The sequence below is a fragment of the Arvicanthis niloticus genome, chromosome 1, assembly GCF_011762505.2.
Source record: "Arvicanthis niloticus isolate mArvNil1 chromosome 1, mArvNil1.pat.X, whole genome shotgun sequence".
In the NCBI taxonomy this organism is placed as follows: Eukaryota; Metazoa; Chordata; class Mammalia; order Rodentia; family Muridae; genus Arvicanthis; species Arvicanthis niloticus.
This window is the reverse complement of record NC_047658.1, coordinates 137330083-137402171: the sequence shown is the minus strand read 5'-3', so window position 1 is coordinate 137402171 and position 72089 is coordinate 137330083. Positions and strand designations below refer to the sequence as shown.

Sequence of the window (72089 nt, the reverse complement as noted above, 5' to 3'; positions counted from 1 at the left end):
TCCAGCAAGTCTGCTCAGCTTACCTGATGAGTAGATACACCAAGGCTATGTATTCTGCAATATACAATTCTCAAAACAAATTTTAGTATCAAGACAATTGTTTGTTTGAATTCTGAAATCTAGTCTTCTGGCGGCCTGCCTCTGTCATGTCTAATCCATATAATTTTGGGAGTTTCTATGAGGGTGTGCTCCCACCATCCTCCCATTTTTGCCTTCCTGCTCTCAAATTTCCCAACATCAGGGAACCCAAACTTTCAGGCACCTAGGCCCTCCACTTCCACTGATGCCTAACCCCTTACCCCATTCCCTCCCTCCAATTACTATGAGGGTGTGCTCCCACCATCCTCTCATTCCCACCTCCCTGCTCTTGCAATTCCCCAACACTAGGGAATCCAAACTTTCAGGTACCAAGGCTGTCCGCTTCCACTGATGCCTGGCAAGGCCACCCTCAACTACCTATACAGGTGGGGCCATGAGTCCCCCTGCTTTGTGTTCTCGGACTGGAGATTTTAGAATGGCTACTCCAGCTTGTTTCTTAGAACCATTTGCTTGAAAAATTGTTTTCCAGCCTTTTACTCTAAGGTAGAGTCTGTCTTCGCACTGAGGTGGGTTTCCTGTATGCAGCAAAATGTTGGGTCCCATTTATGTATCCAGTCCATTAGCCTATGTCTTTTAATTTGGGAATTGAGTCCATTGATGTTAAGAGATATCAAGGAACAGTGATTGTTGTCTCCTGTTATTTTTGTTATTAGGGGTGAAGTTATCTTTATATGACTATCTTCTTTTGGATTTGTTGGAAGAGGGTTACTTTCTTGCTCTTTCTAGGGTATAATTTCCCTCCTTGTATTGGAGCTTTCGCCGCTATTATCCTTTGTAATGCTGGGTTTGTGGAAAGATATTGTGTAAATTTGGTTTTGTTGTGGAATATCTTGATTTCTCCATCTATGGTAATTGAGAGTTTTCTGGGTATAGTAGCCTGGGCTGGCATTTGTGTTCTCTTAGGGTCTGTATGACATCTGTCCAGCATCTTCTAGCTTTTATAGTAACTGGTAAGAAGTCTGGTGTAATCCTGATAGGTCTGCCTTTATATGTTACTTGGCCTTTTCCCTTACTGCATTTAATATTCTTTCTTTGTTTTGTGCACTTGGTGCTTTGATTATTATGTGATGGGAGGTATTTCTTTTCTGGTCTAGTGTATTTGGCGTTCTATAGGCTTCTTGAATGTTTATGGGCATTTCTTTCTTTAGTTTAGGCAAGTTTTCTTCTATAATTTTGTTGAAGATATTTATTGGCCCTTTAAGTTGGGAATCTTCACTCTCATCTATACCTATTATCCTTAGGTTTGGTCTCCTCATTGTGTCCTGGATTTTCTGGATATTTTGTTTTAAGAACTTTTTTGCATTTTGCATTTTCTTTGACAGTTGTGTTGATATTTTTTAATGGTATCTTCTGCACCTGAGATTCTCTCTTCTATCTCTTGTATTTTGTTGGTGATGCTTGTGTCTATGACTCCTGATTTCTTTCCTAGGTTTTCTATCTCCAGTGTAGTCTCCCTTTGTGATTTCTTGATTGTTTCTACTTCCATTTTCATGCCCTGGATGGTTTTGTTCAATTCTTTCACCTGTTTGGTTGTTATCTTTTGTAATTTATTAAGGGACTTTTGTGTTTCCTCTTTAAGAGCTTCTACCTGTTTACCTGTGTTCTCAAATTCTTTGAGAGTGTTATTTACGTCCTTCTTAAAGTCTCCTATCATCATCATTAGAAGTGATTTTATATCTGAATCTTGCTTTCCTGGTGACATGGGGAATTTAGGATTTTCTGGTGTGGGAGAACTAGGTTCTAATGATGGCAAGTACCCTGAGTTGCTGATGGTTATGTTCTTGCATTTGCCTTTTGCCATCTGGATCTCCTTTAGTGCTACTTGCGCTGTCTTTGACTGAAGCCTGTCTTTCCTATTATCTTGGTTGTATCAGAACTTTGTGGGGTGGGTGTAACTACTAGGGTAAGCGCTGGGGCCCAAAATCTGCTCAGTGCTCAAGCACAGACAGGATGCTGCCCAGGTTAGAGCACCTGGGATCTCTGCTTCCTCTGGATTCTTAGAGATTGGGGGCAGAGCTGCCACCCCAGGTCTGCTCAGTGCTCTCGCCCAGACCAGAAGGAACAAGTGCTCTGGGCCGGCAGTGACTTCCTGGGTCCTTGTGGGTCCCAGTTACTTCCTGTTTGGGGTGAACGTTGCTGTCTGCTTACCTAAGATACTGCCAGGGTTAGAGTTCCTGGGAGCCCCGCTTCCTCTGGGTTCTCTGTGATTGGGGACAGAGCTGCCACCCAAGATCTGCTCAGTTCCTGGGCTCAGACTGGAAGGAATCAGTGCTCTGGGCTGGGAGTGACTTCCTGGGTCCTTGTGGGACCCAGTTACTCCCTGTTTGGGGCGTGCCTTGCTGTCTGCTTACCTAAGATACTGCCTGAGTTAGAGCACCTCGGATCCCTGCTTCCTCTGGGTTCTTAGAGATTGGGGGCAGAGCTGCCACCCAAGATCTGCTCAGTGCTCTGGCCCAGACCGGAAGGAGATAATTTTTCATCCTACTGTCTTTTCCATGTGGACCAAATATACCAATCTCTCTCAGGCCTCAAGGCTTACATTGTAGCCTATGTATTTAGACAACTCCCCGAGTAGACTCCAGCTTCCCTGACACGGACAGTGGTGACATTTTGGGGGTGAGCTATGACATCATAATGTATGACAATGTTAGACAATATCTATGTTGGTGACTCTGATGGATTCTCCAATCACCAATTAGGAAGATGCCACCACTTGTCCTAGAGTCCTTCTCATTTTAGGTTGGGCCTTTCATGGTTCTCCTTGTCTGGTTCTACTCAACTTGATTTATGTATTTCCTTGTCTTGAGCATTTCATGCTTCATTTGAGCTATTTCTCAGTTTTTTCCACACAAAGTTCACATACAGGCACTTCATTTGGTGCAGAACCTTTATGATAACTACATAGATTGTTAAAAATAATTTCCCTCTTCCTCATTTCACTTTCCCTTCTGTGTTTTCCTCTGAGCTTTTCTACCCAGGCCACAGGAGAATTAGACTCCACCCCATGTTTTTTTGAGAAAGAACAGTGTGGTTTGAAGAGGATGGTTCCTTGCAATTGGCTTAGTGCTCAAACTTCTATAATAAAGCACCATAGAGTGTGTGATTCAAACAACAGGCACTTCTCAAGGTTCCTTAAACAGCTATAGTTATAGATGAACTATAAAGATGGTGAAAGTTTGCTTCATGGTAAAGACCTTTCTCCTGGCTTGTTACCTTCTCTTCATGTCCTCCTATAGCCATAGTCTTCTGGCATCTCTTCCTCACCACAGGACCTCACGTGTAAGTCAAACTTCTCAACACAGTGAGCAAACCTGGGGGAACCTGAGGCAAGGGAGCACAGCAAGGTAGTGGGAGCATGTGGTAGAGGTGGCTGCTACCTTACAGAAAAGAAGGACCAGGGAGGGACCAAGGTCAAGTTATGCAGTTTGAAGGTATAGCACCAGAAACCCACTTCCTCTTACTACATCCTTCCTCCTAGGTTTGCTAACACTTCCCACAATAGTGCACCAGAGCTGGGGACTAAGCCTCAAACACACGATGAGCATTTCATTCTGAGACAATACCTTCATGAAAACCATAAAACTGATCCCCGTAAGGCCTTGCCTCCAAACACATTGCAAACTAGGCTTTCAACTTAGAAATGTTGGGCGCTTATAGAAGTCTCTGCCCAGCCTAAGGTCCATAGGAAATCCTAGCTCCAGCCACTGGGTGATTATTTCATGGCTAACATTTTTTTTATTGGATATTTTATTTACATTTCAGATGCCACCCCCTTTCCCCATTTCCCCTCCCTAGAAAACTCCTATCCCATGTCCCCTTTTCCTTTTATACAATTTTTTAAAAATGTTAATCAACGGCTTTATAAGTTTGGTAATGCTCAGTCAGAAGTGTAACCCAATACCCAACCTAGATATATAAACTATCTTTGACTGGTGGAGACATGGAAACATCTGCCTCCATGCCCCCTCCTCTTTCTCTCTCTTTCTCTCTCTCTCTCATTACCTAGCTTCTCCTCTCCTTCTTCTTCTCTCCTTACTCCATCTCTTCCTCTTGGTACTCCTTTCCCCTTAGCTCCTCCTACATATCACCCTTCCTGTTAAAATAAAACTTTTCTCTCTAAATACAATTAGAGCATAATTATGCCTATTTGTATCAGTGAGGTACAAGATAGTCCTAATACCCAGTCCATCATTTTGTTGACTAACCAGAACCTCTGTCATCTCTCCTAACTAACACACTTAATTCTGAATCTGGCTTTTTTTTTTTTTTTTTTTTTTTGCTTTAGAATGAATGTCAGATGAAGACCATCCACTAAGATCTTTTCTCTCAAAGTGAATAGCCAGGATTGGCTATGAGACTATAGGTTTTCAAGAAATCCAGAATGACTGAGTTAACTGAAATTATGGGAAGCACAAAGTATAGCTTCTAAAACTTAGCCAATTTATAGAGACTGCTGAACACCTGAACAGTCCCTATACTACCGAACGTTGGAGCATCTGATCGTCAGCCTTCTGGCCCAGGATCATCTGACAGACCTTAGTGCTGCAGAATTATTAAAGACTGATTACTCTGTCTAGGCAGATATAATCAGTCGACTATTCTGCAAATGTGTCCTTTTCTTGACAGTAATTTGTGGATGGAAAGAGGCAATTTTTGCTTAGTGTCTGTCTCCCCAAAGCTGGAGTATCTCCAAAGATGCTCAATTTCTTCTTAGAATCCACGACAGGAAGCTGTCAGGAGCAGACAGGTCTCTAATCAAAATGAACATTAATATAGAAATGCTTGTAACGTCAATTTTGTGGACTTCTGATGTTTTGAAAACCAACTATCCATGTAAGGTAACCTGGACTGTTGTCTGTTAACTCCTCTCAGCTATCATGGCTAACATTTGTAAAGCAGTTGAAGAGTGGTGTCTCCTAAACTTTAACAGATATGTAATTAGCCTGGGAGCAATATTCATGTAATGAAGATAATTTACATCCTTATGTAGATCCTCAGAATTCTTCCCTCCCATCTTTCTCCCCTGTGTCTGTGAACAAACACTAAGCCTTTCAGAACACTCTACCATTGAGCTACATACACCATTAGTCGTTGGTTTTCTGAGATAGTGTCTTGCTGTGTATACCAGACTGGCCAGGAACTTGCTATACTGCCCCAAATCATGATCCTCTTGTCTCTACTACTGAGTACTCAAAGGCTGGGGTTACAAGCGTCAGCTACCAAGCCAGGTAAAAAAATCTGCTTCTAACCTTCTAGGCAGAGCTGCTGTTGCTGTCCTGAGGACTGTATCTTCAGTAGCTATGGCACAGACCACAAATACTCAGAAACATTAATAATGGAAACATAGAAGGGAAAGAATTTGAGCTTTGTTTTATAAGACCCACTTTAGATATAAAGTATATGTATAAATTACATAAGCATAAATTATGCATAAGAGGAATGGCTGTCAAATACGACTTAGCATGTTAAAATCTTATTCGGTTTCAAACAGTGTGTTAGGCGTTGTAGATCTTAGACCCAAACTTTACCAGCACTTTCACATGCCTGATTCTCTTTCCTTCTGAGATGGGAATGAGCAAAGACTCTCTCTTTAAGGAAGACGTTAGGAGCTAGAAGGAAAGGATAGTAGAATGTTGGTAGGTGTGGATCAGCTTCACTTTTGCCCTAAAACTCTACTGTGTCAGACACGGCAGTGCCTCTAGTCCATGTTCTCGGAAGGTGGAGGCAGGAAGATCAGATTCAAGGTCATCCTTGGCTACCAAGTGAGTCTAAAGCTAGCCTGGGCTACACCATTCTGAACATGAAAAATACTTCTCAAACTTTAGGATCTGTAACAGCCACCCAAGATGCTTGAAGACCCTGCCGGACAGCTGCTTGAGGGGCTGTGTTCTGATATGTTAGCACTAGCAGTGGGGGAAGTTAAAGAATGCACTTGAAGAGGCACTCTAAATGAGTCTGGCGCAGTTGGCCCTGTGCGGCATGTAATAATAAAAACACGCTCCCGCCTTTGCCCAGGACTGTGGTCCCAGCTGTTAGCTTCCAGATGGGCTGCCACCAGCCCCACTCTGGGCACTGGTTCACTCTCAGCTTTTTTTTTGTTCTTCCGGGCTTACCCTTTGTCTGGGATCACCAGCCTGGAGCTGCCTGGAGCTGCTGTCCATGCTCTGGCCCCTCCTAGCTTCCACTTGTTCCTCTCAGCTTACATTTGCCCAGCCATCATGCCCTCTCTCTCTCTCTCTCTCTCTCTCTCTCTCTCTCTCTCTCTCTCTCTCTCTCTCTCTCTGTCTCTCTCTGTGTCTCTGTCTCTCCATCCCTCCCTCCGTCTCTCCCTCTGTCTCTGTCTCTCCTCCCCCCCTCCACCTTTGCTCTGTGGATGAAAATCACTCAGACAGCTTTATTACTTTAGAACTTGTCACCTAGCACAATTGTTGGGCACAGAATCTCCTGCCCTAGACTTATCAGCTAGCCTATATCAGTCAGCCTCTGCCAACTTCCTGGGCTATCCACAGGTGGCAGAGGCTGCTAGTTCTAACTTCCACATATCTTACATGATTGTTTCATTTTTCTCCTTCCAAAGCCTGGCCAAAAAGCCCCTTCTCTTCCCCCACATCTCTTTTTCCTCCGGGAACCCAGAAGTCCTACCTGTCCCTTCCACCTAGCAATTGCCCCCCCTTTATTGACTAAACCAAGAACCAATTAGAGAGCCAGATGTTAGTATCAGCACCTCCCCTATAGCCTTGCACACTGTTTTGAGAAACATTGAATTTCCAGATGGCCAATCACCTCTGGCCAAGTTAAAAAAAAAAAAAAAAAGAAAGAAAAACAGGCAAATATTACCATCTGTTCAATTGCAGCCTTTTGAGTTTTAGTAAGAGAAAAACAAGAGATAGCATCCACCCATCAGCAGACGGTCTCCCAGCCATCTCTCTGTAAAACTGGCAAACACAAATTGGCATTACCCAAAATTCACAGGATCCTGAGATTGTAGAACTGTAGCCTGAGAGCATTTGTTTACTCCCTGATTTCTATAGATCCCATGGAAATAAGCACATTTACAGGGTGTCTCAGGAAGCACACACATGCACACACACATGCACACACACATGCACACACGCATGCACACTCATACATATATTTTAGCAAAACAAAGTTCATCAGAACTTGTAATACGCCGAATTTGTTGTTGTTATAATCAGATGTTTCAAAGTCTGGAAACATCCCATGGCACCAGGTTTAGTGTGCTAAACCTGTTGCTTCAGATGATTCATTACACTAATGTAATGTGTAATGTAGCTGCTTCATTTCACAAATATTCACAAGCTTAGAGAAGGAACAGGACTCATCTAAAAATCATGTAGCTAGGAATAGTGGACCTCAAAGCTAGCACTCATAGGTTAGACTTTTAATTCAGTGGTATTTCCACTATGCCCCACTGTATAGTAAAAAGTTTTATAAATTCCAGCCAGTTTTTTTTCCCAGTATGGAGGGGTCTATTTGTGTTGACTAGATTGTTCCCTTTGTTAAAATATATTGAAGGGCACAAATGTCTTTTCCCTGCATGCTCCACGAGATGGCAGTGTAAACTCTTCTGACGCTGAGTCACTCTTGAGTTTAGCTACGTCCACATTTGTAATCTGTATCTGCTCCCCTGTCCTATCTTTCCAAATTGGTATTACTGTGTAGGAAAGCTGAGAATTATTCCTGCCCTGGAGAAACTATTATGGGATAATTGCTTTTAATGGAGAAGGTCTAAATAGATGGCGAGATACAATTATAGTAACTCTATCATTTTCAAAAGAAAGACTGTGTTTCGTAAAATAACCCAATTTTAAAAATGGGATACAGAATTAATCAGAGAATTATCAAAAGATGAAACACGTATAACAGAGAGACAGTTACAGAAATGTTCAAATCAGTAGTCAGGGAAATGCAAATGCAAATGACTCTGAGACTCCACCACACACCTGTCAGAATGACGAAGATCCATAACACAAATGACAGATGATGTTGGAGAGGGTGTGAGGAAGGGGAACACTTACTCCTTGGTGGTGGGAGCACAAAAGTGTACAGTCCCTGTGGAAATCAGTGTGGCAGGTCATTGGGAAGCTAGGAATAGATCTACTTGGGCATATACCCAAAGGACTCTACATCCTACTACAGAGACACTTGTCCATCCAGGGCTTTTTGCTAGTTTATTATAATAGGCAGAAACTGGGAGCAACCTAGATGCCCATCAACTGATAACACACGGATGCCAGGATGACTGATGGATAATGATGGATAATGAAAATGTGGTACATTTACAAAATAGAATATTACTCCTCGGTTTAAAAAAAGAAACTATGAAATTTGAAGGTGAGGGGGGAGAAAGCATCCTGAGTGTGGTGAACCCAAGCCTAAAAGTACAAATACTGCAGGCTTTCTCCTATATGTGGATACAGGCTTTTAAACCTTTGATATGCATGCTAGGATTTATATTACCACGGAAGTTAGCTATTTAGTAAGGACCAGGTGGGGTAAGAGAGAAGAGGATCCTTCAAGGAAAAAAAAAATACAATGTATTGTTATGAAAAGACAAGGTAGGGGCTGGAGTGGGAGGATTAAATGGGGAAGGGAAAGGAAAAGGAGGTTTGGTGGTTTAGATGAGAATGACCCCCATAGGCTCTTAGGTTTGAATGCTTGGTCTCTAGTTATTGGAACTATTTGGGAAGGATTAGGGGTATGGCCTTGTTGGAGGAGGTGTGACCATGTTGGAGGAGGTGTGACCTTGTTAGAGGAGGTGTGTTACTGGGGAGTGGGCTTTGAGGTTTCAAAAACCCACGTCAGGCCTAGTCTCTATTCCTCATCCTGCTGCCTGCAGATCAGCCATGCCTGTCTGTTTCCTGCCATGGTGGTCTTAGACTAGCCCTCAAAAATTGTAAGCAAGCATCCAGGTAAATGCTTTTTTAAAATAAGAGTTTCCTTGGTGTCTCTTCACAACAGTAGAGCAGTATCTAAAATGGGGGAAAGTAAAGGAGGGAATATGGGGAGAGATAAGTAAGACTGAGGGCTATTTGATGGCCATATGGTAGCCTACTATTGTAGAAACTTCCTAAAATATAAAAATCACGAGAGAAATCTAAATAGAGTCTCAAATAGTGGCTAAGATGCTCCACTAACACCTTATGCACAAGTGAAACCGGGAATGCGTTACATCTAGTTGAATAAAGACAAAAGAGCACCAGGGAAACCCCAGACACCTCAGACAATTGCCAAGGCTATCAGCCGTTCTCTACAAGCCGATGGTGACGCTCTTGCTGAAGACAGCACTTCCAGATCTCACTGAACACAGAGGACAGAGAAGTCATGCTAGTGCCTAACTAGAGGTTTTGCCCCTACTAGCTTATTCACAGTACTGTAAGGTACTCTGTACACAGAGGAGAGAGGTGACCATCAATCCAGCTTTAAACCCTGAGATTATAGTGGTTAGCTGCCTGCAAGTTATGACACTGAATTTGTCTTCATTTTGAAACCTGCTCACACCCTAATAAAATGAGCTAGAGGAGCCATGGGAGGATGTGGTCAGTTCCTTTTGCAATAGTAATGAGCTAATGCCTGAGGGCTACCCTTTCCTCATAGTTGAGGCAGTGTCAGTCACTGATGAGAACAGCAGCTGCCTGAGGACTTCTCCCTCCCATTCAGTGCTTGAGAATGGCTCTCTCAGGGAAGGTAACCATGCCAAGGAGTCTGTTTACCACACAAAGCCCAGTTATGAGAATACCAAATGTGCTCTCAAGAAAAGCAACATTCGGGTTAAGAACGGTATCCTATCTCTCTCCATCTCTCTGGAACAGAAAGGATGGAAGGAGGAAGAGAAGAAGGACCTCTTGGGAAAGAAGAGACTCTGTTCATATTCTAGGGCAAGAAAGCATTGTTAGCTTCTTGGATTATCTTATTATGCAAAACAATACTCCCAAAGCAAATAGTGAAAACATCAGAGGGGTAAGACACATCTGGTCTCTAGCGCTGGGTGTTGCTAACTAGCCAAATTCTAATGCTCCGCAGTCTTGAGGAATGCTTAAAATGTTATGCTGTGGCTCCCTTATTTGTAGACTAGACAAAATAGTAAAGCCACCTTGCAGAGTTTCAAGAATATTTTAATGCCCATGTCACTTTTGGCCTCTTCCATGGAAGGTGCACGATGACCTTAGGAGAGGCTTCTGGGCTCCGAGTCGAATGACTTGTTTCATTTATCGAAGATTGCTTTAGAAGTGTCTCTTAATGAGCCATTATACGGCCAAGTTCTTGCTCTGTGTGTAAGCCACAAGTTTATGATGATTGTCTGGAAGAGACAGCAATGAGGTGAGTCTGCCACTAGAAATGGGTTAGATAGCAAGTGATCCATAAAGTCTCTGTGAATGACACCTCTGAACTCCAGCATCCTATACAGAGGAACTTGTCTGACGTCAGAGGTGGGTATGACGTCAGAGCTGGGTCTGCCAGGCCTTTCTAATGCAGCTCCAAATTGGAGCTCTTCCATCAATGAGTTTGTTCTTTCTCATTCTCAGAACTATGTTTTTGGTCATCCAGATGTGCAAGCCAGAAATGTAAGAATCACCTCCAAGGCACTCAGTCCCTTTTAAAGAATCATATTTTTTAGTTGTTTGAGAATCTCTAACAATGTATTTTGATCTTATGTGCCCATCCCTCAATTCTTCCTAGATCTGTTCTTACATCTCTATTCTCCCATTTCAAGTTTTCTTCTTTTTGTTTTTTGCTTTTCTTTGCAACTCCCCAAACCAGTTTGTATTACATAACTACTCCTGGGAGTGGGGCCTGCCCTAGGATGTGGTCAACCTACTATGGATCACACCATTTTTTTAATTGATATTTTATTTATTTACATTTCAGATGTTGTCCCCTTTCCTCATTTCCCCCACCCCCATTAATCCCCTATCTTATCCCTCCTCCTCCTTTTTTGCTTTTATATCGTTTAAATTATATACAAGTATTAAGGTCAGTTCTAGGTTGAGGAACTAGCAATACAATAGATGCAAATAGTCAAGGAACAAGGAAGACAATAAACACAAATAGTCAAAGAACACGCAGGACAATAGACAGAGTCCTGTGATCACGGATCACACCACTTAAGAAAACAGACTCTCCTTATCCCAGCAAGCATCAAATGCCAATAGTCCCGCTGCTAGTGGTGGGATTTCATGCCCATCTCAACCCCTCCCATGGTGGTATTTGGTGTGGCTTCCTTCTAAAGTAAGGTGCTCTCACAATTGTGAGTTCTTATGTACAACCGCCCTGTTATGTCCTGAAAACAACCTTCCTGGAAGTTTTCCCTTGCCTCTGGTTGTTACAGTCTTCCCACTCCTCTCCCTTGAAGATCCTTGAACTTGGGTGGAGAGTGTGATGTATAAATCCGATTCAGGGTTGAGCATTCCAGGGCTTCTTCATCCTCGAATGATGACCAGGTGAGAATCTCATGTTAACTGCCATCTCCTACAAGCAGAAACTTCCCTAGAGGTATCCCTTTTTAAAATAGAGTTTTTCGTATTGGGAAGTTGACGGTACATAATGCAGTCCTTGCTGAAGATATCCAGGTGAATCTTTCACCTGGTCTTGGCTTTCTCTTGCATTGTTATGTATCTCACCTAATAAGTCTCTCTCCTCGAGTTCCTGTAAGTCCTTCCTCCCCAGTTTGTGTCTGTGCCATGTCTTCCACTCTCCACTGAGACTCTGCTTATCTCCCTTTGCGAGCGTTCCTGGGACCTCTGCTTTGACTTCTTTCTTTACACCATAATAAAGCTCCTGCTCCCCGCTCTGCTTTCAGGTTCCCTCTTCTCTGTGCTACATTGATGGCTTCCAAACCTATAGTAATAATAAGAATGGCTCCACTTATTAGTCCTCCCAGAATTATCTTGGTTTTAGAAAGCCAAGGAGCACTGCAACTATAGTTTAACTGCAGACCCCTTCCCCAGCACATTCAAGGCCTTGCGCTGAACCCCAAGTGCAAGGAAGGAAGAAGGAAGTGGGGGGGATGGGAGGAAGGAGAGAAGAATTTTCTTTAGCGCTAGAAAGTTCTTCATGAAGGTTTCTTTCTTTCAGACTTCACTCTTCAGAGTCACTGTTACTTCCTAAAGGGATTTCTCCCACCCCTTCCTTTCCGTATTTTCTGAGATTTTACTGTTACTGGTGCTTCCTGATGTCTCAGTAGAGAGATGGAGAAATAGAGATGAGAAGGGTTTGCTTTCATAAGTTTTGTGTATGTGAGTTAATTATGCTTTTCTGCAAGCTTTTCTTTTTAGTACCCTTCCTCCTCTCCTCCCCTTCCTGCCCCTCTCCTCCCTCTTCCCTTCCCTTCCTGCCCCTCTCCTCCCTCCTCTTCCTGCCCTTCTTTTCCTTCCCTCCTGTCCTGTCTCCTTTCTTTTCAAGTGTATCTAATTTCACAAGAAATTTTGTTTTTGTCTGGTTGTTGGTGACTTTCAGAATCCAGCCAGTTGGGCCCTCTTTACCCTGACTTCTAACATCCTCCTATAATGAGCCATTTGTAGGCGTTTCTCTGTAGTACACCTTAATTCAGGGCAAACCAACAGTTTCTCATCTCCTTGGTCAGCATGGACAGCCCCAAACCATCACTGGTTACGGAACATGCATCGAATACAGAAAGACATAACACAGAGCACTGCCGGTCTTGTTTGACGTGACTACATCTGGGACAAGAATGTGCTTCATGACTTGAACCTGAATAAGGAAATGCCAATCTCAAGATTTCCACATCACCTTGGCATTTCTTCCATTCTAACTTATTTTCTTAGGATTTCTTCTCTTGTTTTATGTTCTAGTTCCCGATAGATCTTCTTCATATGGGGACTTAAGGCCCTTCTTTGTGAAGTCATCTCCCAGAAGCAGTTAAGCAGATGGCTCCTTCACTAGAGCCATGTCACATCTTTTTGCTTATTAACCACACAGTATTTTCTGTTCTGCCATCTATACCTTTCTGATGCTGAATTTTCAGTTGAGAGCAAAGTCCTTTCTGAACAGGAGGCTGATGATAGGTTTTCCTGGCTTGAGGTCTGAGCTGTGCAGGGCAGTGGCTAGATCTAGGAGTGACATGAACGAGCCTTACTGCTCGTCAGAACCTCCTGCCCATCGCTTGTTAACCTGGTGTAGCACTTAGGAATTTCTAAGAATTTGGAACGTAATTCCTCAGAACTGTGAGTAAAGGCCAACTGAATCTCCCATCTCTGTTCATGTATTCTGAAATGAAATCATGCTTTTAAACACTTTAATAACTCAAGAATCTGCGTCTCAACATCCCAAAGCCCACTGTTTTTTTCAGAAGGGCGTTTACAGCCAAGGGATGCTTTAAATCTTTCAGCAAGTCTTTAAAAACAGAAGTGAGACAAATGGGAGGAAGAAAAAAGTGAGATTAGAGGTTTTCAATGAGCATAATGAAAGAGATTCTTCCTAATGTAATCCTGATAGAACTTTAACAACTACTGCAAACCAAGGTGAACTTCTGTCCTTCACATGATATATATGTGTGTGTGTGTGTGTGTGTATGTATTGCATACATAGATAATGCACAAATATATATCTATATAATGCATACATGCATACACAGATATATACATATATATGTATACACACACACACACACACACACACACATATATATATATATATATATATATATATATATATATATATATATATGCATATACACACACACACCCTGTATGGCTCTGGCTATCCAGACTTGCTATCTAGTCTAGACTAGTCTCGAACTTACAGAGATCGGCCTGTCTCTGTATCCAGGGTGCTGAGACTTAATGTGTACAACACTACACCCAGCTTGTACATTAATTTTGTAAACTTCATTACTCAGTTAGCCAAGCACCTTTACATTCATGGTCTTATTCAGGATTTACAGAAGGTCTATGTAGGCTAAATTAGCTCTCTCCTATTTTACGATCCAGGCAAGGGAAGCAAGGTTGAGAGTAGTTAATGATTTCCTTCTGGGTGGGACCCACATGACAAACTGCTGTTCACCTCTTAGGCAAGTATGGATACCACTGACCTAACAATAATAGGTCTGAATGTACATTTATAAATATTAATGATGAGTGCCTGAAATTTATCTATACCCTGAGGCCAGGCATTACTGTGAAATAGGAGATAAGGTGCTATAGCTTAATAAAAATAAACAAATATCTAGGCTTCTATTATGATTATTTTGCATAACTCCTTAAACTCTTGATAAGGGTATCTCTTGTATGCTAACAAAATAGTCGGCACCTCAAAGGGCTCACAGAAAGCATTAGATTAGCCAAAAAGTCAGACACCCACTTCACGTCATGTGCCTTATCTCCAGGAGTGGCCATAGGGCTGAAGTGGGCTCAATCATTGGCAAATGTTGGCTTGGTCATTTCCTTGTAATGGCATTGGCCTGAAAACCTCTGAAAGAAGGACTTCAAAGAGCTTCCTGTTAAACTCATGAAAATCAGCATTCCCAGAGAGTAGGTCTTGGCACCAATGTTGTGTTTCATGAAAACTAAAAAAAGAACCAGAATATGTTTGGTAGAGGCATGGTATGGTGAGGTGGAAGGGGTGCCTCTGCGGGCCCATGCTGCGGCATCCTTTCCCTCTGAGGTGCAGGGCGGGTATCGAGCGAGTGTAAGGTCTGGGGGGATTAAAGAACAGCTCAGACTCCGGTCATTCGCTGTGAGAGAATGCCAATGCTTTTACTGGGCAGGTTCAATATATACACCAAGCCAGGGAAGGAAAAACACAAACTCAGGAAACAACAGGAACTCAACTGGGGGGCAAAGGGTGTCAAGTGTAAATTCCCTTCCTGGGGCATCATCCTTCAACAGGATGTTTTGTTCTTAGAAAAACTGCAGAATGTTACTTTGTAGACAGCAGCACACAGAAAGTCTCAGCCAGGGCATAGCAGCCCTTTAGGGTCCTACATACAACAGGTATAGTGTTGAGTAGAGTTTATTTAGGACATGGAGAAGGGAGTTGAGGATGGAGGAGAGAGAGAGAGAGAGAGAGAGAGAGAGAGAGAGAGAGAGAGAGAGAGAGAGAGAGAGAGAGAGAGAGAGAGAGAGAGATTGGCCATGAGTACATGGAGAGAGGGGGGAGGGGAATGGGGAGAGAAGGGACAGAGAGGGTAAGAGAATAAGAAAGTAAGAGAGTGAGGAGGGGCCAACATCCTCTTTTATACTGAGTCAGGCACACCTGGCTGTTGCTAGGTAACTGTGGGGCAAAGCCTAGAAGGAATGCTAACACCCACAGCCCTGTCTACGCCTTGCCTTGGGTATCTTTTCCTTCTTCCTGCTCCTGGGTTGTTTCCTTTATAATAAAAAGACAATGGCAGGTTTTTTTGTTTTTTTTGTTTGTTTTGTTTTTTGTTTTTGTTTTTTGTTTTTTTTGTTTTTTGTTTTTTTGTTTTTTGTTTGTTTTAGTTCTGTAGATCACTATAGCAAACTATCACAGGGTATCTCAGGAACTCCAGACATTAGTCAGAAGGGCAGAGGATGGGACTCGGGATAGCACAGCTGTTGGTAGACCACCTGCTTGGCATACAGAAGACCCTGGGTTCCATCTTCAGTACTTGAGGTGGAGAGAGTTGAGGCAGAGTCCCAGTGCCAACTCGGGGGTGGTATCTAGAATCTGAGGTATGGTGGTTTTGTAAAACTGAGCTTTTGTATCAGAACTGAACTGCAGAATGCACACTTGGTATCTGGAGAACTAAGGATGGGGCTGGCTAGAGAAGCCGTCAGCAGCCACAACAAAAATGCTGTGGGTAGAAACAGTTTGAGATGCTGTTTGTGCTCGTGGCTCAGAGAGAAATCCTATGGTTTACGCAGAACCTGGACCTAAGACCCCGGTCTCCTTTAGACCTCCTTTGCTAGAGCTAGTGCACTGTCTTCCTGTGAGATGAAGACTCTCAGCACTGACAGGAAATCATAAAGAAAGGAAGCTCAGATATTGAAGTGTCAGATGTTGGGGATTGGGAGCCACAGGATTGTGTTATGGAGCACTTTTCTTCCTCTATGGAAAACCTGGACAAATACTTACATCCAAGCCCTATATTTATACCCTATGGGGCCTCGGTACCTCAGAGGAAAGATCAGGACAATGATTAACAAAACCCACAGAAGGGCTGGGGAGATGGCCCCGCAACCAAGCGCACTAGCTGCTCTTGCAGAGGCCCTGGATTTATTGCCAGCACCCATGTAGTGGCTCACAACGATCTGTAACTCCAGTTTCAGGGAATCCTATATTGTTTCCTGGCCTTCACAGGCACTAGGAATGCACCCATTACTGATACGCACATACTGGCAGGATACCCATCCACATAAAAAAAATTAAATCTGAAAAAAGAATATGCAAACACACAGATTCTCTTACAGAGGTGATGGGCTGGAGGTCAGCGATAGAGTGAGCAAGGGGCCATTAGTGCCACCTCTTGCCTGACATATGTAGATGTTTTTGTTGTCTGCTTGAGTGGGAGGTGTCTTAAAAGTTGTCTCAACTTGATTCTTTTTTGTTGTTGTTGTTGTTGTTTTTTGGTTTTTGGTTTTTCGAGACAGGGTTTCTCTGTGTAGCCCTGGCTGTTCTGGAACTCACTCTGTAGACCAGGTTGGCCTCGAACTCAGAAATCTGCCTGCCTCTGCCTCCCAAGTGCTGGGATTAAAGGCATGCGCCACCACTGCCTGGCAAAAGTTGTCTCAAATGGATTCTTCTTCAAGGAGAAGCTCGCTGAGAGACTCAAAAGGAATCTTCTAGGTCTTGTGGTGGGGCAGTGGGTCCTAGTCAGGGTGGGTGAGTTTAGAGTCTCCTTAAAGATAAAGAGAGAAAACAGGAGCTGAGGAGTCACCTGTCAGTAAGTCACCTGCCAGTCACTCTGTCACAAGCATGAGGTCCTGGGTTTGGAGCATCAACAGCTGCATAGAAAGCCAGACATGATAGTGTACATCTGTAAGCCTGAGGTGCAGGGCGGAGGGACAAGTGGACTCTGGAGCTCATTGGCCAGACAGCCTACCTAATCAATGTGCTCCAGGTTCAGTAAGTGACCCTGTCACAGAAAAATGAGCATGATAAATTGGGAAAGACATACGGTGACCTCTGACCTCCACGTGAAAAAATAAAAGTAAACAGAAAAGAGCAGTAACGACCCAAATGTCAATCGGGGCTCTGAGACACTTTATCTCAGAGCTGGACCATTTTCACCTAAGAGCATAACCAAGTTGTTAATGCTGTCCTTGTGTTCTTGGAAAAGATAATTAATAATAAAAATGGTGTTGATAATGATGACGATGAGAATAACAATAGCAAGAGAATACAGTTTAATACCTCAGGGGATTAGAAAATTGGCTTCGTACCCTCAGATCAGGCTGACCTTCAGGAAAGCATTTTAAATTGGAACTCGATTATGGTTTTGCAATAGATGCTTAAACCAGATTCTTATGTGCAGAAAATATTGTTTCCAAGAATTGCTGCTAAGTACACGGAGGATAGATTTATTTTGTTCGTATATTACTATTTATTAAACAGGTAAGTTTGGACTATCTGCTGAAGTCTTACAGTCTGCTGAGTACTAAGGAGAAAATGGCAGATGCGATTGCTTCAGTGCCATAGAGAGATACCGTCTAGTGTGAAAGAGGGAGCCATGCCCTGGCAATAGACAGGAGAGGTACACAGTCGAGGTTAGAAAGGAGAGAGGAGGTAGGTAAGGTGGCCACGGTTCTTGGCTTTTCTGGTAATTCTTGAAGACATGATATGGCTCCAGCTGCATATGCAGCAGAGGATGGCCATTGGGCATCAATGGGAGGAGAGGCCCTTGGTCCTGTGAAGGCTCGATTCCCCCGTGTAGGGGAATGCCAGGGAAGGGAGGCGAGAGTGGGTGGGTAGGTGGAGAAACACCTTCATAGAAGGAAGGGGAGGGGAGATGGGATAAGGGGTTTCTGGGGGGGAAACCGAGAAAGGGGATAACATTTGAAATGTAAGTAAAGAAAATATCCAATAAAAAAAATATTTTTTTAAAGGACCAGTGGCAAATATGATTCTGAAAGTTGGCCTCCACTGGCTGTGGCCTGGCAAGAATGTCTTGCCTAATTTCTCCAGAAGTCAAGGCAGTGACTTGGGTGACAAGGTATCAGTTCTGGGGAGTCACAGGCAAGCTGAGTGTTTAACTTTGTATTAAGGGTTGGGCCCAGTGTATCTTGACAAATATTTAAAGCTTGCCAAATTAGTTTCCTCCAAGTGCCACACATAGGAAAAGGGCGTCCCTGCTAGATAGTCCTATGAGTGGGGAAAGTCGAGGCTGAGTGCTGGCTTGGTTTATTATCTTCACATTTACGTAGTAAACAGTTGAGGAAAAAAGCTTTAGCAACCACAATCGAAGATTCTTAATCTCAACCATTTCTCAATGTCTTAGAAGTTTTAAAATAATAACAGCACAGTTTTGTTTTAACACAGGTGATTTTTATTCGATAATTTTTTTGTAAGCATAGAAAACAATGAGGTTTGCTTTTTTTTTTCCCCCGTTGGAGATAGGGTTTCTCTGTGTAGCCCTGTCTTGGAACTTACTCTGTAGATCAGGCTGGCCCTGAATTGAGACATCTGCTTGTCTTTGCCTCACAAGTGCTGGGATCAAAGGGCGTGCGTCACCACTGCTGGGCAGCAGTGAGTCTTTTATGACTTGTTTTTTTTTCTGTGTAGGTGTGTGCACATATTTGTGCACGTGCTGGTATACATGTGTGTGCATTGCTCAAGGAGGTCAGAGGTTATCCCTTGACTATTACACTTTAGGAGCCATCCAACTTATTTTTGGAGATAGGGTCTCTCATATGTAAGACCATAACATATGAATGAATAACATGAATAACAACAGAGGTTAGATAGCTTGTAAGGGACCAGTGGGGAGGAGAGGACCTTACAGGGAAGGGGATGTAGAATCTAGTGTTATAAAGAGATAACAGTGAAACAAGAGAAGAAAAAGCAAATGGAAAGGGGGATGAGAGGGCAGGGAAAGGAGAAAATATGGGAGACAGACAACTCAGAATAAAGAAATTTTTAAAAGCCAGATGCACACCTAATACCACAGAAGCTTTCTAAAATAGATACATATATGAAAGGAATTTAAATGGAATCACCACATAATGTAGGAGACAATGCCCCCAACAAGACATAAAACTTCTGCCACCACATAAAACTTTCTGTGCCTAGAAAGGGTTAAAACTTGGTGAGTTGTTGGCCAAAGGGGTCCCATAGGATAACCACCCCCTAACATCACAAACTGTTGCTTAAGGCAATTGGTTACTCTCCATAACCTGATGGTAAGGCCCTACTATGAAGACACAGCTTCTTTATGCCCCTGAACATTAGAAATTGAGCTAGTGCCCAGCTGAAAATTTCACCCCCTACTGACAAGTGCTCATAGTTCTGAATGGTACCTTGCAGTCTCCTGGAGGAGAAAAGTAATGATCAAGTTTCACCCATCGATCTACCTGCCTGCGTGATATACCTGTGCAGTAGTGGCACAAATGTTAATGGGATAACCAACCATTTTTTTAAAAATTGGATTTAAAGCATACTTCATGAGATGGAGCCCATACCTGACACTGCTCAAGTGGCCAAGAACCTAGGACTAGAGAGGTCAAAGGCCTCGGGGAAAATCTATTTTTCTGTTAAAAGAACAGAGCAAGAAAATGATTCTTAATGACATATGGCTGTACATATAGAGCAGAGTGTCACTTAATCCTCATTAGAGAAGGTCCTTCTTATAGTAGATAGGAATTAATGAAGAGATCCACAACTGGACAATGTGCAGAGAAGGGGAGAGTTTGGAGCACTCGGCCTTACAGGGGATGTCTTCGTAAAACCTCTCCCATTGAGACTCAGGGATCCATGCAGAAGAGGAAGCAGAAAGATTGTAAGTGGCAGAGGCAGTGGGTGACTCCAAGGAAACTGTCTTCCAGACACAACAGTGCTGATAAATGGATGAGGCCACAGAGACTGTGAGAGCACACACAAGAACTGGGATGAAGAAGCTTCACCCCAGGGGTACTGAGCCACACAAAATGGACACCATGTTATTGTGTGTTCTTTTTGTTTCATTTTGGTGATTTTTGTCTTATCTACCTTCTCTCTTTTTTAATGTGTCTGCTTTGATTTTCATGTTTTTTTCCTTGAGAGAAAGAGACCCCCCTCCCCCCAAAGAAAGCAGATGTGTAGGGAGGTGGGGAAAACCTGAAAGGAATTGGAGGAGAAAAAAAGAATACTATCAAAATACATTGTATAAAAATTTTAAATAAAAATTCTCAAAAATTCTCCAAATACAGCAAGACCTAAAAAACATAAACAATATTACATGACTAAAATTTTAGATATCAGATAAAGTGATCATTTCTGATATAATTGAACGGACAGATTATTTCCAGCAATATTTATTATGAGCCATCACAGCACATGTAAGACAAAATGCCAGTGCAACATTAAATATTTTAATCAAATAACACTGATTGTAATAATGTGGAAAATGTGTGTGTGTGAGGTGTGCACATGTGCACATGTGTGGAGACCAGAGATCAACATCAGGACTCTTCCTCTGTTTGAGACAGTCTCGGAACCCAGAGTTTACCAGCTTGGCTGGGCTAACAGGCCAGCAGCAGCCCAGAATCACCCTCCCTAGCACTGGGGTTTACAGCCACTCTTGGCTTTTATATGGGAGCTTGGGATCCGAACTCCGGTCCTCATCTTTCTCAAAAGTTTCCTCAGCTCTGAAAATATGTTTTAAAAGAAAACAAAACAGAAAAGAAATAAAGGATCAGGGATTTTAGGTTAATTTTTGATGCAGGAACATGGAGGTGTATGTTTGGTTTGGTGTGAAAGTCTCCTATTTGAGAGAAAGAAAGAGGCACTGGGAGGATGAAGGTAAGACAGACACAATCCCTTCCATGTTCCGAAAAGTCTACTTTAATACCCTAAGTTGTCAAACAGCCACTTGCTTCATTTGTCAACAGTGATGGACTGATGTACACTCATTTTCATTTAAGAATTCAGAATGCTGGAGTGTTTTGAGGTCACACGTGGTTTTGAAAAATAGTTTATTCAAAGTTACGAACAACAAGAAGAACACATTTGACTTCTTAATGACTATTTTAAGGGTATTGTACAGATTCATAGAGTCAACATGGTGGTTTCCAGGGGGATGATGTAGATTCTGTTTTTACTTTCCTCTAGAGTAAGACTGTGACAAATCAATGCAGTGCAGATTAAATACAGCGGAGTAAGTGTGTTGGTGTGTAGCTGTCAGAGAAAACAGAAACAAGGCTCAGGGAGTAGAAGATCTGTTATGGATATGTTGGTCCAAAGAACCAAAGAAGGGGCAGAAGACTTATAGTCAGAAGACTTATAGTCAGTGATTTCAGTTACAGGTGTGAACTAACATGTGTTTTGTTTCCTAGTGAAAGCTGGCTTGCTTAAAGTTAAACTGCTATGTTTTTAAAAGAAAATGGGAATTTTAAGAAAGAAAGAAGCACAGGTAACATCACTCCACTTCACAAACACAGACTTTCTGTTTCTTTGTTTTCCAGTTGTCTTCTCTCTCATACAGTTATCCTGTCTGTCTAGGCATGTAAGCATCTGGTGTGCTTGGGTTCTTGACAGAAAGGGCTGATCTGAGGGTTGCCTAGGGCATCTATTGATACATTTGGTATTTTATTCTGAGAAACAGTCTCTGCAGCAGCTGGTTTTCCCCCTAGCCGATCTTCCCACTAACTGGTCCTCCCCCTAGCTGATCTTCCCACTAACTGGTCCTCCCCCTAGCTGATCCTCCCACTAACTGGTCCTCCCTCTAGCTGATCCTCCCACCAACTGGTCCTCCCCCTAGCTGATCCTCCCACTAACTGGTCTTCCCTCTAGCTGATCCTCCCACCAACTGGTCCTCCCCCTAGCTGATCCTCCCACTAACTGGTTCTCCCTCTAGCTGATCCTCCCACCAACTGGTCCTCCCCCTAGCTGGTCCTCCCACTAACTGCTCTAGTATTGCAATCTTTTGTTTGGAACCAGGGAAAATTGTTTAGGTATTTACTTTGTTTGTTTGTGTTTGTTTTTGTTTTGCTGGTTTTCTGTTTTGTTTTTATGAAGGTTTTTGGAATGGACCCTGTCTCAAGCGAAACATGATCTGTGGTTAGTGCTCTTCTGAAGAGATCTGTGAGTGTAATCTTAAAGCAGAAAAAAGGGCAAGGCTGAATCTCTTTCAGTTTCTTTATCAATGCCCTATGTCGTATATTCACGTGTTTACTAAACGTGTAGCTGTAAAAAAGGAAATAAAAGAATCTTCCTATATAATAATTCCACATCATCTTAAACCAAGAATGGCTTTCTTTTTCTGTTAGCCTTTCTTCAGTTGGAAACATTAAGTCATTCAACCCAGAACCCACAGGTTTTTCATCACATTACATTTTAGAGAGCTTAAACATGATACTGTTTCCATTTTCGTCCTTTTCTTCCACTAGAGCAAGCTGGTTATCCTTCACTCCTATGTACTTGCCAGGAAGATTCTTGCATTCAAATGAAACAAAGTCAGAGGACTTTTTGTGAAGAACAAAGAAGGCCTGGTCTGGAGGCGAGACATCACCCCTTTGGAGCTGAGGAAAGAAGAGAAGAAGTACAGGTGTGAATGGGGAGTCCAGAGCTAATATTGCCTAAACCTGGGTCAGGATCCATGGTGGACTGATCATTTATAGCTTGATCTTTCTAGCAAGTCTGTATTGAGTCGAGGATGGGAAAAGGAGCACTGGGGAGAACACAGAGGCTGCGTGGCAGAGGTGATATTGATTCATGGAGAGTCCATACATTTGGATAAGCACCTTGCCATAGACTGACCAGATCTACTTGCTTAATACTTCTCAAGCCCCGTCTCTTTTCATCCTCACAGTATGTTTATGTGGAATAATTACCTTGGTCAGCTACCATGCAACAAACTATCAAAAAACTTCTGGATTTGTCCCCTTCCTTTGCCACATATTGCCTTTAATATAGAGAACATGTCTAGTAATGTATCTAGTAAACCTTGACTTTTCAGTTTAGCCAGGGCTCTCTGTGGATTGGTTCGGCATTCCCTATAGATTGGTTCGTTTCCAGTTTAAATACAGACATATTTTAATTAAGTTGATTGTTAAATTAAGTTGTTCAATTAAATTAAGCTAATTTAAATACAGTCAGATTGTTAGTTTTATTTATGTTATTTTTAAAGAATTTCTTTTAAGTTACATGTATGTGGCTATGGCTGTGTGTGGGTGTGGGCATGTAAGTGCAGATGCCTGTGGAGGCCAGAGGCTTCTGGCTCGGAGCGGGAATTACAGGTGTCGTGAGTCACATGACAATGAATACTGGGGAGCCAATTCATGTCATCAGAATGAGCTCTCAGTTGCTGAGGATCTATATGTGATTATTCTTTTAATCCAATGAGTTTTGCAATAGTTTGTTGTGCAGTAGCCGACCAAGGCAATAATTCCATATAAACTTGCTGTGAGGATTAAAGACACAGGGCTTATGAAATATTAAGCAAGAACTTGATATGCCATGGCAGCCCACTTTTGTTTTTGAGGTTTTATTTATGCTAGATTTTACATCACATACACTTGAGAGTATTATCCTGAGAAGAACACTGGTCACGGTCCACTGTTTGTGTTGATGTCTTACATGGCTGGATCACTTTGAAATTTTGTATATTTACAGAAATCATCTTTATTATGTTCTCCCATGTCCTTCCTTTTCACTCTGGCATGTTTGTTCTTTACATAATCAGATTTTTTTTGTCATGGCTGATGTACACCTGCTGTTTGCTAAGCAAGAATGGATCCGAGGTAGAATGTAATGCTGCCCCCAACTGCTGATGTATGGGCATGTTTGCTGCCCTCCCCTTCACAGACTTGCGCCAGAAATGATTGTATATATATAAAAAATATTCTGGGGCTGGAGAGATGACTCGGCACTTAAGAGCACTGCCTGCTCTTCTGGAGGTCCTGAGTTCAATTCCCAGCAACCACATGGCAGCTCACAACCGTCTGTAATGGGATCTGATGCCCTCTTTTGGTGTGTCTGAATAGACAGTATATTCATATGCATAAAATAAGTAATTCTGGGAGAATACGGCCAAATGGAAAAGATGTGCGCTCACTCTGCAGAAGTGCCTCTCAAACTGTGGGAAAGGAATGAAGCTCCTGAAGGACTGGTCAGACGTTAGGTCTGATCCGGACCTGCTTTCTAACAAATTCTCCAAGGATTCTGTGCTGTTGCCGAAGACCAGAGTTGTAGCCACAAGGCCATGCACCTCACACTCCTCTCCCTTCCCTACTCCCAAGCAAGTCGTTAGACGTGACTGCATTTTATTTACACAGTATGTCCTTCTGCCTTCAACACTTCACTAACATCTAAATGCACATAAACAGGTAGGACTAAATGTGCCTGTTGTGCAATCATATTTCTGTTACCTCCACAGAATAGTCCTTGTCGTTGGCGTGCAGCCAGATGTCTGTGTCTTTGGCAGGACTCATGTTCACCATCAGCTTCTTCCCATCCACACCATCGCCTTAAAATGAAAATGATAAGGTGAAGTGACATGGCTGCCACTTGGCCACATCTGACCTCTCTGTTAGAGACAATAGATACTTCAAAACTCCTGTTATGGGACTAGAGAGATGCTTCCTTTGTTACGAGCACTTGATGCCCTTGCAAGAGGCTCTGCATTCAGTTCCCAGAACCCACAGAGTGGCTCACAGCTACCTGAGACTCAAGTGAGAGGACATTCAGTGCTGCCTTCTAGCTTTCTCCAGCCCTCTATGCTTCTCAAGCACTTACATACACGCAAGCAAAACATTCAGACCACAAAATAAAAATAAAATAAAATCATTTTTTAAAAAAATCTGTTGCTCAAAAAAAAATCTGTGGTACATGATTAATACAATTTCACCTATCAATTATAAACAAAAAGAAGAAATTATAAATCAAAAAACCTAAGCTTTGTAACTCATCTTAATTTAACTTAACCCAAAGAATCCAAGTTTCAAAAAAAAAGTTCATTAATCCATTTAAAAGTATTTGCACCCAAATATCAAGCAGATAGTCCTTCCTTCCTTCCTTCCTTCCTTCCTTCCTTCCTTCCTTCCTCCCTCCCTCCCTCCCTCCCTCCCTTCTTTCCTTCCTCCCTCCCTTCCTTCTTTCCTTCATTTCTTCCTTCCTTTCTTTTTCTATCTTCCTTTCTGTTATTTCTTTCTTCCCCCCAAGAAAGGGCTTTTCTATGTAGCCCTATCTGTCCTGAAACTCACTCTGTAGATCAGGCTGGCTTTGAACTCAGAGATCTGCTTGCCTCTGCCTCCTGAGTGCTGGGATAAAAGGTGTGCACCACCAAGCCCAGCCCAAGAGTCTTTCTAAATCTTTCTGAGGAGAGGTTTAAGTGTTTACTTTCTGTTGTTGTTCTGACCTTTTGTAATTGAACTGATGCCAATGGATGCTGCTTTGGACATCCCCTTTGTTCATGTGAAGCCTCTGAGAGCTGTCCTCTAACAGACGACAGTAGAACATTTCCCCTCCTGCCTTCTCATGGCTCAGTGTTGCTTTCAGACTAAGTTCTGACCAACTGAAGATACGCAGACATGTGATACACAACTTCAAGTTGTGCCATGAAGGGGAAAATATGCATTCATTCTCCTTCCTCTCTCTTGCTGACTGGGCATAGTGTCGAGCCATTCCACATGGACAGAATGATGTAGAAGGAACTGCTTCTGGATAACCTTTGAGCAGAGTCTTTCCAGCCACGGCTGAGATGGGCTGTACTATTCCAAGAGTAGTTAAGCCTTTATCCTACTAACCCAGAAGCAGATGAGGTGGAATAATGCTCTAAGAAGCTAAGATTTTACAATGAGTGTGGGGTTGAAGATAACCCTTTGAACCTCTTGCTCATGATAATCATGGGCTACTTCAGATTCATCTTTGTTCTGAACAAGAATCCAAACACCACCCCTTCTCCCTGCCTCCACATTACCTGATTGACTTGCCGGAAAGGAAGACTTGTAGTAACGAAGTAGCACCTTGTCTGAAAGACAACATTGGGTATCACTGGGTGAGAGATAAATATATCAAAAGGTTTCAGTTCCATCCGGTCCTCAGGGCCGGGAACACAAACATCCCCTCCTTTTGTCATATTCCAAAAAAGCAGAACTTTGGTGGTTCTTAGAAAGATCTCAAAACACGTTGTGCTCAGATGAATTCTCCAATATGCAGGTGATATTGTTTATGACCGAGGAATAGTCTTTCACACAAGACTCTGCCTTGGTGACACTTAAAAGGTGGGCAACATCTTATTATTCAGCATTAATAAATACAATGTGGCCCATCTTTCTGTATTTTTCAATGTCTGTATTAGTTCCCAAAGAATGTGACTACACAGAGTCCTTCTTGACATAGGAAAGACTAGAATTACCATAGATGGTGAAACTCACTATTGTTGAATATCTCAGTTACTCCACTGTTGATAACTTGGTAGACTGTTTTTAAGCCTTGCCAGTTATTGTTACTAAGTACACATGTGAGGAAATACTCTACCTTTTTCTTGGTCTTTTCCAGAGTCTTCAACATTGATGACATAACATCCATTCTCCAAAACAAAACTAACACATTGGTCATCGTACGTGGTCAGGGAGGCACAAGATTGTGTTAAAGGTGAAGTTTCTGTCAATAAGAATAAAAACCAAATGATTCTATGAACCATTCGCTTGGCTATCTACACGAATTACTTCCTCTGAAGAGTTTTGGGTTTTAGTGTGAGCTATTCTTCGTCATTGTAACATAGACAAAAGCTAAGTACCATAGCTGATACCATGGTGGAATTAAAGGCGTTACCCTCCTGCACAGTGGGGGTGGGGATGAGAAGGACAGCTCCCCTTCTTACCTTCCTACAGTCTAGGGGACAGCAGAAAAGAATGGTCATGTCTTGGAAGACATGGGTGAACATATGCCTCTTTATAAAGCATGATCAGTTAGAGATTTCCAACGCTCTGGGGCAGTGATTCTCAACCTGTGGGTCCAGACCCTTTGTAGGTTACTTGATTTTTTCACAGAGATTGCATATCAGATATCCTATATATCAGATATTTGCATTAGGATTCATAACAGTAGCAACATTACAGTTATGAAGTAGCAATAAGAGTAAGTTTATGGCTGGGGGTCACCACAGCATGGGGAACTATGTTAAGAGGCGACAGCATTTAGGAAGGTTGAGAGCCGCTGGTCTAGGGGGACGCAGATGTAAGTTAGTTCTGCTTTTTCCTGGACAATCGAGACACATACAGAGCACGTGATAACATTTTAAAAGCACATGTGGGCAAACTGAAGCAGACATGACCCATATGAGGATCCTACATTAAAATTTACTGTATCTTCTGCATGTAATTGAACTTTGCAGAAATAATATACAAAATAGAAAGAATTTGCATGTGAACATCTAAGCCAAAGTCATTTAAATCCAGTTTGTGAAAAACTTAAATATTGACCAGGAGGTAAATATATTTATATTAAACATATACTAAATACACATACTAAACATATACCATACATAAGACACATTCTAAGTGTTTTATATAATGTCACATATAAAAATATATATTAAAATGGCAATATGTGATTCTTAATCAAACTTCCTCAATGATGGAGTTCTTAATTTGTTAATTATTTAATTTGGTCTTTTGTCTGTTTGTCTTTGAGACAGTTTCTCACTATACAACTCTGACTGTTCTGGGACTCACTGTGTAGACCAGGCAGACCTGATCCCAAGGAATGTATCTACCTCCTCAATGCTGGGATTGACATCACTTGCCACTATGCCCAGCCCTCACTTTGAATTTTTCCCACATTGATAGTGACTATGTGCAGAGCCTGGCACATGAGGCCAATGTTCTACCACTGAACTACACTCCCTGGGTTCTCCTCGCTTCTTGATAATCACCATTTTACTTAGAACTCAGCCAAAACGATAAAAACTTAAAACTATTCTTCAAGTCACATCATGTTAAAATTGCATTTAAAAATTGTTTGTTTGTTTGTTTGTTTTTAAATTTTCTTTCACGGTGAACATTCTGAAATTCGGGGAGTGTGGATTTTATTTTCTCTCTCTCAAAGGATAATACATTTATCGGGACTGTTGTAGACATGATTCCAACCTACAACAAGTATTTCAAAATACCAATGGAATGCTAACCATAGATCGAATAGGCACAGCTCTACCACACCCAGTTTGGATACCACCAAACTGGCACCCAAGCAGGAAACAAACGTTTCTGATACATGTGAAAACAACGTTCTTGAGTCTGCTCCATGGAGTATTGCTTGCCAAGGCCTGGTGTCCTATCTCCCACTTCACCCCACATGTCCCCTCTGACCAAGTCACACCTTGGATACTACCCAGTGTGTCAACTGATGCAGCAAATGCTTGGAGTCTGCTTACGCCCAGCAGGGATCTCTTCTTAGAAGCCTTTGGATAGGCAGAGAAGCTCTCTTCATGCTTCTTGCTACCTGCAAGACAGCAGTGGGGTTTGGGGGTGAGCCATCAATCTTGATTCTGCAAAGATGCCATCCTTTTTGATGGCCAGTGTGGTGACAGTGGTAAGTGATCTCAGGGCAGTGGTCACCCAAAGGTCTGATGGAATCAGTTCCTCCTTAATGACAAGGTCTTTACTTAAAAAAGTAAAGACCATTCGTACTCCAGCAAAGCACTCCAAAGTGAGAAACAAACAGAAGACTGCTCACAGTCACTGCCCTCAAAAGCAGCCACTGGGAACAATTTAGTTTGCTTCCTCTATATTACAAAATATCATCTCACATAATTGCATATTTACACATAGTCTTGTGTCTTCTGTTTTTACCCACCAGTGTATCCATTTCTAAAATGGATTCTAGAATAGAGTTTTAGAATATTTATGTAGAAATTCTAAAATAAAAAAACCCTTTCTAAAATGGCCAACACATTATCATTTGTACTCTTTTCCTCAAGGAGAATTTAGATAAGGAAAATGTGTGTGTGTGTGTGTGTGTGTGTGTGTGTGTGTGTGTGTGTGTGTGTGTGTAGAAAAGCAAATAGATGCCCATCAGTCTATCCAGGAATGTACTTACCCGATTTTAGTGAATATCTTTTGGTGGGTTCTTTCTCAAAATAACCAGTCTCCTTTCTTATGGTGAGGCCAGAACGGAGCCTCATGCAGTAGAAATGGCAGACGTCTTTGTTCTTCTGTTGGGATCCTAACAATAGGGGCAATAAAAAGGTAGATTTATGTAGGTCCTATTCTATAATATACACAGTGCCTCCAACAGAGACTGGAATAGCACTACTTAATTAAAAATTAACTTTATTAATTTTATAGCAAGCCTTAGATAGGATATGCAAAATCAAATAAAGTCTTTTCTCCTTACTGTGACCAAGTCTTTGACCAGAAGCAACTTAAAGGAGAAAGGAATTAGTTCTGCTTGTGTCTCAGGTCCTTTATGGAGGAAAGGTGTGCCTTTATCTGAATCCTTCTTAATTAGTTCTGGACCCAGCCCATGGGATATTGCAGCTGCCCATTTTCAGGGTGGGTCTAAGCTAAGCCTTTCCAGAGAATGCTGTCATAGACACATACCTAAAGACATGCCTCACGAATGCCTTAAGTGGTTCTTAATTCAATCAAGTTGACATTTAAAATTAACCATTGTGGACCTTGAGATTTAATAGACAATAGGCTGGAGTTGTATTTTGATACCAGATGGGTTGTTGAAGCACTTTAGGTCTTTAGAAATTTTTGTTGTTGTTGTTGCTTTCATAGTGGCATTTGAAGGACCATAGCTCTACATTCAGCATGGACCCGCCTTTGCCTAACTGAGGGGCATGTTAACATCCGTAGGAGATTTCTGCTCATCTAGAATAAACTTTTCATAATTTTTGAAGGATGGCTGTGAACCATAAAGGTTATTGATACTAAAATAATTGTCACTGAAGCACACATCAACACTCTGCTAATTACTTTTATGTGTCTTTTAACTTAGCCATTCATGATAATCTTGCAAAGTATTATCTTAGTTTTACAATGATAACCTGAGGCTTTTAGGAGCCATGACACTGCCCAAGGTTACCCAGCTCATGCATTGTGCTAAGAAGTGTGTTACAGTTAAATGTTCCCACGGAGTCTCGTGCTTGAGCACTTGTTCACAACCTAGTGACACTTGTTTGAGAGTTTGTGAAGCCTCTGGGGTCTTGCTGATATACATAGACCATGGGGGCCAGTCTCAGACTTTAGCCTGGTCCTTTAGTCTCCCACTCCTGGTTGGTGCCGTATGAGAAGCCCCTGGAAGCTATGGCTATCATAGACCAAATTGGTCCAGCCAGCATTCCTGCCATATCATATAATAAGTCTGTACCTTCTAAGCCATGAAGCAAAATGAATAGTCTGTCTTTACATTGTTTCTCCTGGGTATTTGATTTGGACATAGAGATGTAAAGTTAAGTGGCGCAGTATGTTTCATATCAAAGATGCTCATTAGAATCTACCTCCACCGAAAACAAAACAAACAAACAAACAAACAAACAAACAAAACACTGGCCAGATGTGGCCCTGCCTCTAGTCCCCATACTCAAGAGGCTGAAACAGGAAGGTTGCAAATTTCTAGACCAGTGAGCTACATAGAGTCTTATTTGGTAAGGGAAGAAGTCTGCTCTGCAACCTGAGGGACTAGCCAAGTGCAAATTCAGTCAACTGAACAAAAAAGGTCAACCAGTTATTCAGTAATTCTCATTTTTCTTAGCCCAAGAAAAATTTAAGTTCCATGCAGAACAATTCATCATGTCTTGGACATCATCAATAGCCTTCCAGGGTCAGATGGAGATGAAGACTAGAACATGTGAATTGTAAGATCTCAGTATTCAAAGCGAGCTCTGCCACCAATGTCTGACATTCTGGTGTGCCTACTCCACAAGGCATCATTGATAAAGGGCCTCAGTTTCTTGGATATGAAGACAGTGCATTCTTTAATAGGAGAAAACTCGGGAATGCCAAGTCACTTGCACTGAGTCATTATTTCTGCACAGAGCATTTTGACATAACTACAAACAAAAGGATTAATTTAACTGTGATTTTCTGGCCATTCAGAAACCACTGTCAAAAAAATGTTTTTAAAAATCCTGACTGTCAAAGAAGTGTGTGGGTGGTCCAGCACCTCGGGAAGGGCAGAGGGGACACTGCTTTCTTTTCAGGCTATCCATCATCCACTAACCTTCCCGTCCACCAGAGCTCTGTTACCCTCCTTGGTGTTACTACTGCAATACAAACACTATGATGTAAATAGTCATGATTCCTCTCTATGTTGTTGATTTTAAGAGTCTAAGATCCCTCAGCCCCATCTCCTCAGAGGTGTGTACCTCAGGTGGGTGTTGCGGGAGATATTGGCATTCAATCTGACTTTTCTTTCTTTCTTTCTTTCTTTCTTTCTTTCTTTCTTTCCTTTTTTTTTTTTTGTTTTGTTTTGTTTGTTTGTTTCTTTGTTTTTCGAGACAGGGTTTCTCTTTATAGCCCTGGCTGTCCTGGAACTCACTCTGTAGACCAGGCTGTCCTGGAACTCAGAAATTTGCCTGCCTCTGCCTTCCAAGTGCTGGAATTAAAGGCTTGTGCCACCACTGCCCGGCTCAATCTGTTTTTTTTTTAATCAGCCGCCATGTTCCCGACAAGCCTAGACCTGTAGCCAGAAGCAACAGCGATGGTGTACCACTGCTGCTCGGGCCATCCGCTCAGACGGCCAGAGACACCATCCCTGCCACCCACTAGACGCCAGCGTGGGAGATGGCTCTGCCAATCTTCTACGCTGTCTCTGCAAGGCTGGGCTGTGCCCAGACCATCCTACCATCCTGCCATCCATATGGGCCCAGTAGGAAATGAGACTCTAATGCTTAAATATTAATCAAAGGCTTTATATGTTTGGTAATGTTCAATAACAATATGCCCATACAATTAGAGATGTTTCCCGATTAGCTAACCTAAATATAAGTTCTTACCCACGACTGCTCTCCATACCTGTGTGGCACTTCATCCTGCTACATCTCTGCCTTCCCCTTCCCCTCCCTCCTCCTCTTCCTCTTCCTCTTCCTCTCCTTACTCCTCCCACCTTAGCTCCTCCTACAGGTAGGGACCTACTACTTAACCTCATTTCTCTTTCATAGTATTCCAAACTTTGCATTTGTAATTAAATAATTATATTTGGTTTGTTCTTTATTTGTGGCCTGGATATTTTCACTTGAGTTTTTTTTTTTTTTCCTTTATAGATAAACATTAAATCGACACTCCAAAGGTCCTTGACAGGTGTGCAGGGCGAAAGTGGATCCGTTTAGAGGTTTGTCGGTTAATCAGGGGTGAGGTTTTGTGAGTTTGATGGCAGGAACTGTGAGGACTGGGAAGGGCTTGACAGGAAAGACGAGTGTCCACTAAGCTCACACTCATTCACGGTCCCTAGTGATCTGAGGGTCACAGACCTGTGTTGTACCAAATACCAACAGTGATGATGTAGTCTGTTTAAGAAAACATCAAGGCTTCTATCATATATCCCACAAGCTGTCTCTTTTTCTTTTCAGCTCTTATATTCTTGGGAGGGTGTTGTTGTTGTTTTGTTTGTTTTGTTTGTTTGGTTTTGGTTTTGGGGGTTTTTTGTTGTTGTTTTGTTTTGGTAAGGTAGCCAGTCTTTGTGTGGAAGTAATAAACATTGAAGAGTCCGTTTAATGGTGATTACAGAGGAAATGCCTAAGCTCTTACCTTTTATTTTGCAGGGTGGGACCAGGGCTTTGCGGGTTGTGCTCCTGAACTTTGCCCGGAAAATCTTGGAGTTGGAATACTTCATTCTAGGTCTCATTTTTCAGGTTTCTGTGGGATTAAAATATAATATTAGTCCAACTATATGTATGTACCTGAAATCATCAGAAACCACCTTGGCTATCTCACCATGAAACTGATAGCCATGCGGGTGAAAAAAAAAAGAATAAATTTGAGCATAGTATTCTGATTGTACACTTGGTCTAGAATCTAGCCATAGAATCACAAAAGTAAAATAAAAATAAAAGCACAGAGAAGTCTGAGTCTGAGCAGTCTTACTGTTAATGGCGTGTTTGTATTGAAATCTCAGCACTGTTTTGTTGTAGTACATAGTTTAAAAAAAAAAAAAGTAGCCATACTGATCTTGAATGATTTTTTTTGCTGTAGGTGAAAAGAAATATAAATAAATAAAAATATAAATGAATATGAATATAAATATGAATATAAATAATATAAACTCAGAAGCCAAGGCAAATGCCCTGTGATGTTAAATTTGAGTCAGTATTAAACAAATGCCAAGCAGTGTGTGTTCACATTTTCTCCACTAAAAGGAACCATGACTCCAGATACGGGGCCAGGAAAGTAATAATGACCATAAAACATGTTATGACAGAAAACACACAGCTATTAAAAGCTAAAGGAGTTTGTGTCAAAAGCATACGGAAGCCACCATGGAGGGCTCTTGTGTCATATTTGTCACCAACTGAATATTAAAAAGAGTAAAGACAGTGACCATAGCTGAGCATAGTGTCTCAAGAATAAATGGAGTAAGATTGCCGATTTTCTCTGTTCACTCACAAGTTCGAAGACCACGGTAACAAAGGACAAACTATAGCCCAAGGAGACAGAATAAAGGGGGGACGAAGGGGGGAAAAAACCAAACAAACCCAAAACAACAACAATACCAACAGGGTAGCTAAAATTCATGGAGAAACAAAAAGATAACTTGAAGTAGAAAGCAGTCGGGAGCTCCAGCCCTGGCTCCCGGCCTTGAGCAACAATCACTCGGTCATCCTGGGTTTAGATAGCCATAAGAATAGAATTGCACTGCTCGCAGAGGGAGAAACCCGTGGTTAACAGCACAGTTCTCACAAGCCTTAAATCCAGGGCAGAATTTGGTGTGAGGGAGAATTCCTGTTCACTGCTGGGGAGAGTAAAGAAGCTGCACCATCACTCTCCAGTTACTTAAAAAAGAGTGCGTGACTAGGAGCTGTCTTCAAAGGGGGCGGGGCGCGGGGGCTATTGTTTGAGACCGAGCGACTCTGGAGATCAGAAAATACAGACAGGTGACAAATCAGGATGCCTGGGAACGCTGCCATAGTGACTGGATATAAGACAATCATGGAAGGGAGGGTATCCAAATGAGAAGTTTCAGTTACCGGGAGCCTGGGCTGAGGAAGACACAGTGATCAGTGCTCCCGCCCTCTGGTGGCGAGGACTACTCAGCTCCTGGGATTGAGGTTGACTGAGGTCTCCAAGCGTGCAGCTTCAGGTTACTTATAAACCGAGGCAGGCTGATTGCTCTTCCATCTGGACATACCTAGGCGCGCTGTTTGCGCCCTTCACTCTGACGTGAACTAGGTGGACTTTGCCACACTCGCGGACTACAGACAGTGACTGAGACCCCTGCTCAGCCTAAGGAATGTAGAAATCATTGTGGGATGCCACAGCCCCCAAAAAACGCAAAGGAAGAAAACTACAGAGTCTAAAGTATACACAGCCCTGATGTTGATGATGGGTGTCCTCAACTGGCCTCGCTACGTCAGCCTCCTTAGTGGGAACAAGGTCTAACCCATTGTTCTCCCCTCACAGACCTGGAAAGGCGCTTCCGTCTCTCCTTTAATTTTCCTTTCATTTAAAACTATTACTTATTGTTTTGAATTTTTAAACATTTTTTATCCCTCTTCTGTCTAATTTTATCTACTTCTTTTATATTTGAGTTTTAAATCTCTTCATTTCCTTACATAGTTTCAATCTTAACACGTTGTCTTTTATTCTTTTTAAATTTTCTAAAAATTAAAATATAATTACATCATGACACAGGCCAATAGAACCATCTAATTCTTGTTAGTGGCATCAAAAACATATTGGAAAAATATAGCCTTAATTTTAAAAAAAAAAAATTAGGAAAGATGGATATCTACATGTAGAAGAATGAAAGTAGAAACTTATCTCTTATCCTGTACTCAAAAAAAAAAAAAAGAAACTCAAACTGTTATCTCTTCTCTTTCTCTCCATTACCATCCTATCTCTCTCCTTTCTTCAGAAGGATTAAAAATTAACTACTCTATAAAAGTTACAACTCTGCTTTAAAGGATATCATTTTCTCTGAGTAATGATGATGACTGCTTACGGCTTAGTAGCAGGGATTCAGGTTCCCCTAACCAATGCATTCCTAAGCAAAAGCACTTACATGAAGGTTTGCAGGCAAAGAACAAAGGCAAGCATACACCAATTCATTCAACAACTGCATCAATGAACAACTTCGAGGAGGTACGAGGGCAGGGAGGGTGGATTAGAATTTGGTATTTTGTTTCAAACATTCAGCTCTTCTTATACTCAAAGCAAATGGCCAGCTTCTTTGAAATAGTAATAATAAATTTGTGAAGATGTTACCTAACATAAGGCAGCGTTCCCTGAAGAAGCTGCAACTGTGTTAAATAATCCCATGTACTCTTCTCGTTCAGTGAGTAAAATTATTGTCATTGTGAAGAGGCCTATGATCAAGAGCCAAAATTTATCTCTGGCTGTCTGAGACTTTTTGGGTAAACAGCCATTTCTTTTAATAATGGCATCTGATTTGATGCCCTCAGACTGTGCAGTTCATGCTTAGTACAAAGCTAAGAAGCTGTAAGCACTCAAAACCGACAAGAGAGATCTCCTCCTTTTTCTGTGCCTTCTGTTTGTTGAATGTGAATGAAGACTACTGCAGTTGTTGAACGCATTGGCATTGGCGTATGCTTGCCTTTGTTCTTTGCCTGCAAACCTTCATGTAACACCTTTCGCTTAGGAATGCATTCTTTAGTGTAACTTGAATCCATGCTACTCTGGCTCAGAATGAATGATTTCCTTTAAAGCAGAGTTGTGATTTTTACAGAGTAGTTAATTTTTAACCCTTCTGTGTAGGATAATGAGATTAGGTAACCATATCAAGGTCAGATTTTCAGTTGGGCAGGAAACAGTTAAAACAAAGCCTGCCTATACCAGGAGGAGTTGAGGCCCCTAGTGTACTGTGAACACTGCGCTTCTAAGTGCTTCAAACACAGTGCTGATTTTTGTTTTCTCTTTCACCCAAGGGTGCAAGTGTCCTAGAAACAATGTTTTTCTAGTCATTAAAACTGTCTTTTAAATAAATCCCTGTGTTGCAGTCCATAGCCTAGCTTCTTGGAGACTCAGAGTTCACGCCTGTTAGCATAGTAACGGTACCAGTAGCTCCTCACTGAGGAGACCTGCCTGCCTTTGCTTTTTTCTATTTTCAGCAATTATTTGATCTTATAACCTTCCCTTCCCTTCCTTCCTCCCATGGACCTGCTTGAGCAAACGCTGGTGGAAGAACTCTGCTCTAAAGGACCCTTAGCTTGCATGGTTGAACAAGATAAGAAGCTAAGGAATGGTCATTATGGACAGACTTGCTGTTGACCTAGAATGTCGGCATCTTTATTAGAATTGCAAAACTAAAAGTATTATCCAGAACTCTTTTCAAATCCCATTCGGAAAAACAAACCACTTTATCTAGTAACAAGTCTTTTCTCTCTTTCTATCAGAATCATCTGAGAGTCGATAGGTGCTACTGTGGTTTCCCCTGCATAACAGAGAGCGAGCTTTCTCCTAGACCAACTCGGCACTCACCTTGATATCAGCAGGAAATAGCTGGTCTTGAACGTTGTACTTTCCTGCAGTGAGCTCCTGTGGATAGCTAACACAGTCACACTTCAGTTCTATTTATATGGTAGCTCAGATTAAACAACATTGGTGACAGAAGCTGATGAATGAAGTTATGTAAATGGAGTGATCTGAATGGAATGTGTGGGTGTGTAGCTTTTCCCTCCAGACAGATCCCAACAGAGCAGTCCTTTCAGAGATATACTTAATTACTGTCTTTTAAACGTAATCTTTAAAACAGATGCTCCGTGATGCCTTTTCTGAAATATAGAACATTTAAGAAAACAGAGCAGATTGTCTCTTACGTAGAAAGTATATTTTTTTCCAGGCAAATATTTTTCTGATTGTAAAAAGGACATATGTGTGCCCTTAGAAAATATGTAAATGTCTAGAAAGTATCTATGCTACCAATTTTTTTCTTTCCTCAATGGGGAAATGTCACACGGGTATCTATGTCGAAGGAGATGCAAATGTTTCATAAGCCACTGTTTTCATTCTCTAAAATTAACACTGTATCCTGAGCGTTTTCTGCTTTCAATCCTAAAAGCTTATTCTAACCAGTCCCTTCTTGCTTAACACTTGGCTCTCCCTAGGCTTTTCTTTTCTGTCCCCTTAACATTAATATTCCAGCCATAGGGGGGTGGTGGTGCATGTACACAATTCTTAGAGAGTGTCAAAGTTTGTTGGTAACATTAACTTTATAATAGTGCAATTTACCTTTGGATCAAGAGGTGCACGCACCTCATGATTTAATAGTTATTTCCATGCTACTTCCAAAAGTGTGTGTTGGTTTGTAGTTGGTCAACAGTCTACATGAGTTTCCTCCCCCTCCCATTCACTCCTCCCCGCCATGAGGCTACAATAGTTGTTGACACACTTATCTTTCAGAAGCATAGAAATATTTTGTAGACACTACTCCGTGTGCTGGGGTCTTGGACTGAATAAAAAGAAGAAAGTGAGCTGAACACCAGTTTTCATAGCTTTCTGCTTGCTGGGTGAGGCTGCCATGTGACTATATATATATAGTGTGTGTGTATACATATGTATATGTATATATGTATGTGTGTATACATATATATATATACGTATACATATATACATATATACACACATACATATATGTATATATATGTATACACACATACATACACATATAGTATACATATACAGATAATATACATATGCATATATATAGATATATGTATAGATGATATAGATATAAATATAGATGATATAGATACAGATACAGATACAGATACAGATACAGATACAGATACAGATACAGATACAGATACAGATACATATTCCTGCTGCCATGCATTCTCAACCAAGATGGGCTGTACGACCTGACCTGTGAACTGGAATGAACCTTTTCTTGTTAAGTCGCTTCTATCAGGTATTTTATCACAACAATGAGCAATAGTCTCTAAGTTAAAAAAGTAATCCCCATCAGTAATGTTTATTGAAACATTGTCTCTTGGTGTTATTTATTAGATTTTTAAATGAAATTTTAAGTTATAAATCTCATGTGAAAATATTTAATTTCAAAGTATCATAAGGAAATAATATTTTCATTTAATAATCATGGGTTTCATATCTTGCCTTAGGATATCTTTCACATCTATGACTAAAAGAAGATTTGCTTAAGCTATTTTCTAATATTATTTGATATTTTATAATCGGATCTTTGATTGATTCATGATTACTATTAGCATAGAAATTGTAAGTTGTAATGAGGTATGGTGACATACACCTTTAATCCCACCACACTGGAAGCAGAAATCAATATATCTGTAATTTTGAGACCAGTCTCAAAAATGTATGTATTTGTATGCATGTATGTATATATGTATACATATATATGTGTGTGTATATATATATATATATATATATATATATATATATATATATATATATATGATGTTGTTGTTTTCAACTGCTTGTTCCAATTATGTTTGTAATTCAGTTTAGACAGAGTAAAGCTTTAGTGTGTTATCTGTTATGTTGGGAGCAGTGTGCAGACGGCTATGAATACAGTAAGCAGCATTTTATTTTTTGAAGCAAAGGTCTCACTATGTAGCCCTGGCTGGCCTGGAATTCTCCATGTAGACCAGGCTGGTCTTGAACTCACAGGGATCCATCTACCTCCGCCTCCAAGTACTGAGATCAAAGTGTGTACCACCATGCCTGGATCAGAGCACGATAGCTTTTAAAATGTTGAGAAACATTCAATGCGCTTTGTGAGCATGGTTTTCTGACTGGTAAAGTACCATCCAAAGAAACAGAGAGTAAGGAAGACCGGTTTGATGACCAATTAAAATACTCCAGACAAAATAAAGTGAAAAAAAGAGCTGGGGTCACGTCTGTAGGCTCAGTACAAGGTGTATGAGGTTGGCTGTGGGCCATCCACACACTTTGCAAAGCCCTTGAGTGTCAGCATGAGAAACTCCGTAGTTCCAAGTCTCAAACAAAAAAAGCATGAACTGTGATCTTTTCCAAAGTATGAATGTGTCTGGTGGCCTCTCCGGCTTTTAGGAAGTTACATTAAACAGATACTGTGTTGCCATTTTAGGTCAGGGACTATGTAGTCCATCAGCGTGAGCCCACGAGACAGCACATGAAGATTTTCTTTTCAGTTTGGTGTATTATTTACATCTGGTCAACCTTTACTTAAGAGGACAGTCCTTTACACCCCTGTCCTCCTAAGTGTCAGGCAATTTCCTTTGCTGATCAAAGCTGTTGATAAGTCATCAGAATGTTGGTTTGGCAGCTGACTTTTCTTTTCTTAGTGAGAATCTTTGAAAACTTTGTGAAGCAGACCAACTTCCTGAAACCAATACTGTTAAAATGCAAGGCTCTTAAGAAAATTTTTATTAGACGTGCATACTCAACTTTGAAAAGTTGAATAATATCGAAAAGAGGAAATTCAAGCTCTGACCCTAATGAAAGTAGTTAAATGGTGTGGAAATCATTACAAGCTAACTTCCCTGAGGTCAGAGCAGTGATAGGCTTGGGTCTGTGTACAGAGGGCTGTCTAATAATGATGCCAATACTAAGTCAAACAGTTTGTTGCTAGACTAGGTGTTGGGGCTGTGGTAGTGAATCAAAGCTCTGCCCTCTGAAGTTTACTCCACAGTGGGAGGCAGCTGTTGAGTAATATTCAGGCAAATACAATCTTCCCAATTTAATGTCGAAGGTCCTTCCACAAAGTGTGAGGAGTGTGGGGGTGGGGCAGAAACGCCTTCTGGGCAAAGACCACTCCAGGGTAAGAGTTCAATTCTGGACAGGCATAATCTGCTTAAAGAACAGGGAAAGCCTGGCTGAACCACAGTCAGCTGTCAGGAACATGGTAAGTGGGGTTGGAGATGGTAGAGAGCAGGAGGCATGTTTGGTTGGGCTCAAGAAGCCAAAGGAAGTAGCTTGGCATCAAAAGACAGAAGGAGCCAAAGAAAAGTTTTAAGCAATATGGATGTGATTTGGCTGGGTTTTTTTTCTTTTCATTTCTCTCTCTTACCTACCTATGCCTTCCCTCCTCCTCTAGATAGAAATTCACGTATCCCAGACTTTGATACAAGTCACTGAGTAGAGGATATTTTAAAATTACATTTATTGGTTATTCATGTGCCATGAATAATCACTGGACAACTTGCAAGGGCCGCTGCTCTCTTTTACTACACAGGTCCCAAGCATCAAACTTAAGCTATCAGATTTAGCAGGAAGCACCTTTATCCACTGTACCACCTTAATGACTCAGTCTAGGTCTTCTGACCCTCTTGACTCTATCTCACAAGTGTTAGAAGCACCAGGCTTCCATCACGCCTCGTTTATGGGATGCTGAGGATTGAACCCAGGACTTTGCTCATGCTAAGCGAGCACTCTACCAATTGAGCTTTGTGCACCGGCCTTTAAAAAAACAAAACAACAACAACAACAAAAAACAACAAAAAAACCCTATGGCTGCCACACAAGAAACATCTGAAGACCAAAAAGAAGGGTGAGCAAGGAGTTTACAATAGGTTAGACTCATATATACATATATATGTTGTTTTAGAAAAAATGTATGTGTACTGCATGTTCCTGTGTGAATTTATGCACACCACGAATGTGTGGGTGTGTGCCCACACAGAGTAGAAGAGGGTCTCAGGGCCCCTAGAACTGGATTTACCAGTGGTCTCAAGTTATCATACGTGGATTCTAGCAGCTAAACCCAGGTCCTTCACAAGAACAGTATGCATTCTTAACTGCTGAGCCATCTCTAGCCCTTAGGACAGACTCCCGAGTGAGGATAGTGTCTGTGACTGCAGCCACACAGCTTTGGTCATCCGTCACATGTGAGCCAGGGTCTTTCTCATTAGCTGTTCAGATATGATTATCTCCCTTTTAGCGGTGAGCAAACAGAAGCTCATCTCCTGCCAGAGGGATGGTCTGGCAAAGGCTGCACTGAAAACTGTAAGAGAAGCCAGATCTGATAACAAGCTCTTTCTCTGAAGGCATGGGGGACGTTGATAGAATGGGATGATGTTGAATTCCAGGGCCTCAAGTTCCAGTTTACTATTCTGTCAAGCCTTTAGGGTCTGACGTGGGAAGATTCATAAGTCTGTGATGGGATCTCAAAGACATATTGCTAGTTCATCGAAAGAGGCAGTGTCCCCCAAACAATCTACCCTAGTTTTATTTCTTTTTTTTTCTTTTTTTATTTATTTGTTTATTTTATGTATGTGAGTACACTGTAGCTGTCTTCAGACACACCAGAAGACAGCATCAGATCCCATTACAGATGGTTGTAAGCCACCATGTGGTTGCTGGGAATTGAACTAAGGACCTCTGGAAGAGCAGTCAGTGCTCTTAACCCCTGAGCCATCTCTCCAGCCCCCTAGTTTTATTTCTAAAGTTGTGATAAAAAACAACGTGGGAAAAGGATGGTTTTACTAAAGCTCTCGATTTCAGGTTATATATTCCTGTGGGGGAAATCAAGGCAGGAACTTTAAATGGAGGTGAGCTACTGTTTTCTCACCGTGAAAAGGGAAGTAATCATATCAAAATTTACATTGCATTGGAGCCAAGAGAAGAAAAATGAATGCTTATGTACTAGCTTTGTGTTTAGCTCAATTTCTCCATTCTTATGCTGTTCAGGACACCCCCCCCCCCAGGGAATTGTGCCATTCGCAGTGGGCTAGATCCCTCCCTCCACATTCATTAACCCAACAAAGACAGTGCCCCAAAGCCATCCACATAGTGTGGCACACTATGCGCCCCCCACTCCCCTTAAGCTCCTTTCTCCAGCTATTGTAGGTTGATAGCTGAAACCATCACATGGTCTTAGCTGATAGGAAGAAGAGAAAACTGGGACCAGGGCTAAGCTTTCTAACACAGTGTGACTTCATCACAGTACAGTGCTGACGCACAGTGGGTCTCTTACACCAACCCTCTGCCCTCTTGGGCACCGTGGTGCTTTCACTTCCTTTCTGGCAGAAGTCGGAATAAAAGGCGCACAGGAAGGGAAAGTTGTAGTAAAAGATACCTCCTTGTTCGATCCAGCTGAGTGACTTTCTCTTTCCTTCTTCCCACTGCTCTGAAATTTCCCTCTTTCCGTGGAAAGGAAGTGCTCCCTGGAGAAACCTGACAAATCAGTGAGTTGAGACAGATCACCCTCGAGAAGAGGACAAGGACAGTGTTATTACTAGAAAGATTTCTTTTTAACCCTTGAAAGTGAGAGGTACTTAGTATTGTTTTTGGTTATTATATCTATTTACACACACACACACACACACACACACACACACACACACACACACACACACATCTGTGTTTGCCCAAGGAGGACAGAAGAGGGCGTCAGATGTGAGCTACCTTACATAGATCCTGGGACCCAAACTTGGGTCTTCTAGAAGCATACCATGTGTTTTGCAAAGCACAGGCCTTCTCTCCAGCCCCAGCCCTTATTATTTGTGACTCACTGCTACACTTTGCTGTTACTTCTTTGGGTATAGTGTCCTCTGATCCCCATTCTGTTATTTCTTTCCACACCCTGTACTTTTAGGTCACAGGGCATAGCCCACCTGCTTCCACACCTGCAGATCTTGGCTCAACTGTTCTTGACAGTGATACCAGACAATGTTTCGCTTTGACCCTTGGAACATAATCCTAATGTTTATCTTCCTAATATCCCACAGCTAAGGTGACTCTATTGTTTATCACTTCCAACTCTTCCCCATCCCTTTCCTTGACCTGCTAACTCATCATTGTGACAGCTGTGCTAGCATCAACTTCACTTCCCAGGGAACTATCAATAACAGGTATTTAGTATATATTCTGTAGTTTGGATCAGTGCATGCAAAATCTCCATGAACTAGGTAAGGTAGGCATCAACCGCTGAAGATAATATGTGAGACGCCATCACTATCCCAAAGGTCTACAGAGCAGAGCAGGTGGAACTTGGGGTTGAACTGTACCAAACTGGCACCACTCCACTATTTTTGGCCTACAGAGTGTTAATTTTATATATCTTAGCATAATGGGACTCAGACTTCTTGTTCTTGGGTGGCAATTCTTCCTAAAGTAGCTGACCGTCTGGCTGGCCCATGTTCTACAATCTTAAATTGACCACTCAAATTATTCAGTTCAGGGCATCCTTTTCTTTCCTGGCTTCCTCTCGAAACCCACCCTATACTTTTTTGTGATTTGGATGTCCCTGATGTGTGTGCACTAAGTCTGGAGTGATTTTGAAAAAGATAGACTGGCTTCCTGATCCTGAGAGCTTAGGCTCAGAACCTCTGTACCTCGAACTCCCACTTCTTGGGCCGTTCACTGTTCTATCAGGTTTCCCATCTTAAAAGCAAGGTGTGTGTGTGTGTATGTGTGTGTGTGTGTGTGTGTGTGTGTTGCTTACTGTCTCCTAAGTTCTCTTTTGGTATCTGCATCTGCACCTGCCCCTTGCTCACCCCTGGGATGTCATTCTGGTCCCCTTCTGTCCACTGTTAGCTATTTTACACAGGTGAGTTAAACACAGTGGTATTTGCTGTGGTTTGTTCTTGTGTATTCAGAAAGCTGTTAGTGCTAGAGGGAAGGTGTGTGTAACGCATGAAGGGTGCGCTTGACAAATAGACCCTCGACTTTAGTTTAACTCTGAAGGGCAAAAGAAGTTTTTCTCCTACATTTAGAATAGGTTTTTAAGTAGAATTTAGTAAGTAAATACATAAGTGACTTTTATAAAAATTCAAAACAAATATAAAATATCCAATAGAATAAAGTGTTTGGTTGTTTCATTCATTTTCTCTTTTTTCCATTTCCAACAGGAACACATTTAAAAAATTTACATTATACATTTAATGTATATTATAGATATATTAATATGCTATGTATTAATATATATTGATAAACATAATTGTAAAATATATTTAATATGTATATTTAACACTTGAATAAGCACCATGTGGCTAGTATGTAATGGACTAAGTGTTTTACATAGTTACATATATAATGTATAACTCACACTTGAATAAGTATTCTGTGTCAAGTTCTGTACTTTAGTTAACTCGGTCATCACAGCAATCTTGCCAGGGTGGTACTATGTTCTGTCATACAGAGATGAAGAAGATGGAGCACAGATATGAAAGTAATTTACCAGAAGTACAATGGCTAAAAGGCCAAGCAAACCCTTTAAGGAAATGATGGAGAGCCCTGATCCTGGGAACATTCCATACCTCTATCGCTACCCTCCCATCCTAGCAAACTCCCTTTACCATCCTGAGATTACAATTTCCTATGCAGCAAAGATTTTTCTGTGCTAAGAAAACACAACCAGAGGTTTGCAAATGAGGCATTCGATCAGTGTGATCTGGATCATTAGGCCCTGTGAGTGAGGATGGTCACACTAAGACTTGGGGCATCATAGAGTGTAATCTCTGTAGAGAGCAAGTTTTACAGTGTTGTAAAGAGAAATCTATGTGCTATGGTTAGAAGAGGGAACTCTCAAAACATTAAAAAAAAAAAAAAAAAACCGTAACTTTTTGTAGAACCACGGTGCAGAAACAAAAGGCAAAATGGTTGGTTTAGTAATAAATGCATGGTTTCTAAGTTTAAAGTCATGTTTGGTCATTAAAAATTCAGTTAAGCAAAAACTGTTTCCAGCATAATGGTGGATACGTTTTCATGGAACCCTTCCTGACAAGAATGCTGAAATTAAACATTAAAAGGAATTATGGGGCCTGGGGAGATGGCTTAGCAGCTAAGAGCACATGCTGCTTTGGGAGAAGACCTAGGCCAGTTCCCAGCACCTATATGTTGGCCCACAACTTTCAGTAACTTCAGTTCCTGGGGACCTGACACTTGTCTGGCATCCAGAGGCACCAGAAATGTACGTGGTACATACATGTACATGCAAATAAAACATTCATACACACAAAGTAAAAATAAAAACCTTTGAAAGAAAGAATCAAAGTCAGCATGTAGTGGCACACACCAGTAATCCCAGTACTTGGGAGATGGAGCCAGAGGATCTCTGATTTGAGGCTAGTCTGGGCTGTAGTGTCCAGAACAATGACAAATAGGCAAGCTCCATTTTCTTCTAAAACTGTCTTTTATGTCCCAAAGAAAAGACAGAAAGTTACAGGATGTGACAGGGTAGGGGAATCGAGCCCAGGACATGCCTAAGGTGGAGATTCTAACAGGAAATTGAGCTCCCGAGGGGCTGCAGTCAGAACACAGAAAGGACTGAAATGGATAAACCCAAAACACAAAAGGAACAGCTAGGAAGCCTGTCTCAACCACACCCCTTTGAGAGTTACTTGTCCTCTGAAAAGTGTGTGTGACATCACAATGCCTCTGTGCTTCCAAAAATCTGACCTAGAAAATGAAATGTAAAGCAGTTTTTATATAGCAGTGTCTGAAAACTAATGGGAACAGCAAACACAGATCTTAGAGATAGTAGCCAGGCTGAAAACCTGCCAGCTTTCTCAGGAGAGGCTTCAGGGCAAACGAATAGTTTATAGTCCAATTTTGCAAAGTAAATACATTTCTGAGGATGGTGGCAGGATCCTGCAGAAAAAAAGAAGCAGAGACCAAACACAAAGACTTTGTTTATTGGAACAATCTGCAAAGACATATGAAACAACTGATTTTTAATGTTTATCAAGCAAAGAAATAAAAAAAAATGTGAATTTGAAACCTTGAAACATGGTATTAAAATGAACACTGAGTGTATAAGCCAAGCAGCAGATTTGACACAGGTGAATCAAGTCCACAACCTGGGAAGTGTGTAAAAGCCTTCTTTCAGATACAATCCACAGACACAAAAAGATGGAAACGGGAAAGACAGGGTAGGAAGTTTGGAGAGTAGAATGGTACCATCTACTGAGTATCTGAGGGAGCAGAGCTGAAGATAGATATGATGGCTGAGAACCTTTCAGATCTTTTTAAAGATGTCAGTTCTCAGATCCAAAGATACCAGGGATCTCAAGCAGGAGCGAAGGTGGAATTGGACTCCATATCTTACTACTTGTGAAACTGATGAACATTTAAAAGAAGATTGTAATGTCAGTTCCTGAAGACAGAGAAAAGCTATGGGCAAACAAAACCAAAGTTTAGAGTAGGCTTCTGGGTGCATGATTATGTCTTACATTAGCCCCGGGACCGTAAAGTTAACGCCAGATAGTCAAAGAAGCACCTCAGGAGTCTACGAAGCCCTCCTGAGACGGCAGCGATAGCCCCAAACACCTTATCTTACTTGTAAGGCACACACCGTAGTGAGTTGGAGTCTGCTGAGCCAGGACCAGGACTCAGGCATTTTAGCTCACCAGGCAGTTGATGTGGATATCATGCTTCTGTTCTGGTGTTTCTTTAACATGTTAAACAGCAGCAGAGAAGAAACAAAATTGAGGTAAATCACCATATAGTCTATCGGGAAGGGGTTTGTTTTGTTCTTGGCCGTTCTTGTGTCCTGTATGGATTGAATAACTGACTAGATAGGGCGCGACCCTTTCTCTGGGAAGACGCTGCTCATCTTCTCGCCCTGGTGCACGGTGGGAGGGAACGGAGTCTTATTTGTTTCCTTACAGTTTGGAAGAAGGTACAGGGGTAGAAGGAACAGGTTGTAGGCACGTGCTTGAAGCTGAGTCACACAGAACCTTTGGCACACATTGTGTGGAAGGCAGCAGAGAGCAGGTAGGAGACAGTTCAGTGTATACAAAGGCTTTGCTGAGAAATATACAAGGGGAAAGGTGCCAACCCATAGCATGGCTTTTGCATCACTCAGCTCACCCAACTGGGGTCGGAGAAATCTGATTTGTTTTACTTCACCTCCCCATAGAACAGGTTCGGCTTGATGTCTGAAGTGTTTATGCCGAAGACCCGGAAAAGAAGACAGTTTACAAGAAGGAATGGTGGCCTCAAAATGTATCAGTCTGCTCATTCATGCAGAGAAAACACTACATGCATGCATGACAAATTATTTCTAGTTCTTGCCTAATTTACGGCAGGGATACTCTGCCAGGTTTGAGAAGGACTGCAGCTGGCAGCGAGTCAGTCAAACTGGATTGCTTAACTGAGGATGAAAACTTGCTGGCTAATGAGAGCCTGGAAACAGTACCTAGATTCCAAAGCTTCAGATGGTTTCCACAGTGTGCACAAATCCAGATCCTAGCTAGAATAACTTTTCTGGCAAGGCCCTGGATTTCATCAGCTGATTTGCTGTTTATTTCTTTTAGGGAAGCATGAGATTTTGCAGACTGCAGTGCTTTGAATTTAGTGGTTCAGCCTCAAAGGAAAGTACACTGTCTCCTTAAATTACTACCTTCGTAAAGGAGTCAGGAATTTCTCAGATACACAAAACACTAAAAGAAAGTTTGTTCCTCTTCCCCCCACCCCCAGCTCTGGATACTACAAGTTTATATTTAGAGCCAGTATCCCCAACTCTATTCTTGGTGCACAGGATGCTCCAAGAAGCTTCTAGAATAGACCCTGTGCACCTGTAGACTTCATTTAAAGGAAACCTTAAAAAACATTAAGGACTAACAAAAGGAGAAAAGAAGGTTCTAGACTTTAACATTTAAGACCGAAAGAAGGAAGATCAAAGCAATAGATACAATAGCAAAGTTATAGTCATGGAGATGCACCAACTCCATTTAATTATAAACACACACACACACACACACACACACACACACACACACGTATCTGTTTTCAAGCCAGGCAGGTTAGTCCACACCTGTAACCTCAGTACTAAGGAGGGTGAGGTAAGAGGACTGCCACAAGTTGAAGGCTAGCCTTGGCTACATAGTGAGTTCCAGGCCAGTCTAGGTTTACAGAGCGTGCCATTATCTCAAAATAAAAGAAATCCGTATGTAATTCTGATGTAAATATGTGTGTGTTCTTTTCACAGAGTGAAGGTCAACTGCTATTTAGTAAAGTGCTTGCTAGTTAACGGAAAACAAGTTTCAAAAGTTTGCTTTGCCTGAATTTTTAAGAAAGATTTATTTACCGTTTTATGTGTATGAGTGTTCTGTGTGCAACACATGTGCAAAGTGCCTGTGACTTATGTCCATCACATGCATGCATGCAGAAGGCAGGAGAGGGCAGCAGATCCCCTGAGAGTGGAGTTACAGACAGTTGTGAACTGTCATGTGGGTGCTGGGAACCCATCCTAGGTCCTGTGCAAGTTCAGCCCAGTGCTCTAAGACACCGAACATCCCTCCACCCAGTGCCCAAGCTTGTTATTCTTAGGCCTGCGACCCCCCATCTAGAGGTAAGAATTGTCCTTGGTGGGGTGTGAAGCAGAGGGTTAGCTAGCTGTATACACATGTGCTCTAGAACCAGTGAATCAGCCTGCAGTACTTAAGTATCACATGTAGAACTTCCATGTGATGTGGTCTATCAAATGTGAGAAACAAAGCAAACCATTTATTATATACATTACCTATTGCTTCAACAGTGTTAGAACTGAAAAAATTAGTGGGATAGATTATAATTAAATTGCAATGGCTCAATAAAAGCCTAACTAAACTTTCTTATGTAACTACCTTCAAAAGTCTAAAAGTTCGTCGTTCTTTGTGCCCTCCACCACTGTGGGATTAACTCTCTTCTTTAAAAACAAACAAACAAACAAACAAACAAACAAAACTACCACAGCAGAACATTTGAGCAAGGGATTATGATAGGATCTCACTATGTAGCCCAGGTTGATTTCATCCCGCCTGTCTCCACATCCCAAGTGCTGGGATTAAAACACTATGTCACCCCACCTAGCAGTAGAATGATTCACTGTTTTTCCCTCTGAAACACAAGTGCAGTGTAAGAACTTGCTTGTTTTAGTAATGTTTTCTTCTCGTATTAACATTGCTTTGCCACTAGGACATGGCCAAGAAGTGTCTCTGTTCCAAAACGCCAATTATAGGAAAGATTTTTTTTCTTAAAGTGTGTTTAATGGAAGTCTGGAGTGGGGGGAAACCCCAAATAAATGACATTTCTTCAGACTGGCAGAACAGGCAAGATATCAGAATGTCTAAGATGAGAAAGAGAAAATTCCAGAAGCACTGACAAGTTTGGGGTAGATCTGGAATTTTCGTGCATGACTGGTGGTAGTGTAGATTGTCACAACCTCTTTGGGAATGTGGCGTTTCCCACCAAAGCTCAACAAATGACATCTTCCTCCCACAAGTTTGCCTGAAAGGTAGGGACTCAATACCAAGGCACAAAAGCATTCACCAGAAGGCACCTAGGGAAAGCTCAGAGCCGGTCATACACTCTAAGCAGGGAATAGCACACATGTCCATCTGAGCTGTATTAGGTAAACAGAGGTACAAATATTTAGGGGAATCCTAATCATCTCTGTAAAGTAAAAGCGTCTGCTACCTGGACAAGCAACAACGAAGTGTGTTAGAAACACAATGCTGAGAGAAAGGCAGGAGGCAGAATACAAATTCTGGATCAGTCAAAACTACACAGATAACACAGTCATGCATTGCTTAATGATGGAGACACATGCTGAGAAATACACCATTGTGTGACCATTATAGGGTGTGGTTACATAACACAAGATAGCCTCTGTGTCATGTTGGCACTGTAATCTTATGGGACCACTGTTCTGCTCTGCCATTGCCTGAAGCATCAGGACCTTATGACATTAGGAATCATGTTACCTTTGAGATGGATTACTAGAGGGGTGAATTCCGATATTTCTGGGGTCCAGTGGTCTTCTTATTTGTTTATATAATTAAACAGGTATATGCAGTTCATGACAGTTCATTAAACTATATAGTTTCGTGCCATATTCAGTATTATTTGTTACAAATCAATAAAATGCCAGCTTTTGTTGTTGTTGTTGTTGCTGCTGCTGCTGTTTCTGCTAAGGGAGAGAGATAGCCAGTTGATTCTATAATACATGGGTTCTACACTCACAGTTTTCTTAGTCAGCAGTAATAATAAAATAAGATAATTCTTAAGAATTGTTATTTAGTTAATAAGGATTAAGTAACTTAATAAATTTTAAATTAAGACGATCAGTTAAGGGACAGGAAATCCACCTTCCTCTTTCCTGCTAGAGTGAGGATGAGCTTAGGATTAAACACAAAGTTGTCAGTCCTTAAAGAACCAGAAGCCAACCATGTTAAAGGGGGTGGCTGAGGCGTCTGTTGGGTGAAGGCAGAGTCCTAGGAGCGACTTTCAACGGCTTCAACTGCCTTTCTCAAGTATGGACATAAAGTCTTTAAAAAGCAACAAGCTGGAAATGGGGTTCAGAGCAGGAGAGCCCTGTTGTGCAAACGGATGAGGACCTAAGTCTGAATTCCCAGCAGCCACATAGAACATCACGTGAGGTCATGAGTGCCTGCAACTTCATCACCATGAGGGGCAGACGGGAGGATCCCTCGGGCTTGTTGGCTGCCAGTTTGACTCTAGGTTGACTGACTTACCTCATGTCAGGGGATTAAGCAGGAAGTGATGGAGCTGGACTCCTCTGGCCTCCGTGTGCATATATCCCACACACAGAAGTACATATACCACACACACACACACACACACACAGTAGATGGTATCACTTTGTTCTTATGAGACTGTAAAATAACATATTGGCATACTTACAAAAAGTATATCTATGTTTATATAAAAATGATTATGGGTATCACAGGTATATAAAGCAAGCATCAGTAATTATAGATAAACAGATAATGACAAAATGAGTTTTCAAGACTTTGAGCTAGAAATAGTGATGCCTGTAGTCCCAGCACTGAGTCAGGAGGATCATGAATCCAAGGGCCAGCTTAGGTTTTATAGCAGCAACCTTCCCTCTCAGCCAAAAAGGGCTTTGAAAATCAACTTTTATATAACCATGAAAGAAAAAAGGGAGGATAAACACAAAACTTACTTCCTCCAGGGGAGGGGGAGGCTATTTTTAAATAATTGCACAGGAGGATTTTTTTAAATATTAGAAACATTTTATTAAAATATTATTATTATTATTATTATTATTATTATTATTATTATTATTATTATTATTATTATATTGTTTGTCTGCCTTGCCACGGTGTGCTTTTGAAGGTCAGAGGACAGTTTGGGGAGTCCGTTCTCCCTTCCCACCTTGTGTCTGAGGCAGGGTCTTTCTTTTTCTTTTTCATATTTTTTATTGGATATTTTATTTATATTTTAGATGTTATCCCCTTACCCTACCCCCCCACCCCCACCCAGGAACCCCCTATCCCATCCCCCCTCCTCCTGCTTCTATGAGGATGTGTTCCCATCCATGCCCCCACTCTCCTCACCCTCGAATTCCCCCACACTGGGGCATTCAGCCTTCATGGAACCAAGGATCTCCTCTTCCACCTATGCCTGACAAGTTCATCCTCCCCTACATATACAGCTGGAGCTATGGGTCCCTCCCTATGTGCTCCCAGGCTGGTGGTTTAGACCCTGGGAGCTCTGGTTGGTTGGTATTGTTGCTCTCCCCATGGGGCAGCAAACTCTTTGACCTCCTTCAGTCTTCTCTCTAACTCCTCCACTGAGAACCCCATGATCAATTCAATGGTTAGTTGTGAGCATCCACCTCTGAATATGTCAGGCTCCGGCAGACCTCTAAGGAGACAGCTATATCAGGCTCCTGTCAGCATGCACTTCCTGGCATCCACATCAGCGTCTACCTTTGGTGACTGCACATGGGATGGATACCCAGGTGGAACAGTCTCCAGGTCTTTCTTATTTCTACTGCTATGTTGTACAAGCAAACCTGCAGCTGGCTCTCCTGTTTCTGTCTCCCATCTTGCCCTAGGACTGCTAGGATTACAGACTGGAACCACCTCATCCAACCCTTTATGTGGGTTCCAGAGACTGAGATGGGTTGTCAGTAGTGTGTGGCAGGCACCTTTACCCACTGACTCAGCCCACAGGTCCCAGAAGCATCCTTTTTAATGCTGAGTGGCAGAATCATCAAACTGTTGTTTTTTTTTTTTTTTTTTTTTTTAATTTCAGAATGTACATTTGCATATATATTTATTTCAATGTATGAAATATTTTCAAATTTAAAAGCTTCAGTTGATCATTTAGTTCATACACTAAGCTATTAAACAGACCCCCATCTCCTCCGGAGCTAATGTAACTCCCAAGTTAGAAGAAAAACCTGTAAATAAAACCAGCATTAAGAGCATGAGGTGGCTCCGTGGTTAAGAGCACTGGTTGCTCTTGCAGAGGACCTGGGTTTGACTTCGAGCAGCTACATGGCATCACAATCATCTTAGACTGTAGTTCCAAGGGACCAGTGCCCTCTTCAGGCCTCCACTGGCATAAGGAATACACACAGTATGCATACACACAGGCAGACAGATACTCAGAGCTTAAACTAAACATATTTTTAAACAAACAAACAACAACAAAAAAAAAACAACAAACAAAACAGCCAGGTAGGTGTTGGTGGTAGACACCTTTAATCCCAGCACTCAGGAGACAGAGGCAGACAGATCACTGTGAGTTCAAGGCCAGCCTGGTCTACAAAGCTAGTTCTAGGACAGCCAAGGCTATATAAATGAACCCTGTCTTGAAACAAAAAACAAAACAAAACAAAATAACAACAGCAACAATAAATAAAAGCACAACATCAGCACTTTAAAAATTAAGCAGACCAACTTGTCATTTACGGCAATTTGACTCAAAAGAATAGCTAACTGAAATGACTTAGCCAAAACCACAATAAAACCATAAGTCCATAGTGGCATTCAGAAGACAAAACAGCTACAAAATATTTTCCAATTAAAATACTGTTTTATATCACTTTTATTAGAAAGCTAAGTATATCCAGATGGCATAGGAAAGCTCCCCCTTGTACAAAGGCTACAGTCACTCTCAGTGCAGCTTTTATAGGGTTTCTCATGTGTTTGTGATGTCCACATCGGAGGACAATGAAAACACTCACATTGTAGAGCAGGCAGTTAAAAGTTCTATGTTTCACAATGACATTTTCCCAAGCCAGCTGGCACAGTCAAAGGCCAAAACAAGAGTCCCTCCCAATGCGGGCATTCAGCTGCTAGGCTTCAGAGATGTAATTGTGTAAGGCTGGTGTCTTTTCTTCTACCCATTCCACTTTGTGGGTACCTCCAGATGCCCCCCCACACACACTTTCTGCTTTTATTGTTTTTGCATAGGATTCCTAGTGGTCTCAGTTTTGGTTACCAGAGACTGGGCTGAAGTAAAAACATTAAGTTACAAAGACTGTTGAACACTGGTCTTCTCAGAGGTAAGACTAACAACAGAATCATGCACTGAATAATATTACCAGATGATGAGACATTTGAAAGTTAAGGGTATAGGGGTTTTCCATGCAGAGATAATGAGAGTTCCAGGCCTCGGAGCTAAGAGAACAAGCAGAAATCCACACCTTGGATATTTCATTCCACTGTCTCATGATTATGCACTACACATTAACAGAAGTACTATTCAGAGGTCTGAAGATGCACCAACATTGTGGGATAGACATAATATGCGGCAGCAGCCATCCACTGGATCCCTACCTGGGCACTTTAAATGGGACGATAGCAGGCTGAGTCTTCCTGATCTACTAACTGTGAGAACTAGGTTCGATTCAAAACTACTGAATGGAAAGGACTATTAAGTACTCAGCAAAGAGCACATCAAAAAGATTCCCCCTGACATAACAGAATTCTAAAAGCTTTAATGCTTCTGTGTCTGAGTTTGTTCTGGTGGGTCTGATGCCAAGGAGGAGCTTTCCACTTGATATAATGAAGGAGAGAATGGTCAAATGTCCAGATCACAAGCCTGATGTCACATCCTAGGTGTGGCACTTTTTTAAGGTGTTTATATTCCTTGCAGTTAAGAACATCCAGTTTTTTTTAAACAATAATTAAATAATAAGATGTATTTAAAAAGTATGGGGGGTTGGGGAGAGTGGGAGGAAGGAGAGAAAGGGGAAAATTATGTAAATACAGTGCTCATATATAAAATTCTCAAAAAGGAATCCAGTTTTTTAAAATGTTCAACAGATTAACTAACATTTTACAATATAAAAATAAATATGATCTATAATTATGTTGAAGGACATTTTAACTCACTACAAGCTTTGAAGTTTAAAATGAAATCAATAAAAATTATTTGACTCAGCATACTAACAAAAACCACAATAACGTTTTATAATTCAAAGTATTTCTGAGAACAAGAAAATAGATTGTCAGGAGCTAAACCGGCAGAGCCAGGGGGACACTGTATGTTATTTCTTTTTTCTTTTTCTTATTATCAAATCATAATTTTTACTTTTTAACACAGGGGTTATAAACACGAAAATGCAGAATGTGGGGAAGGGGATGACACAGGAGCACAGGTATTCAGGGGGAGTACAGATATCTTTCAGAACAGGATATCAGATGGGTGAAGGTTCAGGGTTCACTATGACTCTGCTTATGATTCACTTGTCCTTATCTAAGTTGGTACTATTCACCAAGCCTGCCTATTTACAAGGTCTATAACTACTCAGGCTGGTAGATTTCCACAAAAGCAGCCTGTTTACAATAGTTTATAGCCATCTGTTTCAGTGTTTTTCCATAGAGACCCAAGACTTTGTGTTAGCAGGCATGTATGTCAGGCCTATTGCTGATTTTAGGCTTATGGCTGATTTTAGGCCTTCAGTGTATAAACAGGGCTGTCCATGACATCTCCTCCCTTCTCCAAGTATAGAAGGGCTGTGGCGATTTTAATCTTGCCAAGGCTGGGATGGAGGCCTGACCTCCAGTAATTAAAGGGGACCTTGTAATGGCTCCAGTCCTCCCGTCATTGTCTAGTGAGGCATGAGGGCCATACCCGTCCTGATGTCTTTTTCCTGGAAAGGGAATACTTTTGACATCAACCCCTATGCAGTCAGCCTTGTCCCTCAGGGAACCTAGAAACATATTTTTAACTTTTATTTATATTCCCTTGCAGTGCTTACCCTAGCAGCCTAAGCAAGAATTCAGATCGCCAGACAGAGGGGGTTCTGGGTAGCCCCTCTCTGCTTGGTCTAGGGGCAGAAGTCCCCTCTTTTAGGTTGGGTAGAGATGGGACTTGGGAACACCTCATCTAGAGTCTCATGGTCTTCCATAGCTAACTTATGATAATGTATCTGAATAGATTTTGCTATCAGATTATCTATCTGTTGTTTCACAAAGTTAGTCAGCCTATTTAAGGCCCAGGGACCTAAGGAAATAAGCAAAAATAACCCAATTAATGGTCCCAAGATGTAAGGAAGTAGGGTTAACAATAAGAACATCCAGTTTAACTTGCAGAGATCAGGGAACTTGCAGGGGTCTGACCTCAGACCTCTGCATATATATTATGTCTGAGTCCCTTGGCCACCTTCTTGTGGAAATCCTGACAGTGGGAGCAGAGTCTGTCTCTGACTCTTTTGCCTACTTGTGGGACCCTTTTCTCCCACTGGTTTGCCTTGTCCAGTCTTGATGTGATGGTATGTGCCTGGTCTTATTATAGCTTTTTATTTAGTGTTTGATTGATGTCTCTGGAAGGTCTGATCTTCTTTGAGGGGATGAGGAGAGGGAATGGATCTGGAAGAAAGGGTAGGTATCGATGTGGGAAAAGACTGGGAGGAAGGGTGGAGGGGAAACTGTAGTTTGGATGTAATATAGAAGAAAAGAATGCAAAAAATATTTAAAGCACTCAATTTATTATATTAAATGTCTACTGCATAATGACAGTTATGTTTGTATTCATAAAACATACTCTTAAGTCACTGAAGAAAAAATATATGCCTTCTTCAATAAAAATAATCTATATATCCATTTAGGTAATATGCATTTTTTGTTATGGAAGTTAATCCAGGAAACTAAAAATTGTCACTAAGTCAGAATCAGAATGCTGGCACCAGTTTCTGTGGCTGAAACTTTAAAAAAAAATGAGTGTTCAGGAAATCTTAGCACTACACATTGGCATTTCGATTTGCCAATATGAAGAAGTTATATAAAGAGCTGATGAAAAAATACAAAAAAAAAATTTAAAAGCACCCAGTTTATAATATTAAATGTCTACTACATAATGGAAGTTACATTTTTATTCTCAAAACATACTCATAGGTCAGTGAAGAAAAAAATACATGCCTTCCTCAAAGTGTGGATTTGCTTTTGTTTTGAGGCAGGCAGGCTCTCATTATGGAGTCCTGGCTGCCCTGGAACTTGGTTTCTATATAGACCTGGGAAGAGTGCACAGAGATTTGCCTGCCTCTGTCTCTCCAGTTCTTTGATGACAGTAGTGCATCACCACACCTGGCTACATAATATTTTAAAACATGATTGGTGTGAATCTGGACAGGACATATACAATATATGCAGGGAGGAGAAACTTGAACTAATACATTCAGGGTTGAGGAAGATCCTGTTTGGTTGTGATAATCTCCAAGAGAGAACAATCAGTGAAAAGTTTATCTTCCTATATTGGGGAGGGGGAAAGAACCCTATGTGGTGGCTCATGCCTGTAATATTAGCATTTGAGAGGCTGAGGCTGGAGGATTGTAGGGAGCTGTCAGCTCAGCAGGCTAAAGCTCTTACTATGCAAATCCAAGGAGCCTAGTTCAATCCCCAGAACCCACATAAAGGTGGAAGGAGAGAAAAGACTCTATGGAGTTGTCTTGTGACCTATGCATGAACACACCCACACACATGCAAAGGCACACATGGGTGAACATGACCGCACACACACAGATAAGTGAGCTAAAGAATATATAACTTGACTACATATCATTTCTTAAATATCTGTCATTCACAAGCCAGCAAGCTAAAGGTGGTTGAGACGAGCAGAACAGCCATACTCAGCTGTGAAATTCAGTTAAACTCCTCCCCCAAATGCTGAGTCTCTATTAGGGCTCCATGGGAATTAATGAACAAAACATTCTTCTGATGATATTTTTTTTATTGCATTCTCAGATGAACTCAAACTGCTAAGGAATTTTAAAAAAAAAATCATTTGATTTATGAGGTGTTAAAAGTGGAAGGGAATTAGATATAAAGTGTAAAGCACCTAGCCAAGTTTGTGTGTGGATCCTTCTTGTTCATAGCAACAGGAATCATAAAAGAAACAGAGAAGAGGCAGTGGCTGGTAGAAATCTCTCACTAAGGTAACAGTGGGCTCCGCACTGACCAAAGAGGTGGAGGACTATAACATTTTCTCACTAATATTTTACATTTGAAAATGATGGGAATTTTTAATCCAAAGTGCTTCTTCTCGGATAGGCTTAAAGACATTAATGACGCTGGCTTAGAAGCTTGCTTACTTCTTTGTCTTTTGTTGTTTCTTAATGAATTTTAGCCTTGAATTTTAATCCCTGACCTGGATTTTTATCAACTTTACCATTTATTATGTCAGGTACAACCTTTCTGAATCTCACTTTCTTGGTGTCACAAATCAAGACGGTAACGTTTGTGCCACAGGGGTTGCAAGAACAGGATCTCTGGAGAAGACCTTCAGAAGACCGTCAGAAATGTAATCTGACTCTAACCTCTGACAGTCATTTCTGACTTGCAGAGTTGGTCACAGACTTTCTCTTGAGTAGGGTTTTAATGACCTTTGTTTATTTGATTTTGTTTTGTGTCACATTTCACACAAGAGGGGGCAAAAATCAGGCTCAAGAATATTGGGTAAGATCAGACTCACATAGCTGATAAACGGTAGCTACATAATAGACTTGAAGCTGCCACTAAAACCTGTGGGGTTTTTTTTTCTTTTATTGCACTAAATCATGCATTTCCCCTAAATGAAAGAAAAAAACCCTCAAGGGTATAACCTACCAATGGCAAAAACAATATTGCCAGGAGTCGGCAGCAAGGGGAAAGTTTCCCAAACTTCCCATACCCTCTAGTCTCCTCTCATCCTGAGGTCTGCCTGCTCTGTGAGGATTGTTCCCTTAGACATGCCTGGAACAGGCTGGAGAGACAGCTCCATGGTAGCACGGTTACCGAGTGTGTCCAAAGCCTTGGGTTTGAGTCACAGCACCATAAAACAAACAAAAGAGTTCCTTTTGCATCCAGACATCGACACTGGAGAGATGGTAAGGTGAGAGATCCTCCCACGACCCTGCAGCTTTGGACCCGACCATCATTTTACATCGCTCCACAGAGTTACAGCTCCTTTCTACTGTTGGAGGAGTTTATATTTGACCTTGCAGGATCTAACTGTCCCTTCTGCAAATTGATGCTCAAAGGGGAAATTCGGTCCTTCAACCTTGTACATACAAACTGTGAAAAGCTTTGTGTTTGCAAAAGTGTCAACTGTTACCTAAAAGATGCATAGATTCTGGCAAAGTCAGACTCATGTTGTAAAACACAAAACAAAAAAAACCATATTATCTGACTTCTTTAGCATAAATATTTCCAGGCACATATTTATTCCCTCTCAGCATTGTTTCTTTGTGGTGTTTCCTTCCAGTGATTTAATTTCTGGATGGAGCATAACTTTTTAACAATACTCCCATTCCCAGAAGCTGCCCACAAAGTTCTTTTCCTGTAATCCTTGGCAGACCCCAGAGTAGCAGTCCTAATCTGTCACCTTTTTATCTACTTTCAACCCTATCTCGACCGTTACATGAAAGTTAAAGCTCACCATGGAATTATTTTCTCCGTAAATGTGAAGTACACACTGTTAACAATGATCTAAAGAAATAGCATTTAGGTGCCAAAGGAAAACAGAAGTTACTGCTCACAGTTGCATGGGAGATCCCAGAACCTCTCAGAGAAGAACTGAGAAAATGTAAAACTTGAGCCAGGAGGGCAATAGTGCAAGCTACACTGCGTGCTTAACTGTTTAAGGACACTCTTCCTGTGTGACAAGGCTCAGGGGCCCCTAACTCTGAGAAATCAGAGGATGCTGAGATGTTTGGAACACAGAACTGTGTGGAAGAGAAACATCAAGGATTTGAAAGACAAAAGTGAAAACCAGTTTTCCAGGATGCTGGAGCCAGTGATGGACCACAGTAGCAAGCAAGAATGACTTGAGGAAGCAGACACAGGTGGAAAGCAAGTGCAGATTGGGAAGACAGCCACACGCAGTCTCTGGCTTCCGAATGACAACAGTATAGGGTATTTCATGCTGTGTTCTTTACTAAAATATCTGAAGAACATGCAAGCAGTTAGAGTACTAGTTCTCAAACAGTGGGTTGGGACCCCTTTGGGGGTCAAACCACCCTTTCACAGGGATTCATATCAGATATCCTGCATATCAGATATTTACATTATGACTCATAGCTAGCAAAATTGCAGTTATGAAGTAGCAACAAAATAATTTTATGGTCGAGGCTCCCCACACATGAAGGACTATAAAAGGTCGCAGCATTAGGAAGGTTGAGAAGCACTGACGTACAGAGGAGAGGAAAGTATAAAGAAGAAAAATTACCAGGAGCATAAAGGACCAGCAGCCTTCAGAAGAAAGTCTCTTGAGTGAATAGTATCACAACTGATGAGTTTTTAAAAATGTATCCATTTAGATAGTCAATTCCTTATTTTTTCCACAAATGCTCTGGTCTCAGTGTTTCTATGACCTTCCTTTTACTGACAGCCACTTGCAGACAGTTGCTAAGCATTAAAGGAAGAAGTAGAATTACCATCTTGCTTTGTAAAATTTCATGGTGATGGAGATTCAAAGACTAACACTGTCTAATCATGCAATTTATTAATAATTTTAAAGATCACTCAAAGGAAAGCAAATGGCATCATGAGTGAGTAGTAACTGTTTTCCATCCACGCTACTTCCGTTAGAAATGACAGCAAACCAGTCATTTATTCCTCAGAAATAAGAAGGGAGGGGAACTCCATAGGTCCTAAGGCTTTTCTTTGCAGAATCCACTAGAAATTTCCCAGGGCTTTGGTCTCAGCCTTACCTTGGTGATCCTGTCCTGATTTCTCCCTTTCGCAGCTGCAGTTCCTCCTCTGTGCAGAGCGTCTCGGCTCTTTTTATTACCCAGAACTTGGCAGAGAATCACAAGGTCTCAGAAGAGAGCTGTGGGAGGCAGGATTAGGGCCAACTTTTTCTCACTTCTTTTCAATAAGCTAATCGCATTCCTGTCCTGTTGCTGTTCTCTTTATGTAAACAGCCAAGGCTACTGATTTCTGCGTCCCCTCTGCCTTCCCTTATGTGTGTTGGGGGCAGGTGGTGGTGAGGGATGAGGTCTTGCTATGTAGCCTAGGCTGGCTTCTTAATTCACGATCTTCCTGCCTTAGCCTCCAGGGTTGGAACTACATGGTCAGCACACCTGTTCTGCTCATCTGTCTTGATTATAAACGTTAACTTCCAAATGATGGATTTTGTGCCCCCTCCTCTTCCGGACTCATAGCAGAATTAGCTCGCATACGGCACCCCACCACCACCACCATCTTCATGTCCCGCCTCCTTCTCTGCCCCTTGCCTTCATAGTTTGGCTCATTGTAAGTTAAACTCCCAAGTTTTACCTTCAGCACTCCTTTATGGACAGTCTTCTGGTTTTCTATTTTACTTTTGCCACTGGCTTATTTTACAGCCTTCATTAAGAGATCACTTTTTTTTCTTCCAAATTCTTTTATAATAAAGTCACTGTCTATGGTACATCAGAAATAAGCAGCTTATCTACAGCTAAAAGCTCTCAGAGAGGGGCTGGAGAAATGGCTCATTGGTTAAGAGCACTGACTGCTCTTCCAGAGGTCCTGAGTTCAATTCCCAGCAACCACATGGTGGCTCACAACCGTCTGTAATGGGATCAGATGCCCTCTTCTGGTGTGTCTGAAGAGAGCAGCAGTGTACTGACATGCATTAAATCTTTAAAAAAAAAAAAAAAAAAAAAAAAAAAAAAAGCTCTCAGAGGTCCATGTACCTCCACATAGCTGACCTGCCTCCCTCCTCTGACCACAGAGCATTTAAACTACTAAATAATAACAATAACAATGACAACGATGATGATGATGATGATGATAGTATAGGAAAGCAAACACTAGTGGTTTGAAGAGTCTATATGGGGAAAGAAGAAACAAAAATCCTCTAGGATAACTTATTTCATATGATGTAAAGTCACCATCAAGACAGTAAAAATCTGTGGTTCTCACATAGACCAAATAAGGTAGCTTGAAGAAAAAAATAATAAAGACATGTTTCTAGGGATGAGTAGTATTTGCCTTCTTGCATGGAAACTTCATTGCAAAGAGACTGATGTGGAGTTGAAGCAGAGCCAAGTTCCTTGCCCTTCAGAAAGGACCAATGCTGCTTTTCCCTTAGCCACTAAGCACCAGGAATGGATCCCTAGTGACAGGTAGCCAGAGCCTGAGATGTCAGCTTGCCAGACTGGATGAACTCAAAGGAGTGTGGCCCGTATGGCGGCGAGTGCAGGGTGGTATATCTTAAGGGAGGAACAGGAATACCAGGTCATGCATGATACTTTCAGCTCTGTGAGGAGATGTGATTGGTTGAGAGAACAGAGGAAGGAGAAGCTAAGAGACAGACAGAAGACATTCCCAGAGTGCCTACCCTCCCCACATGGTAAGAAGAGTAAGTTACGTGTTCCGTGACTCAGTTTTAAAAGTAAAATACCACTGCACTTGCTACAATCCTTAAGCAAGCAGTTAGTGAAATCTTCTCAGGTTTGCTCACCGAAGAACAGTGGAAATTATATCAAGAGGACAGAGGTGGCTTCTGGGAGGGTTTCCCTCGTTAACAGTTATTCACCAGGCAGGCTCGAGCCTTCTGAATCATGGGCTAGTGGGTGGAAAAAACCCCTGACCATCAGACAGCTACCAAGCTGGGGAAGTCACCAAGCTGCTGCTTCACATCATTCCCAACCTCTCTGCTCATTCACTTTGTGCTGTGGCAAAGAATGTAACTGGAAAGAGTGTTGTCTACCAAATGAACGGGGTCAAGGCCACTGAAGAGCCCAGTATTTGCCTTGTGGAAGTCACGGACATGGCTCTCTGTCCCTCTCTTAGGTCTACACATTGGAGCTGGCAAAGATAACCCATAGGCCACAATGATAGCCTTCAGAGGTCCCCACTTAGGAGACCCCATCTCACCAGTGGTTGGGATATTGATTTACACTGTAAAAAAGAAGTCCAGGTTGAGTCATTATAAAGCAGAGTTGGATTTATTAAGGCTATAAGCAGGGACATTTGGAAAGACAGACATGACAATGATACCTATGTGTATGATTTTTGTCTTTTAAAGTAAATTGCTTAAAGCAGTGGTTCTCAACCTTCCTAATACTGCCATGCTTAAAATAAAGTTGCTCACGTCATGGTGAACCCCCTAACCATAAAATCGCCTTTGTTGCTACCTCATAAATGTAATTTTGCTACAGTTATGAATCATAATGTAAATATCTATGTTTTCCATTGGCCTTGGTGACTCCTATGAAAAGGTTGTTTGACCCCTATGGGATCGAGACCCACAGGTTGAGAACCACTGGCTTCAAGAGTCTATTTTTCCATCCAGGTTCAGAGATGAAGCAAAGGTTATAACATAAGTAAAAAAAATTAATGTTGTAAAGTTAACTTTAATACATGGGGATCAGTTGACTTAATTTCTCTTTGCATAAGGAAATTTCTTTTGTAAATAAAGTTATGAGATGATTTATTAAGTGTATCATTCAGGTCTATGGGCACAGATTGTATTCAACTCAAAGTTCATGTGCACTTTGGCTCTGAGTGAACATGGTTTGATGCTATTTAGTACTGTTTTCTGAGATGAATCTCTCAAAAAAGTGAGCATTTCTCTGTAGGTAGTCTTTATAACATGGTTTTTAGTTGTGTTTGAATAGCTTATTTTTACCACTGAGAAACCTCTTAACTTTTCCCATCTTTCTGTCCTGCGTTGGGAAATGCTTGAGGCCACATCCCTATCTTTGTTAGTGAGAACTCAGACGGTGCTACCTAGCAAAGAGAAGAGATTCCATGCATCTGACAAGGTTAGCTTGGCTTAGCACATGATAGTAGATGCTGGCGAGGATGTGGAGAAAGAAGAATACTCCTTCATTGTTGGTGGGATTGCAAGATGGTGCAACCACTCTGAAAATCAGTCTGGCGTTTCCTCAGAAAATTGGACATAGCATTACATAAGGATCCAGCTATATCACTTCTGGGCATATACCCAGAAGATGCTCTAACAAGGACATATGCTCCACTATATTCATAGCAGCTTTATTTATAATAGCTCAAAGCTGAAAAGAACCCAGATGTCCTTCAACAGAGGGATGAATAAAAAAAAAAGTGGTACATTTACACAATGGAGTGTTACTCAGCTATTAAAAACAATGAATTTGAGGGTGGGGAGGTAGGAGTGGGGGGGTAGGTGGGGGCACATCCTCATAGAAGCAGGAGGAGGGGGATGGGATAGGGGGTTCCTGGAGAGAGGTGGGGAATGATGGGGTAAAGGGATAACATCTGAATTGTAAATAAAATATCCAATAAAAATATTTTAAAAACTAAAAAAAAAATTATGTCCATGCATGTGCACCAGTGTGCGGAACAGAACAAGCGTCTGCTCCTCTGGGACAAAGTTACAGGTGGTTGGAAGTCACCATGTGGGTGCTGAGAACTGAACCTGGGTCCTTTGCAAGAGCAGTAGATATTCTTAAGTGCTGAGCCATCTCTCCAGCTTTGGTTTACTCATTTTCAATAATGTAATAAATAGTATTATCATAGTGTTGTGCTATTTTTAAATAGGTACTAAATTACTCGAGAGAGCCATAGTTATTTCTCTTTAATCCGATAACCCCAAGGGTATATCTCCCAAGGCCTACTTCCACCTAAAACTGGAAAATACCACTTTTCTAATGAGGCCTGGTAAGGAGAGAGGTCAGAAAAAAAAAAAAAAAAAAAAAAAAAAAAACCCGCGTTGATTTTTCTCCCATTGGTTCTGTTCCAAGAGTGACTGACCCTTTAGACGGAGTCACCTCGATAAGAAGATGTGTTTATGGACCTTGCATCCCACACTCATAGCTAAGCCAGAGAACCACAGATGTGTCACTTCCCCTGACTCCTTGTACAAAAGACAGAACTAAATACTTACAGTAACCACCAGTTTGCTTCTGCAGCTCATCACTCAATGAAAGTTTACTAAATGCTATCACCTTGCCTGGAAGAGACTTTCCACAAGGGCAGTCTATGAAATCAGACTGTATGAACCCAGGGCAGAGTTGAAAGGCTCAAGGTACAGAGAAGCCCACAGAAGCCATCCAGCCCACAGCCTAAGTACTCACTATGGATATTTGATTTATTAGTCATGTTTTTCTGAGGGCATAAAATCCAGTCTTCTGATTTTTTTTTGAAACAGTGTTTCTCTGTGTAACAGCTCTAGGTGTCCTGGAACTCAATTTGTAGACCAGACTGGCCTTGAATTCTGCCTCCTGAGTGCTGGAACTAAAGGCATGCCCCACTACCACCCAGCCAGCCTTCTGATTCTCAGTGACTGCAAGATAAGTCTTTTTATCCAGGTATTTTATATCTGTACAAAGTTTCTCTCTGGTAGAGTGTATTCCTAGATTTTCCTCTTTTTAATTCATCTTGAGGTAGTGCAGTGAGACCCGTGTGCTTATGCAGATCTGTAGCTCCCTTATGCTTAGACTCAGATTCATTATGCCAGAGCAAAGAAAGTCCAAAAGCCAAAAACCCACCAAAACCATAGCCTGAGCATGCCCAAAGCTGCCCCTGTCTGCCATTTTAATCTTTGGAACTGCCTTGAGTTCCTGCCTTGACTTACTTAGAGTTGATGGACCTCAATAGTAAGCTGACATAAACCCATTCCTTCCCAAGTTGATTTTGGTTATGGTGTTTATTACAGCAACAGGAACCCAACAGCGTGGAGATCTCTCCTTGAACTCTGATCTTAAACGAGTTGGAGATGTTCTCACCCTTGAAATGCTCTTTTCTACATGAATATGTATAGGTGTGTTCCCTTTATTTGAGGAGGGGAGGGGGAAGGGAGAAGGGAGAAGAGGATTGAAGGAGGTACTGTGGGGTGAGACAGCTAGAATCGAAGGACATTTGAAGGATGATATGGGAACTTAGTGCAGTGGGAAATTCCTAAAATCCGTGAAGGCAATCCTGATGAAGTCTCCAAGTAGTAAGGGAGAAAGAAATAGTCCTAACCGGATACCACTTGCTACCAAATTCCCAGCTGTTAGCCAGTTCCAGTAACTGTTGTGGATTATATCCAATTGAGTTGCTGGCCAAAGGGGTCTCCTGGGAATCCCCAAACAACCCAGGCTGCTGCCAAGACGTAAGTTGCTCTCCACAAACTGATAACAAGGTCCCATTAAAAAAAAAAAAAAGAGGAAGAAGAAATGATAAATTTAAAAAAAAAATCAGTCAGGCAGTGGTAGCACACACCTTTAATTCCAGCACATGGAAGACAGAGGCAGGCAGATCTCTGAGTTCAAGGCCATCCTGGTTTCCAGAACAGCCATGGCTATCTATACAGAAAAATTGTCTCAAAAGAGAAAACAAATAATGAAATTATTAATATTTTATTTTATATGCATGAGTATTTAGCCTGTATGTATATATGTACACCACATGTGTGCCTGATACCTGTGGAGGTCAGAAGAGAGCATCAGATTCTCTGGAACCGGAGTTTCAGATGGTTATATTCCACCATATAGGCTCTGGGAATTGAACCTGAGTGCTCTGCAAGGATAGCAAGTGTTCTTACCTACTGAGCCATCTCTCCAGCCTAGTACACCACACTTTTCATTCACTTCCATTAATGGACACTTAAGATCCTTCCATGTGTTAAGTTTTGTGTTATAATGACCAGTTCTTATGCTGTGTGCCCAGTAGCAGGATTGTTAGGCCATATGGAATTCCTTCTTTCCTTTTTCACCAGAAATTAAGGTTTATTTATATCACTGCCTAAACATATGACCTATATTACCCTTTAAAATAACACAAACCATGTAAAACAGATTGTTTTAAACTATGGCTTTTCCATTTGTGTCTATTCTAACATCTGCATTGCACTGGGGAAGAACATTGAAATCCAAGGATTCTGTGATCCAAAAAAAAAAAAAAAAAAAAAAAAAAAAAAAAGTCCTGATGCTACTAGTTACTGTGTTCAAGAGTGTGAGAAACACTGATGAACATGTAATATTTAGTATTTAACTGATACCTGAAAACAGGATTGTTTGCAATAGTGAGATAATGTAATGTTTTTAATATATCACTTTAAGTAATGTTAAAGTAGTATCAAGAAGGCATTTGGATTCCTAGAATTTGTAGGAGCATTTCATCCATCACAAGTCTTTTCTCCCATGGAGTGTGGTATTGGCAATACTGGACGATCCCTTAAACACCAGTTACCTCCCTTTATCCCTTTCTCCTCTCTCCAGAAAAACATCCCTTAAACCATTTTGCCTTGTAACTGAATCTGCCACAGCACTGTAGCTCACTAGGTTGCGTACAACAAAGACCTTTCCAAAGAACTTCTGAACCTGACTTGAAAATGTAGTGCAGTCTAGCTGCCAGACATTCGGTAATTAGTGAAATCTCTGTGTATGGCAAACCTTTACACTGAAAACAGAACAAAACAAAAGGTCTGTGATGCTCAAGGCAGCAGAGGTTGGGTTGCTGTTACATTAGAAACGAGACCACAAAAAGAAAGATAACCGCTTGCATCTTATGCTTATTAGTTGATCGTCTGCATCTGCTTAGAACATTTGGTCTGAGAGAATCAAATTGAGGTTCCAAAGGGAATATCCATTTATTGTTTCAGAGCCAAAGCCAGTAGATTTCTGTCCCACAGCACTCATCCATCACAGCCCAAGTTTGGTGTTCAGACTGCAGCTTGAGGGAGGAGCTGAAGGAAGCAGGTACCACATGCCAGGTGCTGTGCGTGTGAGAGATGCCGAAGGTGTTGTGGACACGGAATTCTGAGTCATCTTATTGCCTTTTTAGCAGGATTGACTCAATTAGCCTCTTCCTCTCCTGGGGTTGCATACCGCTCCTGATCTCGGAAAGCTGCTGATGGGAAGTCTGTGTCATTCCTGCCCCTAACACAGAAGAGCATTTTTCTGCTTGGCACTGGATTTGTCTCAGATGAACAATCGGACCACTCTTGCCCTATTGATTTTGGGATGTGGGGGGAAATGCTCCCCAAACAACCTATACATTTCATTTTTTTGTTGTTGTTGTTGTTCTGGAGGATTTCATACATATTTCATTGAAAATGACCATAATATTCCCATTTCTTCCCTCATCACTATCCATATCCCCCCTCTCAACCTCATAGTTTTTCTTAAAAATATATAACCCATGAAGACTAGTAATTGTTGTCCATATGAGCCTGGGTATGAAATTACCCTGGAATTTGGGCTGGCTCTGATTATTGTTTTTTTTTTTTTTTTGATTGAGATGTGAGATAGCAGGTTTCTACATAGATTTTCACACAGCTGTTCCTGTGGGTAAGCCCTCCCTTCCTTCTCCTCTTTTCCCCCCATAGCCATATACCCCTCCCTACTTACGTTTTTCTGCCGATAGCATTCCACATCTCTATTCTTGCTTTACCTATGACGACCATTCTTCTCTCCAACATGTATGCCCCCCCCCCCAAGACCCCTAACTAGTTCCCTGGCTTTACTTACTTAAACAAAGATTTGAACCTAGGATCTTTATATGAGAGGGAACATGCAGACTTTGTCTCTTTGAGCCTGCCTTGTCTCATTTGGCATATTTTCTTTCCAGATCTAGTTATTTATCTGCAAATTTCATGGCTTCATTTTTCTTTACAGCCCGGTGATACCATTGAGTGTATGTGCCACTGATATTTTAGTCATTCATATGTGGATAGACTTTGAATTTGACTCCATTTCCTAGCTATTCTGAACACAGCAGCAGTAAACATGAATGTGCATGTCTCTCTGCAGTGGGATATAAGTCCATTGTGAGTATGTATGCCCAGGAGTCACCACTCCTAGTTACTACTCCTAGTTGGGTGTCTTAGTTAGGGTTTTATTGCTGTGAAGAGACACCATGACCATGGCAATTCCTATAAAGGAAAACATTTAATTGGGGCTGGCTCACCGTTCAGAGGTTTAGTCCATTATCAACATGGTGGGAAACATGGCGGCACGCAGGCAGACACGGTGCTAGAGAAGAAGCTGAGAGTTCTACATCTAGATTCACAAACAGCAGGAAGAGACAGTGAGCCACTAGGCCTGGCTTGAGCTTCTGAAACATGGAAGCCCTCCCTCAGTAACACACTTCCTCTAAAAAGGTCACACCTACTCCAACAAGACCACACCTGCTAGTAGTGTGTAGCTGGATACCATCCCACTACATTTGTATAAAGCTCAGCAATTAGGCTGTATGAGAGGCAGTGGAGTGAGGAGAGGAAGAGGGAAAGGAAGAGAGGAGCAAGGAGAGGGACTGGAGAGAGAGGGGGAAATGGCAGCAGATGTACACATGTCTCTAGCAGTCTAAGATAGTTGTAATATCTAGGTTAGGTATTGGGTAATACCTCTAATTGTGTGGGCTTCTTGTTATTTGAGCATTACCAAATATATAAAGCTATTGGATAATCTTTAAACATTAGAGTCTCCTTTCTACCAGGTACCACATGGATGGTGAGATGGTCTGGGCTCAGACCATCCTTGTAGAGACAGCGTGGAAGATTGGCAGAGCCATCTCCCACGCTAGTGTCTCATGAGTGCTAGGGCCGGTGTTTCTGGCTGGCTGTTTCTAGCTGTAGTGTGTCTGTGGCCTCTGGCCACTTCCAGCTGTGGAGTGCTTGGCTTTAGGCCATGGATCATGGCAGCTTGAGCTAGGCAGAGCCAACGCTGCTTAGATAGTGAGCCTGCACAGCAGCATTTATTAAATATAAACCATAACAGTAGTACCATTCCCTATTGTCTTATAGGGGCCATATTCAAACCCCCACACTGAATCATATGGCAATTTTATGTTTAGTTTTTTTTTTTTTTTTGAGAAATCTTCAGACTTATTTCCAAAGTGCTAGACTAGTTTACATTCCCAACAACAGTATATAAATTTCCTTTACACCAGTTGCTGTCATTTGTAATCCTAATGCTGGCCGTTCCTACTGGGGTGAGATAGAATTTTAAAGTAGTTTTAATTTACAATTCTCCAATGACTAAGGATCTTGAGAATGCATTTTAATATTTTTAAAATTATAATATAATCATATCATTTCTCCCATCCCTTTTTACTCCAACTTTAGTTTCATCTGTTATACGGGAACTTTTTGGTTTTGGGAGATCTCATCTGTTGATTGCTGGTCTGATTTCCTATGCTACCAGAGCCTTGTTCAGGAAGTCCCTACCTGGGTGGGTCTGGAAGTTGAAGTGTGCATCCTACTTTTTCCCCTAACACCTTCAGAGTACCAAGTCCTTGGTCCATTCACCATTGGCTTTCGTGCAACATGACCAATAGGAATCTAGTTTCATTTTTCTGAATTTGGAAATCCAGTTGTCCAGGTGCCTTTTATTGACTGTGCTGTCTTGTCTCTAAAGCGTATTTGGACATCATTGTCAAAACTCAAGAACCTGTAGTTTGTTGATTTGTATCTGGGTTCTTAAGTTTATCCTATTGACGTGTGCATCTGCTTTTGTGCTGTTTCTGGTTTGTCTTGATTACTGTGTACCATAATTTGAAATCAGGTATGGCCATGTCTCCTGTAGAATTCTTTTTGTTCAGGATTGATTTGCCTATTCTTAGTCTTTTGTGTCTCTGCAGAATTTTTTCCCATATCTGTAAAGAATGGTGGTGGAATTTTTAGTGAGATTGCTTTGAATCTATAGATTGCTTTTGGTAAGATGCTTAGTTTCTTCTTAGAATCCAAAGACAGGGAAGCTGTCAGGAGCAGACAGGTCTCTAATCAAAATGAAGATTAATAAAGAAATCTTGGTAATGTAGAGTGAAAAATTATAAAGGCTATTTTATGAAATATGTGTAGATTCTTTGCCCTTAGACCTAGGCAGAAAAGTGCAGATTCCAGAACGAGGAACTGAAAATAAGATTTCAGGCCTTCACTTCCCCGGAGCACATTCTGGATGGGAGGACATTATTTCCTGAATCAAGCCTCAGGCAGTAGACCCGCCTATGGGTGGAAGAGGCCCAAGGCAGGAAGACACATTCCTGACCATAAAAAATTCAAGCCATCTAGGTGGGGCTGTGACTGGAGGAAATGAGAAATATTTTGTAATGATGGTATAGAAGACAGTGACTTGGTAAGACCACATTTTTGAGAAGAATGAGTGTGCAGAGTGATTTTCACATGACTCTAGATCATTTGGGCTAGATTCCTCTGTTCTTGGTTACCCCTCCCTCCCTTGGTCTTCCCAGTGCTATGTTCAAAATTTGTAAAACAACCAATCGGGTAACCCCGTGAAAATGCAACCAATCATGTATAACCGTGCGAAAATGCCTTCCTTTCCCCACCCCATGCTATAAAAGACCCCTTAGCCCTCCATTCGAGGCCAAATCTTACTCTTGGAGCTAGAGAGCTTGTGGTTTGACCACTGACTAACTTCCCTAATAAAGCCTCTGCTGATTGCATCCAGGTATGGTTTCTTGTGATCTTTGGGTGGTCGTGATTTCCTGAGACTTGAGGAAGGGTCTCCCGAGTATGGGGGTCTTCAGGTAACATCAATTCTGTGGACTTCTGATGTTTTGAAAACCAATTATCCATGTAAGGCAGTCTGGACTGTTGTATGTTAACTCCTCTCAGCTATTTCTAAATAAAATATAGAAAACATCCTAACAATAAACTCAGAGCCATGACTTCTCTATAGGCCTTTAACTCATGAGCTAACCATCTCAAATCAGTTAAAAAAGTTAAAGAAGGACTGGGTTTAAGCCTTGTATTCCTAAACGTGTTATATAGGCACAATGTCTATGAGAGTAACAAAATTAATCTCACTTTTATATCAATAAGAAACTCATACCAATGAATACCTTAACTTTGAAATCAAAATAAATGTTGTATCATTTAAGAAATTATAACTTCATCTTAATAACAATTATACATATTTCTACCAATAGGTTATGGATATGCAATAAATCCTAGCTATTCCTCCCTGTTCCAATGAAACCACTACTTTTCCCTAGAAAGAAAGCCCTATATTAACCACGTCAGTCCCCAAGCCCAGGGAATAGGGGCACCGACTCTTCATTAACTTTTTCAAGCTGATTATTAGAAGAGGGGTTGGGGGAAGAGTAAATTGATAAGCCTCTGATGTCTGAGTCTTCACTGCATCTAGCTGGAATTCCAGGACATCAGAGGTTCAAGCAGGTCTGCTCAGCTTGCTTGATGAGTAGACACACTGAGGCTATGTATTCTGCAATATATAATTCTCAAAACAAATTTTAGTATCAAGATAATTTTTGGTTTGAATTCTGGAATCTAGTCTTCTGGTGACCTGCCTCTGTCATGTCTAATCCATATAATTCTAGGAGTTTCTATGAAGGTGTGCTCCCACCATCCTCCCACTCCTGCATCTCTGCTCTCGAATTCCCCAACACTAGGGAATCCAAACTTTCAGGCACCAAGGCCTTCCACTTCCACTTATGTCTGACAAGGATACCCTCAACTACCTATACAGGTGGAGCCATGAGTCCCTTCCTTTGTGTTCTTAGGCTGGAGGTTTTAGAATGGCTACTCCAGCTTGTTTCTTAGGACCATTTGCTTGAAAAATTGTTTTCCAGCCTTTTACTTTAAGGTAGTGTCTGTCATTGTCACTGGGGTGGGTTTCCTGTGTGCAGCAAAATGGTGGGTCCTGTTTATGTATCCAGT

General features: G+C 41.5%; 1 protein-coding gene across 3 annotated transcripts; it reads right to left on the bottom strand.

The window, feature by feature from the left end:
• Positions 1-21055: 21055 nt before the first annotated feature.
• Il33 (interleukin 33) lies at positions 21056-60418 on the bottom strand. 3 transcript variants are annotated; one of them, XM_034521285.2, is made up of 10 exons: positions 60208-60292; positions 42391-42488; positions 36837-36903; positions 32931-33038; positions 29275-29400; positions 28555-28677; positions 26713-26838; positions 26153-26203; positions 24603-24700; positions 21193-22754 (listed from the first exon to the last, which is right to left on the bottom strand). In XM_034521285.2, the coding sequence occupies exons 4-10, from the start codon at positions 33025-33027 to the stop codon at positions 22563-22565; spliced, it is 813 nt and encodes a 270-aa protein (XP_034377176.1). In that variant the 5' UTR covers positions 33028-33038; positions 36837-36903; positions 42391-42488; positions 60208-60292; the 3' UTR covers positions 21193-22562. The 3 variants fall into 3 exon arrangements, with proteins under 3 accessions (XP_034377171.1, XP_034377184.1, XP_034377176.1); XM_034521280.2 differs by lacking the exon at positions 36837-36903 and having other exon boundaries at positions 21056-22754; XM_034521293.2 differs by lacking the exons at positions 36837-36903; positions 42391-42488 and having other exon boundaries at positions 21056-22754; positions 60208-60418.
• Between the last annotated feature and the right edge of the window lie 11671 nt (positions 60419-72089).

Coding starts and splice junctions, on each gene's coding strand:
- Il33 (XM_034521293.2), bottom strand. CDS start 33,027: ATGAGACCTAGAATGAAGTATTCCAACTCCAAGATTTTCCGGGCAAAG. Junction 29,401..32,930: donor CCCACCCTGCAAAATAAAAG/GTAAGAGCTTAG, acceptor CCCTATTGTTAG/GATCCCAACAGAAGAACAAA. Junction 28,678..29,274: donor AAGATATTCACTAAAATCGG/GTAAGTACATTC, acceptor GCTGTCTTGCAG/GTAGCAAGAAGCATGAAGAG.